This window comes from Seriola aureovittata, chromosome 19 (assembly GCF_021018895.1).
Source record: "Seriola aureovittata isolate HTS-2021-v1 ecotype China chromosome 19, ASM2101889v1, whole genome shotgun sequence".
Lineage (NCBI taxonomy): Eukaryota > Metazoa > Chordata > Actinopteri > Carangiformes > Carangidae > Seriola > Seriola aureovittata.
In genome coordinates, this window is record NC_079382.1 from 10,739,485 (window position 1) to 10,811,573 (window position 72,089).

The following is a 72,089-nucleotide window of genomic DNA, read 5'->3' on the forward strand; positions in this document are numbered from 1 at the left end:
AGTGTGTGAGTGTGTGTGTGTGAGCATGGATGGCTGCCTTCACTGGCAAATTATTGGCTGGTCCCAGATAGACTGATGAGGCCACACCAGGACAAAAAGATATTAATGAACCCAGTTCAGCAGAGATGCTTTACAATGCACGGAAGAGCACTGATTTTCGATGCAAAATAATATTGATAAATCACGTGGGAATAACATAAATTATGTCTTCAGTAAGTTTACAGCAGGGTGGTGTGTTGATGTCCTTCTGCTTGAGTTCAAGGTTGTGTTGTCTGCTGAGGTGCATGCTGAATATCTGCCAGATCCAGGAGGTTATTATGTAGGTGACCTCTGACCTCTAACTTCCTGCCCCACAAAAGATTTACATTATAAAAGGACTGTGAGGAAACGGTGCTGGGTGAGACCCATAAAAGATTTAACTCTGTGGACTTGTCCAGCCAATAGTTTGTTGCTCTTAGACGTTGCTTGTAAATTCAGTAAATCCAGAACAAAAGGGCTGCAGAATATTTATGGTTTGAACTATAACATAGTTATATATAAGTCTTTACAGAGCATCAATGCTTTTCAGAATTAGACAATACTGATGGCATCTTTTTGAGAGACTATATCCCTATCTAAAATAATGATCTACACAGAGTTTATATGTATGTGTTCTGAGATTAAAGACTCTTCAGTTCACTGCCCTTCACTGAACACATATCTGTGCCCCATTATTATCTAAAAACTAAATTCACTGCTGTCACTGTAGTTTTTACCATCACTGTTGCCCACTGCTCTTGATCTCTACAAAGGGAAACAAATCTATAGAAAAATAAAATAAAAAACAAATACTGATTACGGATGCATCATGAAGATAGAGGCACAATCAATAAAACAAAAAAACATATACATGTAGGGAAAAAGTTTGGAATATTTTGGATATCATTAGTTTACTACACAATTGTTATTAGCTCTCATGTAGTTTTCAATCTCTGTATATAAAATTGTATTGTGCTGAAGATGTGCACAGTCTTGCACTACCATCTGCTGGCCAAGCCTTGAACTTGTAAAGTAAAACTAGCTGCTGATTTCACACACACACAAAATTCACGACAAATATGACTTTGTGACTGTGCAAGAGATGTTTTAATAGACTGAGCTGACTGAGATGCAGTCAGGGGAGGAGTGGCAGATCTTTTTGGGAGAGGAGATGAAAACAGGCTTGATAGAAAAAGTAGAAGCAGATGGATTTGACATTACTGCCATTTTAACATTCTGAGAAATAAAGGTAAAATTACAAATCTGTCTTTTACTTCAGCACCAAGGACAGCAGCACTCTCTCTGCTACTAGGGGATGGAAAGGGGGATGGCAAGTTAAGAAGAGTTTGGTTGTTTTGCTAACAAGGGAGGCGGCAAAGGCCCTCAAATTCAAAACTATAGTCCAGTCAGTTGGCTGCAAGGCCTTGTACTCAAAATCTCTTTATTTATTTGTTTTAATTTTTATGTAATACCATATTTTCTGATGGCTAAAACTTGCCCGACTGTGACCCTCATTCCAGTGATTCTCTTGATCTTTCAATAGAGTTTTTGGTGTTAACCAGTCTTTATAAGGGTATAGTATAGTAAGTAAAATATAATAAGTAAAATATAGTAAGGCAAACATTTTTACAAAAATGTCATAATATAGCAAGGCATAAATATGTGAAAAAAGCATTGTATATTAAGGCATTAAAATAGTATAGTAAGACATCACATGTCATAGTATAGTAAGTCATAAAAATATTTTAAAAAACGCCATCGTATAGTAAGGCATAAAAATATTTTAAAAATGTCATAGTATAGTAAGGCATAAAAATATAAAAAACATCATAGTATAGTAAGGCATAAAAATATCAAAAAACGTCATAGTATAGTAAGGCATAAAAATATAAAAAAAACATCATAGTATAGTAAGACATGAAAATATAAAAAAACGTCATAGTATAGTAAGGCATAAAAATATAAAAAAAAAGTCATAGTATAGTAAGGCACAAAAATATCAAGAAAACGTCATAGAATAGTAAGGCATAGAAATGTTAAAAAATGTCATAGTACAGTAAGGCATAAAAATGCCAAAAAACATCATAGAATAGTAAGGCATAAAAATGTCAAAAAAGGTCATAGTAAAGTAAAGCATCAAATGTCATAGTATAGTAAGGCATAAAAATGTTAAAAACGTCATAGTATAGTAAGGCATAAAAATGTTAAAAACATCATAGTATAGTAAAGCATAAAAATGTTAAAAACTTCATAGCATAGTAAGGCTTGAAAATATTAAAAACATCATAGTATAGTAAGGCAAAAAACTTCATAGTATAGTAAGGCATAAAGATATTTTAAAAACATCATAGTATAGTAAGGCATAAAGATATTAAAAAAACGTCATAGTATAGTCAGGCATAAAAATATAAAAAAAAACGTCATAGTATAGTAAGGCATGAAAATATCAAAAAACATCATAGCATAGTAAGGCATAAAAATGTTAAAAACGTCATAGTATAGTAAGGCAAAAAACTTCATAGTATAGTAAGGCATAAAAATATTTTGAAAACGTCATAGTGTAGTACGGCAAAAAAATATAAAAAAACTTCATAGTATAGTAAGGCATAAATATTTTTTAAAAACGTCATAGTATAGTAAGGCATAAAAATATAAAAAAAAAATGTCATAGTATAGTAAGGCATGAAAATATCAAAAAACATCGTAGCATAGTAAGGCATAAAAACGTTAAAAACATCATAGTATAGTAAGGCAAAAAACTTCATAGTATAGTAAGGCATAAAAATATTTTAAAAACGTCATAGTGTAGTTAGGCATAAAAATATGAAAAAAAAGTCATAGTATAGTAAGACATGAAAATATAAAAAAACGTCACAGTATAGTAAGGCATAAAAATATTTTTAAAAAGTCATAGTATAGTAAGGCACAAAAATATTGAAAAACGTCATAGTATAGTAAGGCATGGAAATGTCAAAAAATGTCACACTATAGTAAGGCATGAAAATATAAAAACGTCATAGTATAGTAAGGCATAAAAATATGAAAAAAACATCATAGTATAGTAAGGCATATAAATATTAATAACGACATAGCATAGTAAGGCATAAAAATATTTAAAAAACGTCATAGTATAATAAGGCATGAAAATATAAAAAAACGTCATAGAATAGTAAGGCATAAAAATATAAAAAAAACATCATAGCATAATAAGTCATAAAAATATTTGAAAAACTTCGTAGTATAGTAAGACATAAAAATATTTTAAAAATGTCATAGTATAGTAAGGCATAAAAATATCAAAAAACGTCATAGTATAGTAAGGCAAAAAACTTCATAGTATAGTAAGGCATAAAGATATTTTTAAAACGTCATAGTATAGTCAGGCATAAAAATATAAAAAAAACGTCATAGTATAGTAAGGCATAAAAATATAAAAAAAAACGTCATAGTAGAGTAACGCATGAAAATATCAAAAAACATCATAGCATAGTAAGGCATAAAAATGTTAAAAACATCATAGTATAGTAAGGCAAAAAACTTCATAGTATAGTAAGGCATAAAAATATTTTAAAAACGTCATAGTGTAGTTAGGCATAAAAATATCAAAAAATGTCATAGTATAGTAAGGCACAAAAATATTGAAAAACGTCATAGTATAGTAAGGCATGGAAATGTCAAAAAATGTCACACTATAGTAAGGCATGAAAATATAAAAACGTCATAGTATAGTAAGGCATAAAAATATGAAAAAAACATCATAGTATAGTAAGGCATGAAAATATAAAAAAACGTCATAGAATAGTAAGGCATAAAAATATAAAAAAAACATCATAGCATAATAAGTCATAAAAATATTTGAAAAACTTCGTAGTATAGTAAGACATAAAAATATTTTAAAAATGTCATAGTATAGTAAGGCATAAAAATATAAAAAACATCATAGTATAGTAAGGCATAAAAATATCAAAAAACGTCATAGTATAGTAAGGCGTAAAAATATTTTTAAAAAGTCATAGTATAGTAAGGCACAAAAATATCGAAAAACGTCATAGTATAGTAAGGCATGGAAATGTCAAAAAATGTCACACTATAGTAAAGCATGAAAATATAAAAACGTCATAGTATAGTAAGGCATAAAAATATGAAAAAAACATCATAGTATAGTAAGGCATATAAATATTAATAACGACATAGTATAGTAAGGCATAAAAATATTTTAAAAACGTCATAGTATAATAAGGCATGAAAATATAAAAAAACGTCATAGTATAGTAAGGCATAAAAATATAAAAAAAACATCATAGCATAATAAGGCATAAAAATATTTGAAAAACTTCGTAGTATAGTAAGACATAAAAATATTTTAAAAATGTCATAGTATAGTAAGGCATAAAAATATAAAAAACATCATAGTATAGTAAGGCATAAAAATATCAAAAAACGTCACAGTATAGTAAGGCATAAAAATATTTTTAAAAAGTCATAGTATAGTAAGGCACAAAAATATTGAAAAACGTCATAGTATAGTAAGGCATGGAAATGTCAAAAAATTTCACACTATAGTAAGGCATGAAAATATAAAAACGTCATAGTATAGTAAGGCATAAAAATATGAAAAAAACATCATAGTATAGTAAGGCATATAAATATTAATAACGACATAGTATAGTAAGGCATAAAAATATTGAAAAAACGTGATAGTATAATAAGGCATGAAAATATAAAAAAACGTCATAGAATAGTAAGGCATAAAAATATAAAAAAAACATCATAGCATAATAAGGCAAAAAATTTCATAGCATAATAAGGCATAAAAATATTTGAAAAACTTCGTAGTATAGTAAGACATAAAAATATTTTAAAAATGTCATAGTATAGTAAGGCATAAAAATATAAAAAACATCATAGTATAGTAAGGCATAAAAATATCAAAAAACGTCATAGTATAGTAAGGCATAAAAATATTTTTAAAAAGTCATAGTATAGTAAGGCACAAAAATATCGAAAAACGTCATAGTATAGTAAGGCATGGAAATGTCAAAAAATGTCACACTATAGTAAAGCATGAAAATATAAAAACGTCATAGTATAGTAAGGCATAAAAATATGAAAAAAACATCATAGTATAGTAAGGCATATAAATATTAATAACGACATAGTATAGTAAGGCATAAAAATATTTAAAAAACGTCATAGTATAATAAGGCATGAAAATATAAAAAAACGTCATAGTATAGTAAGGCATAAAAATATAAAAAAAACATCATATTATAGTAAGGCATAAAAATATTTGAAAAACTTCGTAGTATAGTAAGACATCACATGTCATAGTAAAGTAAGGCATAAAAATATTTAAAAAACGTCATAGTATAATAAGGCATGAAAATATAAAAAAACGTCATAGTATAGTAAGGCATAAAAATATTTAAAAAACATCATATTATAGTAAGGCATAAAAATATTTGAAAAACGTCATAGTATAGTAAGGCATAGAAATATAAAAAAAACATCATATTATAGTAAGGCATAAAAATATTTGAAAAACTTCGTAGTATAGTAAGACATCACATGTCATAGTAAAGTAAGGCATAAAAATATTTAAAAAAACGTCATAGTATAGTAAGGCATAAAAATATAAAAAACATCATAGTATAGTAAGGCATAGAAATGACAAAAAATGTCACACTATAGTAAGGCATGAAAATATAAAAAACGTCATAGTATAGTACGGCAAAAGAATATTAAAAAAACGTCATAGTACAGTAAGGCATAAAAATGCCAAAAAACGTCATAGTACAGTAAGGCATAAAAATGCCAAAAAACATCATAGTATAGTAAGGCATAAAAATGTTAAAAACGTCATAGTATAGTAAAGCATAAAAATTTTAAAATCTTCATAGCATAGTAAGGCTTGAAAATGTTAAAAACATCATAGTATAGTAAGGCAAAAAACTTCATAGTATAGTAAGGCATAAAGATATTTTTAAAACGTCATAGTATAGTAAGGCATAAAAATATAAAAAAAACGTCATAGTATAGTAAGGCATAAAAATATAAAAAAAAACGTCATAGTAGAGTAACGCATGAAAATATCAAAAAACATCATAGCATAGTAAGGCATAAAAATGTTAAAAACATCATAGTATAGTAAGGCAAAAAACTTCATAGTATAGTAAGGCATAAAAATATTTTAAAAACGTCATAGTGTAGTTAGGCATAAAAATATCGAAAAATGTCATAGTATAGTAAGGCATAAACATATTTAAAAAACGTCATAGTATAGTAAGGCATGAAAATATCAAAAAACATCATAGCATAGTAAGGCATAAAAATGTTAAAAACATCATAGTATAGTAAGGCAAAGAACTTCATAGTATAGTAAGGCATAAAAATATTTTAAAAACGTCATAGTGTAGTTAGGCATAAAAATATAAAAAAAAACGTCATAGTATAGTAGGGCATAAAAATATAAAAAAAACATCATAGTATAGTAAGACATGAAAATATAAAAAAACGTCATAGTATAGTAAAGCATAAAAATATTTTAAAAGAGTCATAGTATAGTAAGGCATGGAAATGTCAAAAAATGTCACACTATAGTAAGGCATGAAAATATAAAAACGTCATAGTACAGTAAGGCATAAAAATGCCAAAAAACATCATAGTATTGTAAGGCATAAAAATGTCAAAAAAGGTCATAGTAAAGTAAGGCATCAAATGTCATTGTATAGTATGGCATAAAAATGACATAAAACGTCATAGTATAGTAAGGCATAAAAATGTTATAAAATGTCATAGTATAGTAAGGCATAAAAATGTTAAAAACATCATAGTATAGTAAGGCATAAAAATGTCAAAAAACATCATAGTATAGTAAGGCAAAAAACTTCATAGTATAGTAAGGCATAAAGATATTTTAAAAACGTCATAGTATAGTAAGGCATAAAAATATAAAAAACATCATAGTATAGTAAGGCATAAAAATATCAAAAAACGTCATAGTATAGCAAGGCATAAAAATATAAAAAAAAACATCATAGTATAGTAAGACATAAAAATATTTAAAAAACATCATAGTATAGTAAGGCATGAAAATATCAAAAAACATCATAGTATAGTAAGGCATAAAAATGTCAAAAAAGGTCATAGTAAAGTAAGGCATCAAATGTCATTGTATAGTATGGCATAAAAATGACATAAAACGTCATAGTATAGTAAGGCATAAAAATGTTAAAAACGTCATAGTATAGTAAGACATAAAAATGTTAAAAAACTTCATAGTATAGTAAGGCAAAAAACTTCATAGTATAGTAAGGCATAAAAATATTTTTAAAACGTCATAGTATAGTAAGGCATAAAAATATAAAAAACATCATAGTATAGTAAGGCATAAAAATATCAAAAAACGTCATAGTATAGCAAGGCATAAAAATATTAAAAAAAACATCATAGTATAGTAAGACATAAAAATATTTAAAAAACATCATAGTATAGTAAGGCATGAAAATATCAAAAAACATCATAGTATAGTAAGGCATAAAAATGTTAAAAACGTCATAGTATAGTAAGACATAAAAATGTTAAAAAACTTCATAGTATAGTAAGGCAAAAAACTTCATAGTATAGTAAGGCATAAAAATATTTTTAAAACGTCATAGTATAGTAAGGCATAAAAACATTTTAAAAACGTCATAGTGTAGTAAGGCATAAAAATATGAAAAAAAGTCATAGTATAGTAAGCCATAAAAACATTTTAAAAAACGCCATAGTATAATAAGGCATAAAAATATAAAAAAAACGTCATAGTATAGTAAGGCATAAAAATGTCAAAAAAAGTCATTGTAAAGTAATGCATCAAATGTCATGGTATAGTATGGCATAAAAATGACATAAAACGTCATAGTATAGTAAGGCATAAAAATTTTAAAAACGTCATAGTCTAGTAAGGCATAAAAATGTTAAAAAACGTCATAGTATAGTACGGCTTAAAAATGTCAAAAAACATCATAGTATAGTAAGGCATGAAAATATTAAAAAACATCATAGTATAGTAAGGCATAAAAATGTTAAAAAACTTAATAGTATAGTAAGGCAAAAAACTTCATAGTATAGTAAGGCATAAAAATGTTTTAAAAAAACATCATAGTAAAGTAAGGCAAAAAACGTCATAGTACAGTAAGACATAAAAATATTTAAAAAAAACATCATAGTAAAGTAAGGCAAAAAACTTCATAGTACAGTAAGGAATAAAAATATTTTAAAAACGTCATAGTATGGTAAAGCATAAAAATATCAAAAAACATCATAATATAGTAAGGCAAAAAACGTCATAGTATAGTACGGTGTAAAAATGTCAGAAACGTCATAGTATAGTAAGGCATAAAAATATCAAAAAACGTCATAGTATAGTAAGGCATAAAAATATTAAAAAAACGTCATAGTATAGTAAGGCATAAAAATGTTATAAAATGTCATAGTATAGTAAGGCATTAAAATGTTAAAAACATCATAGTATAGTAAGGCATAAAAATGTCAAAAAACATCATAGTATAGTAAGGCAAAAAACTTCATAGTATAGTAAGGCATAAAGATATTTAAAAAACGTCATAGTATAGTAAGGCATAAAAATATCAAATTGTCAAAAACATCATAGTATAGTAAGGCATAAAAGTGTTTAAAAAAACATCATAGTAAAGTAAGGCATAAAAATGTCCAAAAAAAAGTCATAGTAAAGCAAGGCATTAAATGTCATGGTATAGTATAGCACAAAAATGAAATAAAACGTCATAGTATAGTAAGGCATAGAAATGACATAAAACGTCATAGTATAGTAAGGCGTAAAAATGTAAAAAAAAAAAAAAAAAACGTCATAGTAAAGTAAGGCATCAAATGTCATAGTATAGTAAGGCATAAATCTGTCAAAAAAAAGGTCATAGTATAGTAAGGCAGAAAAAGTGATAAAAATGTAATTCTATAGTAAGGCATAAATCTGTCAATAAACGTTACAGTATAGTAAGGCATAAAAAGTCTTTGCATAGGAAGTGATTAAAAAAAATCATAGTATTGTAAGGCATAAATCGTCATAGTATAGTAAGGCATAAAAATGGCAAAAATGTCATTATATAGTAAGGCATGAAAATGGCAAAAAACATCATAGTAAAGTAAGGCATCAAATGTCATAGTATAGTAAGGCATAAAAGTGTCAAAAACGTCATAGTATAGTATGGCTTAGAAATGTAAAAAAAAGTCATAGTATAGTAAGGTAAAAAAAGTGATAAAAATGTAATTCTATAGTAAGAAATAAAAATGACAAAAAATGTCTTCATATAGTAAGGCATGAAAATGGCAAAAAACATCATAGTAAAGTAAGGCATCAAATGTCATAGTATAGTAAGGCATAAAAATGTCCAAAACGTCACAGTATACTAAGGCATAAAAATATAAAAAAACGTCATAGTATAGTACGGCATAAAAATATAAAAAAAACGTCATAGTATAGTAAGGCATAAAAATATTAAAAAAAAAACATCATAGTATAGTAAGACATGAAAATATTAAAAAAACGTCATAGTATAGTAAGGCATAAAAATATTTTTAAAAAGTCATAGTATAGTAAGGCACAAAAATATCAAAAAATGTCATAGTATAGTAAGGCATAGAAATGTCAAAAAATGTCACACTATAGTAAGGCATGAAAATATAAAAACATCATAGTATAGTATGGCAAAAAAATATAAAAAAACATCATAGTACAGTAAGGCATAAAAATGCCAACAAACATCATAGTATAGTAAGGCATAAAAATGATTAAAAAACATCATAGTATAGTAAGGCAAAAAACATCATAGTATAGTAAGGCAAAAAACGTCATAGTATAGTATGGCGTAAAAATGTCAAAAACGTCATAGTATAGTATGGCATAAAAATAAAAAAAAAAGTCATAGTATAGTAAGGCATAAAAATGTTTAAAAAAAATAATAGTAAGGCATAAAAATGTTAAAAAACGTAATAGTATAGTAAGGCAAAAAATGTCAAAAACGTCACAGTATAGTAAGGCATAAAATGTCATAGTACAGTAAGGCATAAAAATGTTTTAAAAAAACATCATAGTAAAGTAAGGCAAAAAACTTCATAGTACAGTAAGGCATGAAAATATTTTAAAAACGTCATAGTATAGTAAGGCATAAAAATATAAAAAAAACGTCATAGTATAGTAAGGCAAAAACGTCATAGTATAATACGGCGTAAAAATGTTAAAAACGTCATAGTATAGTAAGGCATAAAAATATCAAAAAATGTCATAGTATAGTAAGGCATAAAAATATTTTAAAAAAATAATAGTAAGGCATAAAAATGTTAAAAAACGTAATAGTATAGTAAGGCAAAAAATGTCAAAAACGTCACAGTATAGTAAGGCATAAAAATGTCATAGTACAGTAAGGCATAAAAATGTTTAAAAAAACATCATAGTAAAGTAAGGCATAAAAATGTACAAAAAAAAGTCATAGTAAAGCAAGGCATTAAATGTCATGGTATAGTATAGCATAAAAATGACATAAAACGTCATAGTATAGTAAGACATAAAAATATTTTAAAAACGTCATAGTATAGTAAGGCATAGAAATGACATAAAACGTCATAGTATAGTAAGGCGTAAAAATGTAAAAAAAAAAAAAAAAAAACGTCATAGTAAAGTAAGGCATCAAATGTCATAGTATAGTAAGGCATAAATCTGTCAAAAAAAAGGTCATAGTATAGTAAGGCAGAAAAAGTGATAAAAATGTAATTCTATAGTAAGGCATAAATCTGTCAATAAACGTTACAGTATAGTAAGGCATAAATCGTCATAGTATAGTAAGGCATAAAAATGGCAAAAATGTCATTATATAGTAAGGCATGAAAATGGCAAAAAACATCATAGTAAAGTAAGGCATCAAATGTCATAGTATAGTAAGGCATAAAAGTGTCAAAAACGTCATAGTATAGTATGGCTTAGAAATGTAAAAAAAAGTCATAGTATAGTAAGGTAAAAAAAGTGATAAAAATGTAATTCTATAGTAAGAAATAAAAATGACAAAAAATGTCTTCATATAGTAAGGCATGAAAATGGCAAAAAACATCATAGTAAAGTAAGGCATCAAATGTCATAGTATAGTAAGGCATAAAAATGTCCAAAACGTCACAGTATACTAAGGCATAAAAATATAAAAAAACGTCATAGTATAGTACGGCATAAAAATATAAAAAAAACGTCATAGTATAGTAAGGCATAAAAATATAAAAAAAAAAACATCATAGTATAGTAAGACATGAAAATATAAAAAAAACGTCATAGTATAGTAAGGCATAAAAATATTTTTAAAATGTCATAGTATAGTAAGGCATAGAAATGTCAAAAAATGTCACACTATAGTAAGGCATGAAAATATAAAAAAACATCATAGTATAGTATGGCATAGAAATGTCAAAAAAAGTCATAGTATAGTAAGGCAAAAAACGTCATAGTAAAGTAAGGCATAAAAATGCCAACAAACATCATAGTATAGTAAGGCATAAAAATGATTAAAAAACATCATAGTATAGTAAGGCAAAAAACATCATAGTATAGTAAGGCAAAAAACGTCATAGTATAGTATGGCGTAAAAATGTCAAAAACGTCATAGTATAGTATGGCATAAAAATAAAAAAAAAAGTCATAGTATAGTAAGGCATAAAAATGTTTAAAAAAAATAATAGTAAGGCATAAAAATATTTAAAAAACGTCATAGTATAGTAAGGCAAAAAATGTCAAAAACGTCACAGTATAGTAAGGCATAAAATGTCATAGTACAGTAAGGCATAAAAATGTTTTAAAAAAACATCATAGTAAAGTAAGGCAAAAAACTTCATAGTACAGTAAGGCATGAAAATATTTTAAAAACGTCATAGTATAGTAAGGCATAAAAATATAAAAAAACGTCATAGTATAATACGGCGTAAAAATGTCAAAAACGTCATAGTATAGTAAGGCATAAAAATATCAAAAAATGTCATAGTATAGTAAGGCATAAAAATATTTAAAAAACGTCATAGTATAATAAGGCATAAAAATATTTAAAAAACGTCATAGTATAGTAAGGCAAAAAAATGTCAAAAACATCATAGTATAGTACGGCATAAAAAGGTTTAAAAAAAACATCATAGTATAGTAAGGCATAAAAATGTCCAAAAAAAGTCATAGTAAAGCAAGGCATCAAATGTCATGGTATAGTATAGCATAAAAATGACATAAAACGTCATAGTATAATAAGGCATAAAAATGTAAAAAAAAAAAAAAAAAAAACGTCATAGTAAAGTAAGGCATCAAATGTCATAGTATAATAAGGCATAAATCTGTCAAAAAAAAGTCATAGTATAGTAAGGCATAAATATGTCAAAAAAAAAGTCATAGTAGTAAGGCATAAATCTGTCAAAAAAAAGTCATAGTATAGTAAGGCAGAAAAAGTGATAAAAATGTAATTCTATAGTAAGAAATAAAATTGACAAAAAATGTCTTCATATAGTAAGGCATAAAAAGTCTTTGCATAGGAAGTGATTAAAAAAAATCATAGTATAGTAAGGCATAAAAATGTCAAAAACGTCATAGTATAGTATGGCATAGAAATGTCAAAAAAAGTCATAGTATAGTAAGGTAAAAAAAGTGATAAAAATGTAATTCTATAGTAAGAAATAAAATTGACAAAAAATGTCTTCATATAGTAAGGCATGAAAATGGCAGAAAACACCATAGTAAAGTAAGGCATCAAATGTCATAGTATAGTAAGGCATAAAAATGTCCAAAACGTCACAGTATAGAAAGGCATAAAAATGTTAAAAAACGTCATAGTATAGTAAGGCATAAAAATGTCAAAAAACATCATAGTAGAGGTATAAAATGTGATAAAAACATCACAGTAAGGCATAAAAATTTCAAAAAATAAATATGTATTCTAGTTAGTAACTAGTCTAGTGTAGTTAGTTAATAATAAAAAGACATATTATGGTAACATATACAAAGTTATTGTATAGTAAGGCATTAAAAAGCCATTTTATTGTTAGGCATAAAAAAGTCAGTTAAAGTTGCCAATTAACCTAAAGTGCATGTCTTTGGACTGTGGGAGGAAGCCAGAGTACCTGGAGAAAACCCACACAAGCACAGGGAGAACAATCAAACTCCACACACAGAGGCCCCAGGCCAGGGTTCATATCCAGAACCTTCTCACTGTGAGGCGATAGTTCTAACCACTGCTCCACCAATAAATAAATCATTGTTTAGTAAAGCATTAAAACATCATAGTACAGCAAGGTATTAAAACGTCATAACCCTTACAACCCTTTAATTTCTTCTCAGTTTGTACATAAGTTTGAATTCTTTCATTTTTGATTTGTTTGTAGATAGGCTTTAACTTTTTATTTTCTTTGTAGTTGGTTGATAAGTTTCCTTCTTTAAAAAAACACAAAAATTATTTGTTTAGTTAAATTGGTTGTAAAACAACTTAGACAGGAACTTTTCATATGACAGATAGAAGGAAGAAAGTACAGTGGTGTCATGTAATCTTATTAAAGCCCTATGTGTTGCACTGTGCACTGTGTATCTGAGGTAAAAGGTTGGAACCTGTTAGGCCAGAAGGCATTTTGACGTCCCATCTGAACCTATTTTCAATCATTCTGAGTATCTAAACCACCAGTCAGTTGGTGTGTCAGAAAGTCAGTGGTCTGAAGTTGCATAATTCTCTATTGTATCCTTTTCTTTTTGAAGGAGTTAAAATTCTCTCAGAAAGTGCTGACTTGGACCACAAGAGGTCAGGAGTGCACAGTATTAAAGAGATCTGATGATAATCTGACAACTCTGAACTCCTTTGCTCAGTCCAAGTCCAAGCTGAGCTTTAGTATATACCTATTAATATTGTAGGACATGAATGTCATTGTATAACAGAGTCGTATAACAGAGTCACAGGCTGAAATGTCAGTAACAAACCTTGTCAACCCCACTCATTATCACTGTCATTTTAATACAAAGATGTATTCATAGAATTTGACCAATACACAGTAGTTCAGGCACTGTACCATTTCCACTGGTTCACATGTACAAAAATATTAAGAAACAAGGCAACATTTAGAGTTATGCATGTCCTTGAGTCATGATGTTGCAATGTGAACAATAGTAAACATATCTGGATGGAGCATTGTGAAAGGGTTAGAGTATATTCATTTCTAAATAATAAGATGACTTATTTAATCAATGAAGGAGGTTACATCAACATGTTTGTTTTGTTATGTGTTAAAAAATATTGATTATTTGACGATTGATGATGATTGATGATTGATTGATGAAAAATTGACTTTTATATTTCTGTGGCAGCATTTCAAAGCACTTAACAATACCTGACATTTAGCCACAGTCACATTTAGTTTGAGATAGTCCAGGTTTTGTGAAATGCAGTTTGAGTTTTCATCAACTGTGTTACATTATACAGTGGTGTTCCTGTTATTCACCTACCCTAATAATGATAGAAACACCTGTCGGTTTAACACAATACAATTCAACAGTACCACAAACTGCAGCTTCCAAAAATGACCATGAAGTTGACTCAACACCTCCAAACTGAACACCATAGCCAGCATGGAGGAGGATTTATTTCAGGACTATTGTATTAAACTGAAATTAGTTTTAGTTAGGTGTACCAATGTACAGCAAGTTGGCCATGTGTGAAATAGGTGCAATTAAATCATGTCCCTATGAGGGTCCAGGAAATGTTTACCTGCATAACCTGAATCATTCTAGTTCCCCCCTTTATATCTGTCATGATGATTATCCAGTGTCAACAGCAGACTCACTGGTTTGTGTCTTAAGTTGACATTTTTTTATTACAACTTTCATGTTTGTTACACCACTACCTTTTCATGTTCTGCGGTTTTAAACCAGTTACAGTCATTTACTTTAGGACATTTAACTGTAGAGCTATGACAGGCAAAAACCCCTGACACTTTTTTCTCTGTAACCTGAGATTACACATCACCCGCGTCCTGAGGGTCTATTGCAGAACTTACACCTCCCAGACATTTAGTAGTAACAGCAGTGACATGGGTTTCCTGCAAATTTCACCTGATCCTCAGTATGAATTTTTGTGTGAGATGGTGAGAAAGGGAAGGAAAAAGAGAGAGTGTGTGTCTATGCATTGTGCATTTGCTCATGTGTGGGCAGGCAAAATGCATCTAAGTCTATAGATGCTTGTGTGTATTTCAAGAACCTTATTGTTGTGTGTTGTGTTATACCCAATTCAGGCACACTTGAATGTACACCATTTACGTAAAAGTAAAAAAATACAACATAACATACAACATAATATGTGTATTCATATTGATAATAACAATCTGATTATATAATACTGTGAACTTTGAGGACATTTTGCTGGTAATACTTTACTCATACTTAAGTCAAATTTTTAATACAGTACTTTTACTTGTGATGTAGTATTGTAACACTGTGATTCTGCTTTAGCTCTACTGAGAAAAGATTTGAGTACTCCATCCACCACTGCCCCACTTCAAATCAAAACAAATCTGTTGATCAATTCATATTTTATTTTCAAAAACCAACATTATACAAGTTTGGCCTTTAAACTGCCAGAGAGTGTGTCATTGACTGTCCTGCCAGTATTTTCTTGCAGCTAGATTGGTGAGTAACACTTACTTTCATCCCTCTTTAAGTAAAACAGAGCTATTTCAGATAGTTTGTCTGAACAGGCCAACATCATACAAATGACTGGCCTACATTAAGAAAAAGTTGTCTTGAAAGCACAAAGTTACAAAGTTTGATATTGCCGCCTGATTGTGTCTTTGCAACTTAAAGATTTGTGACAATGTTTCCCAATGTGGTAGCCAAGGGACTAAACCAAGATAAGAAATCAGTGACTTTGCTGACATAGTAAAGCCCAGTCTCTAACAAGTAGGCCACTCATAGTTATCTCTGTTACCAAGTCATTGCATAACACACACACACACACACACAAACACACACACACACACACACACACACACACACACACACACACACACACACACACATGCGCCTTTGGTAAACTTAACTTAGGATCAAATGACAGTAGTGAGTGATCTACTAGATCCTATAGCCCAACATCTAAATACATCACTGGAGAAGTAGGCCAGGCACAAACAGAGAGTTACAGCCACATTAGGGTACATTCTGTCATATGTAAAGCAGCAGGGGCAGGTGTGACTGCTCAGTCTTGCAGCATTCGTAGAAACAGGACATGGGAACTGAGCAAAACAGCAGGTGGCCACTCCGTTTGTTTTCATATGCAGCCTGAGTGAACCAGCATTATTGATACAGGTGTATTTTATTGCTGGTTGACTTATAGTGATGATCGCAGCAAAAAAAAAAAAAAAAAAAAAAAGTTTTTTTTAAGTATTAGCTTACAGGAATACATTGTTTCCATTAAAATACATTATTCCATAGGCAATACCTGATAGACACGTCTAGACCAATAGTATTTCACGTTGGGATTTCTAAAGTGGAACTCTTGTTTCCTATTGGTTGTCTGGGCGAACAGAGGCGGGGTTAAACAAGTGCTTTACCAAAAAAGCCCAGTGCGTGCACTGACACGAGCGAAAGAGGAGTTGGGAGCGGAGGAAAAGTCTATGCAGTCAGAAAGTTTGGAGGAAAAATAAGCGAATGGACACAACACGCCAAGCACGACTCTAAGCTAACAGCAAAAACTCGGCTGGGGCGTCAGGTAGGAAAAGTGTCACTGTATACAGCTGTTATTACACCTCAAATTCTTGTCAACAGAAGCTGTGAGGTAGCGAAATGCATGTAAATAATGAACAAGCCCGTTCTTGAACTTCGTGTTTTAAACCTGTTAGCGTTGGCTTTTGCTATAGAAAGTTGTGTTATCTTTGGGGGGTTGCGGGGGTCTGTGGTTTCTGGCCTCCGCAAAATGACCTTGCAACATCTTGGGGGTTTGCGGGGAACGGAAAAAGAAACTGGTGAAAATAAGAGGTGGTCCCATTCTGTAGTCCCACACATGACCTAAAATATTGCAACCTATAAGATGCTATTGCAGGTGTAGGAAAGTGCACCGAGGATGACAGTTGGGCTACAGTCTCCAAATACATTTCAATGTGTAAACACATGCAACAAAATAAGAAAACAGAAGAGGGGATAAAAGCCAAAGCTCACCAGAAACCCAGAAGGATCACTGCTAAACATAAAAAATAAAAAAAACAACAGCCTTAGAGAGTATTTCCAAATTCGCTCAACATCTCTGTATCACAGAACCAGCTGCAAGTATCCACTGTGAAATTCAAAGAGCTGGTATTTATGACATGGCTTTCATTTGGAGGCTTGCTTGTATCCAGGGCCACCAAAAGGCGTCAGCTGGTGTTGGACTGCTGAAAGACAGAAAAAGGGGGATCTGGTCTGGCAATTATTTATTTTAACCTTTTTTTTTTGTCCTGTGCCAGGATTGGTTTATGCCGTCCCTTGGGAAAAAACTAAACTGGGTGCTTTGGTGGTTACTCCGAATAATAATTAGGTCTGATTTTTCTGAATTTGAAGCTGAACAGCAAACTGTTCCCCCATGATATTCCTTTATCCATAGCTAATGGACATGCATGCTGCGCAAGAATTAACTGAAACTTCATAAGTGGGTACATAAAAAAGGGGCGTTTTCCAAATTGAAGTATAATTGATCGCACTGGCGTCTTAATATAAGACAATGATTTCCAACCTCTTCACCTCAAAATAACTGGAAAGTTTCCTTCTAGAAGAATGATGCAGTATTCATCAACTCACAGTTCAGGTCTGGCTTGACAACATTTTAATATCGATGTGCAAATGATTGGGCTTAATGTGTTGGTGTGTATCTGTTTTTCCTAGGCCTACTGTTAGTGGTTGACAATGGACCCCAACAGTGAGACCAAGAAGATGACCTCTTGCCTCCCAGGCAACCCTTCCTCTGAGACCCAGACACTGGCCCCACCCAGAGGCCCAGGTAGAGTAACATTTTTTAATGCTGTATAATAAAATGTTTTTTTATTTTATGTGAATACATGCCTAAGCCATAGGTGTGTCTGTGTTTTTGTTAGAGATTGCATTTTACACAGTTTAAATGTCTAGGGATGTTTCTTGATTTTTTTTTATGCGGGCACAATGGGCACCTCCCTACAGATTACAGTCCCTGGCTTCCTCCACCGAGCCCCCATAAACACTTGAGTCTAATGTAAAACTTGATTATACTGAAAACCAGTATTTGTTAAATGCTAACCTTTGGCCTGTTCCAGGAAGCAGCTTAACATAGTTATTTAGATAACTTTCCGAGTACACCTCCCACAAATCTGGAACTTGGATTAATGTAAAAAGAATTCATCCAGTTAACTCAGTAAACCTGAGGCCTGTACTATGAAGCAAGTCCAACATACCCAGAAAATATTTTTGTTATCTGGCTTCACTGAACCTAACATTGGCCATCCTTTTTAACCTGTACTACAAAGCTGCCTATGATGTTGTTAACCATAAGCAACATCATCAGCACCATGAATAGAGTACTTAATATAATATGAGAAGAAACACTGATACTTGGTAAATTCGGTTGTAGCCGCATCCAAAAGTACCATTCAACAAGGTCAAATATAAAAAAACTATAATTGAAAAGAAACTCTAGAAATAATTTTGTGTTATTAAAGCCATGGTATACTAAGGATATACTGTAAATAAGCACAGGAATTATTAATACATTTCTTACTGAGTCAGTATTTCTGCTCTTTTGTCTGATGATGAACAAACTGCCAAAGCAGAGAGAAGCAGTTAAGTCTGATGAGGTCAATCTAACCGAAATGTTCATTTATAATTATGGGAAATATTTAACAGTATATGGATAATTTTTCTAATAAAAGACATCAGAGGGTTTAGTTTTTATTTCCAGTTATCGTCACAAAGTTATTCTGTGCTGCAGTGATGGAAGAGTGTAATAGATCAAAAATCAACACTGTCATGAATCCTGTTGGGGTTAAAGGATTTTTGTCCAAGTGTATGATAAAGTCTCCCTGCTTTTGTTAGAAGCTCTGTTTTAAAACCAGAATGGAAACATGCAAGGTCTGGAACAGCAAAATGGTTCGACTGATTAATAAAAATATCTGTTGCGCTTTATTATTTGTCACTTATTTTTACACACAACTCTTTTGCTCCCGTCAGGATCCTGTAGAAATAATGACTCAGTTTTTCCAGTAATCTGACTGGTCTGTAGTTGGACTGTTGACAGGTTTTTATCTGATCCTCTGAAGTTAAACTCCTCCGGAGTTCAGCATAAATAACCATGGTGATTTACCTCGGTAAGAGGTGAACCATCGCCGTAACCCTGAAAACCCACAGTTAAACCTCAAACAACCTGATAATCTCAAGACCTCAAATCCTGCTTCATAGCACAGTGATGTTTTTTGCATGTGTAACTTCTTCACATCAGGTGTTTCTCAAACTCCGATTAATGATGAAGCCAAAAGTTGTTTATGAGTGCTTTTATGCTCGCGTGCAGGTCACTCTGACTTTGGTGGCACAATACCAAAAATGTGACACGGACTGATCACAGAAAACCTGTCCAGCACCTGTCCAGAAAAAGTTAATCTAATCAGTTATCTTTGTTTTCAGTATGAGCTCAATAGATGACCAGGATGGTTAGATTTACACTATTTCCTTGCACATGAGCATTTCCTGGGGCAAAACATTTCTGGACGAAAGCCTGTTGATCTGCCAACCTGCATTTTGAAAATACTACAGTGTTAATCAAGTTACTTTTTGTCTTGCTAATAATTGTGATCAGGGTTTAAACTAATTGGTTGCACCCACAAGTCTGTGACTTTTCTGCACATTGTTGCCTTGTCCAGCCAAAACAAAGCACCTATTTGAATAGGACTTGGATAGGGTCACAGCTGCTGAAGTGTGATATTACCAAATATGCAAACATGGTATGAAACACTTAACCTCATTCAAAATGTGTCTGCTTTGATTGGACTTAATTGGTGCTGAAAAACAACATTTCCCAATAGTGGAATCTCCAGCTACGGTAGATAATAATAATGTGTGTCTTTTTGTATTTTAATGTACACCAGCACATGCTTAAAAACAAAAACCTTATGGATTAAACACAGTATAGAGACCCACTGCAAAACATCCAATGCATAGTTAACATTTTAACATTAACATTTTCAATATTTTATTATCATTATTAGATAATGCCACTTGTAGAAAAAGATTACTGCAGCTTGCAGCTGTGGCTCTGTTTCACTTGCTTGTGGCACCATGATAATTAAATACGAAAAAAAGAATAGTGTTTTACTAACATGATTATCAGGATTATGGCAGTTAAACACATTAGCATTTGATACATCCTATTAAAAACTGCCCTAGCAGGTTTAAATAACAACAACTCAGAGTGGTTGAAGGAAATATACATGTGGAAGTTATCAGCATTTACAAGGATGATTAATGGTGACGTTTATGACTGCTTGTGTCAATAGCAAATAAAAAGTTCTGAATATTAAAGTAGCTGTGGATTCATACGTTTGAAAATGATCATATCTGTGTCTGTATGCTGAGCTCATCGCATTTCTGTTTGTTCTTTACCTATCTATCTTGCTTTAATGATAAGGAATTTCTGTTAACTCACAGCGATACATGCAAGACAGTGCACATAGGCAATGCACATCTTACACACACACACACACACATACAATGGCTTACAAGATTGCTTCAGCATTCCTCCTGTGAACCTCTGACCTCTAATTCCACACATTCAGCACTGTTAAGGCAACTTCGTGGTTGGGGGAAACCTGCAGGGAGAAAAGCTGTGATCCAGCCAGAAGTTCTTGGAAAACATTTTTTTTTAAATATTGCAATTATTTATTGATGCTATGGCCTTTTATCTTGTCCCCCCACGTACATCATGCTGTTAGTGGCAGTAACCAAATCCTCCATTCCCCTCTGCCTTTTTTTCATGCACCTTTTCTGCCATTGTGGAATAGATTTTCCCTATGTACTACAGTGTTAGTCTTTGGTAACTTATTGCTGACATAGGTGCTTTTAACGCAAAGCCAACTCGGTGCCCCACGCCCAAACAAAGAATGCAGTCCATTTTCTATCTCATCCAGTGTTATTCTTGTAATCCTTATTGTAATGTAATTAATTCCCTTCACTGGGGCTTTATTAGTCTGTTGACAACGGATAGAACCAGTAACACAATTTACATTTGACATGTATACATGCTGCCCCACTCCTCCTGCTGCATGTCATCTTAACCTGATTATTATTATTAACAGCTGCATACAAGATCATCTGCTGCTTTACAGCATGACTAGCTGTAAACAAGCACACAGTACTTGTTTAATCACCAGAGGGAACAAATAGTCATCTAGTTGACCTCACTCCGGGGAGGTCATAGCAGAAGGTCAGCAGTACAACATAATAAAACCTTCTGAATCTGAAAGAGACACTGAGCGTGACGCTGGCTAACCTTGCATCCTTGCCAAATATATATTTTACATATTCTGCTCTTATTATTGTTCAGTTTTGTTAAATTCTAAGATCAGATGGAATCATCTTATTTGCTGCCAGTTAGTTTGCTGCTTTGTTCATTCTCCTGTTTTTCCTTCTCCATTCCATTTCCATTTTCCTGCCATTGTCCATGTTTTTGTAAATGAGACCGTTTAGGCCTACCGGAATGGCTGGCCAATGTTTACCAAAGGGACAATGCTTCTATCTCTCAGTTTCACTTTCACACTTTTTTGCATATTGAGACTAGCCAATGTAAACAATGCAGGTTGCAAACTATTAAAAAATCTGCTTGGCAAAAACAAACTCATCATTCTATAAAGATAAACAAAACAAAGGGTGTTGTTCTTGGGAAAATGTGGCTAATAAGTCCTTGAGGTTAGACATTGGGATAAGGCCTTTGGTTGGGTAGCTGATACCTTTAAGTGTATTCTCTGACTCTGTGTTTGTGTCCCTCTCTCCAGGCTGCAGCTGGCTGGTGGTGGTAGCAGCTGTAGCAGCCTCTTTGAGTGGCCTGATGCTGGGCTATGAAATGGGCCTGACCTCTGGGGTCCTGCTGCAGCTGCGCGGCATTCTCTCTCTCTCCTGCCGGGAACAGGAACTGCTGGTCAGCTCCCACCTGCTCGGCGCACTCCTCATCTGCCTCGCCGGAGGTCCCATACTGGATCGCTACGGCCGCCGCTGCTCTTTGCTCCTGAGCGCCGCCCTGGTGGTTGCAGGGACCGTCGTGCTCATTGCTGTGACTTCGCTTGTCGCGCTGACACTGGGCCGAGTGATAGTCGGCATGGGAACGGCGCTGTCTGGGACAGCAGCGTGTCTGTACATTGCGGAGATCTCACCGAGGGAGAGGAGGGGTCTGCTGGTGACACTGTATGAGCTGATGTTGGTTGTAGGTGTTATGCTGGGATTCAGCTGCAGTTACGCCTTTGCTACTCTGCCCCATGGCTGGGTGTATACATTTGGACTAGTGGTCCCCCCAGCGCTGCTCCAAATAGGTGCACTTGTGTTCCTCCCACCCAGTCCACGTTTCCTGGTCACTCAGGGTAAGGTGGAGCAGGCCAGGACAGTGCTGGCCAGACTGAGAGGTGGGTTTAAGGAGCATGTAGAGGTGGAGCTCAGGGACATCCAGACTGGACTTAAAGAGGAATCAGAGCACAGCTTCTGGGAGTTGTTCAGTGCCAAGGCCAACCTGCGATCACGGCTGCTAACAGGTGTAGCTTTAGTTTTCCTCCAGCAGGCTACTGGTCAGCCTAACATCCTCTCCTATGCTTCACCACTTCTCCGCAGTGTAGGCTTCAACAGCGATGCTGCAGCAACCTTGGCCTCCACAGGGTTCGGAGTGGTCAAAGTAGTCGGCACGATCCCTGCTGTGTTGCTGGTTGACCGTGTCGGACCTAAGAGCTTTTTGTGTGTGGGTGCTGTCGCAATGGGAATGTCCCTAGCTGTACTCGGAACACTGACACTGCAAAGCCACACTCACCTCACCAGCCTGTGTAAAAGTCGAACTATACTAAACCACACACAAACGCAGTGGGATTTAAACAGAACCTCTACAGACTTGGACGACAGTGACATTTTTTCTACTCACCTCCCCAGCCATTGGATCACTGAGGATGCACAGAGGACTAACAGGGAGGATGCTGGGATTAGGGAGTCAGGGGGAGGAAGGACTGGTGTAGAAGTGTCTTCCACACTGAAGTGGGCGTCATTGATCAGTTTGCTGGTGTATGTGGCAGCATTCTCCATTAGCCTCGGTCCAAGTAAGCACCCACTGTTTCAGGTTTATTCACCCACTCCTTTTGCACACCCATGCACACGTACAAGAATTTATCTTTGCATGTCTCTCATGCCTTAGTATTTTGACAAACCTAAATTACCGATTGTACCAAAAGTAGAGCAGGTCATTTCTGCTGTATACTCAATATAGAAGAGCAGCTATAACCATTATGCACTTACAGGAACTTACAAGTACTTAGAAGTTACTTGAAGTACAGAGTGCAACAGTGGGTATCACACAATAACTAGGCTTACCTTAAGTATAGATTGAACTACTTCAGTTCCCCAGATAAAACAGTGTGAACCCTGACTTCAAAGCTTCAGACCTTCACTATATATCCTTACAAAAAAATATGAAAATTGTGCAAAGCTATTATAGATCATGATATTTCTGTCGATACCTTTTTAACCATCACTTCTTATTTCCTTATATACGTGTCATTGTTTTCTTTCCTTTCCAGTGGTGTATGTTGTTCTCAGCGAGATCTTTCCAATGGGAGTCAGAGGCAGGGCTGTGTCTGTGGTGTCGGCTGTAAACTGGGCCACGAACCTGCTCATCTCCATGACCTTCCTCACATGTACCGGTGTGTGTGTGTGTCTGTGTGTGTGTGTGTTCAATAGTAGATAACACAAGTGTTTCTGTTCTGCAAATAATAATTTAAGGTGAACAATCATTTTAACGACACAGGTTTTTTTCATCTCTTGTCCAGGACAAAGAGAGTTGGATGTATGTAACGTTTGCGACAACAACCAGCAAACTCTGTATTGTTTATAGCCAGGGAACATGTTTCATTGGTTTATACCCTGAAAAAACAAAGGTGTGTCTCACATGTTCCTGCCACTAGTCAATCAGACTATATCAGTTATAATACTGTAGGATAAACAACTAAGACAATTAGTCACGATTCAAATATTGAATATTTGATCTACATATGATTTTAGCCAAGGCATAACTTTGCCAGTCATGATTTTTTTAGTTCATTCTTGTCTATCTTGTACATCTGTCACAATAAATAGGTTCTAGCAAGCTAAACACATATGTTTGCAGACTGAGGTGCAGACATTTCTATCTATTTCTTTGCTGTTGTTTTTCTAGAAAAGATTGGAGTTCCCAATGTGATGTTCATCTACGCTGCCATGAGCTTTGTTCTACTGGTGTTTGTCATCCTCTGTGTTCCTGAGACCAAAGGTCGCACGCTGGAGGAGATTTCGAAAGAACTAGCCAAGAAGTGAGTGTCAGCTGACACATGACTTAAATGTCATCAATTGCTCTTTTAAACTAGTTTAAATCATTCTCTTTATCTTCCGTCTCCTCTCTCTCTGCTTTACCAGGAAGCATTTCAAGGTGAGTCTCTTTGGGCAGGTTCAGCCTCAGGAGAGTCTGATCAGCAGCATCACGTCCACAGAGATGCCAGCGAACAGCTGAGTCCTTTACCGTGCCACAACTGTACACCTCACCGGAAGGGCAGTCAAGAACAATCATCAAGAAAGACATTGTAGTAGTGTTGTTCAGACTTTGAGGTACAACTCGTACAACTCACCCACGTCACATAATGGAAATGTATTTGCTCAGAAGAAGGATAGCTCAGGGTTCATGCTTGCTTGTTTAAAAAAAAACAATAATAGAAGGCAAACAACTGGGATTGAATGCGAGACAATAAAAAATATTTACATGCCATATACACGCCTTTTTACCTTTATTCTAAGAATACGGCCCCAGTGCAGAAAGGGACCTTTTCCACTTTTGCTTGAGGATTGAATTTGATTCCCTAAAAGCCAGAACAGATGAAGCTCTTTGGATTAGTGGTGAAACTGCACTACTACAGTCTTTTAGTCATAGGAATGTTTTTCCATTCTGACCTGACATTATGGTGAATAATAAAACCAGTTTGCTGTACTAGAAAATGTAACACTAATCACTTCAAATGAAAGTATATATTAACACTGTTTGCAAATGAATTCCTATAACGAGACAGTATGTATACACTGCTCCCTGTCTAATGTAATAGCACCTACAGAGCTCAAACCGGTCATGTCAGTTGTTTGTTCCAGGATGTACTCTAACCTACATAATGACAGACACATGTATGAAGGCAGTACAGTTGCCTCAGGAGGACTTCTGTCTCCCCATTTACATTTTATGGGAACAAGCGATCAAGACAATGATAATGAATGAATATATCCAGCTCCAGCGTTTGGTTGCTGAATCCTCAAAAAAAGGAAATTGAGGAAATAAAACTTAACCCATCAGGTCTTGCAGTAATATGGGGTAAATAATTTTTTCGCTTAGCACTGTTGTAGTGTACGAAAAAATGTTTTTCTTTTTTTTTTTTACTTTTGCCAGTGATGCCAAATTATACTAGTTGATTAAGGAGTGGAATATTTTACTGCAAGAAAATTATGTGTGGACCATTTCGCAATTACAAATGCACATTCTTTAATCTGTACTTTGATACTTACCATTATCTTCTCATGATGTGAAATGTAGCAATGTGTTGGCAATTTCTGTCACATTGGAAATCTTAGAAAATCATTATATTGGGTATTGTGTTGAAACTGGTACATAAAACCTGTAATGAGGACAAATGAAAAGGATGATGAGAAATTACAAGTTTCTGGCCTGTTGTATCATTAACCTTTATTATTTTATACAAAATACAAAATTCTGAACAAGTGTCACAAATCTTCAGTTGACACTGGTTCAAAGAGTATTCCATCCCACATAATTCAGACAACATGTCAAAGATTTTGTCAACATCTTTCCTATCAGATGCATTCATTATATACATACATACATACATGTGTTACCTCTATGGAAGTAATACCCAGCACAAGTGTCAGCAGTCATGTTACAACCAGGATTGCGGTTTCCATTTAAACACACTTCCCCTCACTGTAATTTAAGAAGGGTAATCTATGGAGGGTTTCGTTTTCCAGACAATTGGCATGAACATAAGACATCATCTGAACATGTCTTCTTTGAACACTGCTAGTGGTCTTATGTTGCTTTAAAAGCCCACTCACTGGACGTATTGCCAAACATTTATGACATCAACCTTGTTCTGTACATTGTCCAAACCTTAAAAAAAAAACAGTTAAATATTTGTAACGTTACCTTGTGTTAAAACTAATAGGAAATGACAAGAAATTAAGAGACAGAGTGAGTGTGCATTCTGATCCAATGCCACAGTTGTGAAACAAGAACAAATTCGTAGTGAACTGACACACAAACAAAATGTAAGAGAACAAGTCAAATCAGAGATGAATACATATTGTGAGCGGATATGTGTATCTGCATAAGGACAGACTATAGTCTATAGTTTTAGCTGCTGTTTTTCTCTTTAAGCAAAAATGTGGCTAATACAGTGGATGCCTTGTACTTGTATTAACACCTCTACAAACGAGCCGTGGACGGATGTTCTTCCAGAGAAAGTGGCAAATGGCACGATTTGTTGTATATGGGGTTAAAGGTGAGGCTTCTCACTGTTAACATATGGACTCTTCAAACTGGTCACCACTGTTAAGCATTTAATGGTTAAATTGTTGAAAACTGGTCTTTCTGAGTCCGAGCAAAAACACGCAGGGCAAATGAAGAGCGAGAGCAATTCACCCCCGCAGTACAAGTCAGGTTTGGAGGAGCAGTTTTTGCTGAAGAACACCATGTTTGGAAGACATCTGCATGTTTACGCTGTTAAAATCACAAGAGCCACAGAATCCACAACGACACTGACATTTTTGTGAGAGGGAGATCTTAAGACTCCAAGTGGGGTTGCTGAAAATTTTTTTTTAAATCCAAAATTCCAGGTGAAATCTGGTCCTTTGATTATATTACACATATCTGGCTGTTGCCATGCAGTGATAAAATCAAGCAAATGAATCTGCAGATAAGGTGCTTCCTCAATCTTGCCTTCTCTTTCGTTCATTTCTTCTGTTTTGTTTACTGTATTTTTCCTTTCATTTGCAGAGGGGTTTCTTACACTCGAACAGTAGTGGGTAGACCTGCTCCACAGCATTCGCCACATTCTGCACATTTGGTCCTACACATCAGTAGATAGGAGAGAGTGGGGTGGGGTGATTTAATGAGACCAAGTTTTGAGTACAACGCCATACAAAGAGCCCATAAACTATTTCATTCTTGAACAAAATTCCTTGAGGGATTGGGTTATTTACAAACGACTTTTTCTAGTTGTAAAAGACTATAAAAGTTTATTACAACAATGTGACCTCAATCCTTTAAGCTGTGTCCCCATGTGTGTGTGTGTACCTGTAACTGTGATGCTGCCAGTGGAGAACACTTGTATAGTGGCCTTGAGATTTTTGATCCTGTATGTGGCAGCAGGATGGAGCTCTGGTTCATAACTAACACACGTGCACACACAGACAGACACACACACACATACACACACCCACAAACACACACACACACACACACACACACACACACACACACAAATACGGTTAAGTACAACAGAGACTTCCCCACACATCTGAAATCAAGTACATATAGTTTTGAGACTGTTTACATGATGCCATATGCTAGTACTCCACATGTTGTCATATAATTAAGTGAACCAGAGGCTTACAATACCCACATCCTCCGTTTGCTCTACACTAGTGCACTGACGAGTGCTCTCACCACTAGAGGTCATTCTATACTAGCAAATACTGAATCACTAGTAGAATAAAGGAGAGAATTTAAACAGGGTTTTTGGCTTCATAATATATGTAATGCGGTGTGGCTCAAAATTGAATCATAATTAATGACAATTATGGGTAATTATGACATTGATCTTATAATGATTTATCCTTATAGAAGCACAATTTATAACTCAAAACTAATGAACCAAAGTAAGCTACAGGAAACAGCTAAAATCAGTGCAAAAAACGTTTTCTTAACATCATAGGTCGGGACAATAACAATGGGGGTGATAGTGTTGATTTTAATTAATATCATGATAGTGGTTGTGATGAACAGGACTGTATTACCTGGCAATGGGTCGGTTGTTCTTAGTAAAGTCTATGAGGTGGACTGCAAAAGGCATGGAGCACACTGCCAGCACATTCACGACTTTGAAGGCTGAAAACCTCACCTGAACAGACAACACACACATGCAGACACTTACATGAATGTGTTAATACACATGATACATACAATACTTTTAGCCCCCAAAATTATAGGAAAACTTTTTTTCACGTTTCCCAGTGTCGCCTTGTGGTAAAGACATACATTGCAACCAGTGCTGTCGAGAACAGCTAAAATGAAAATTAAGGGCACAAGAATCATTTGCTGCGTATTTTCCACTGTGCATTTGTGAACAAACTGAGTATCAAGCTTATGTACTTGTTAGACACTCTTTTATGTTTGCTTATGGTGCTACTTGTAGGATATGTAGCCTTAGGGCTTTCTGTGTGAACTCTGAGTGGCAGTTAATTAACACCTTCTTTGTCATCATAGTGTATCATGTAGCACATGTTAATCTGAGAGCACAGTCTCGTATCTGTCCTTTGTTACCTGAATGGACATGGTTTAATTTTATTGTTAGTTAGATTTCTGCTTAATTGTTGTTGACTGTTTCACACTCAGGTAGGGGGTATCGCTACACCCATTGGAATTTTATTTGAAGTGAACTGTAATTACTTATATTGTAGTTATTCAGGTTTCTCTAAGAAATGATTGTTTGTTTGATTCGACTTATGCCTTTGATGTTCACTCTATTGCAGACCACACACATGCACACATGCACTCCCTGCTGCCTCAACAACATCAAAATAAACATTAAAAAAGGACATCCCTTCTCTGGAGCCTGAACAGAAACTCAACCAGCAGTATTCAGAGTGCAAGAGAGAGAACTGAAACCACAGTAGTCAATGGCATGGTTAGCCTCCTTTGAACTCAGCCCAGATACTGCAGATACAGCGGTGATTCACTGGATAAAGCTTTAACTTAAGCAACTTCAAACCTCAGATAGCAGCCATTTTACATTGTAGAGCTACTTTACTTCAGTTTCAACCAGCAGTTTGACCAAGTTGCATGCTGCTGTTTTCTTTACAGTGAGGCATGAGACACGACCTGACTAAAGCAAATGTGCTTGGTCTAATGAAGCACAGAGGGGTTTTCATTCATTAATGAACTGGTGATAGGTCTGTGCTTCCCAGGTACAAACTGAAGCTCTTATAAAACTGTTTCAAGAAGAGTTTATGTCCACAATCTCTGCAATGACTACAGTGTGGAAGATGCTATGCTAACTTTTAGGTGTACTAACAAAAGTATGACGATAAGACACATGTAAATCATTCACCTGAAAGTTAATGACAAACCACATGCTTGATCCCAGTGCCTTTGAATTAAATAAATGTTTACAGATTCATTCAATTAATAACATAATGTGTTTTTTTAGGTTTACATTTAGTGAATTGTGATACAGAATTCAAAGAAATGACAGAAGTAGGATTTCCCCCTGAAAACGTTTCTGAAACACTTGAGAACATGAGCTGTAAAGGACAGTTCCAGTTTGATTTTTACTTCCATACAAGACTTTAGCATCAACTAGACAAACCAGAAATGCAATACCTGAACAGATATTATAATAGACCCTATATCTGCATCAAGAAGTAATCATGATGTTTCTGCATGTTTAAAAAAAACAACAAAAAAAACATTTTAGTACTGTTAAGCAACAGCTAAGAGATCATTCTCACCTTGAAGCCTAGTTTCTGCAGACAGCGTGCTAACCTGCGAGCACCCAGCTTCGCTTCATCCTCACTGAACAAAAGAAGAGAGCAGGAGTGAGAGACAGCAGCGGTATAGATACTGTATATGGTTTAGCATGCAAGAAATATAACACACAAACAGTAAGTGGCAACCTTTAGAGTGACTGTAGGTTCAGGGCCCCAATAACCACAGTCATCACTGTGCTAGTATACCACATATTAGCTGTATGACTTGTAGCAAATGTAATTACTATTTTTGATGTCAGCATTGTATCTATAAAATATGAGGCAAATGGTTATGTCACTGGCTTATAGCCAGTTAATGGGGGATCTCACTCAGTCAGCTAAAGTCAACATTACTGCACCAACAATAGAGAAGCGGCCAAGAGCAGCCAACACTTCTCTAGTGGGAGAAAATTAATGGCCTTTGGCAACCAGAACCCCCATTTAATGTGTCTTGTGAATTGTGTCTACCTTGTTGCTCCAGTGCAGATTATTTTCCCTGAGGACCAGATTGAGGCTGTTATCTTGGGTTTACGAAGCTTCATTAGGACTTTCTGAAAACAAAGAGGTTTAATTTCAACATGTCCCAATTTACATTCTTAAGATGAGCATAAACGTTTGATAATAAAGCCAGGTTATAAACATTGAAATATGTGGGCTTTCTCGAGTTTCTACAGGAAATAAATCTCTCTCGCTTCCCCAGACTTTAGCTTCCTTACCCCAACTTCCGGCTTATAGATGACATTGGTTCCCTCTAAGGCAATAGTGCGCAAGTTGAGATGGCACCTTGTCCTGAATGTGGCCACCACATTGGTGATAATGATATCAAGTGCCTCATCATTGCTGGAATCCATGAGGAAGTGTGCGGTGGAACAGGGGGACCACAGGGGCTTTCTCCTCACGCCGTCATCATCAGCACCACCATCACCATTTATGGACGGGCAGGGAGACAAGATTCACTAAAGAGCAAAAAACATTTTAGGATTTAGCAATTCTAAACTTTAGACAAACTACTTTTTATTTTTCAGACAGTATTTTTCACAGCTTTGCAGAAAAACTATGTAACGCTCTGTCCCTTTTTAATAATACATTTTGCAAAAAGCCTCTGCTTTGTCTTTTCATGAGTCAGATTGGTACTTGCACATTCAGTGCAATCAACCAGCACACAGACACTCCCTGTGTGTGGATATGTGCTAGTTCAAGCCTGAGTGCTGCTATACTTACACATGCATAAAAACGTTAAAATGCTAGGATGGGGGCTTGAAACACCAGTTCATTTAGTTCTCCAGCTATGTGGGTTCCCTCTACTTGAAATGTTTGGAGTGGGGCTCAAAACACGAATCACACAGGCATCTGCAAGACATTAGAGAAATCATTTTAAACACTTCAGAGAATAAACTGTATTTCTTTTTCAAAGAATTTCTTAGCTATTTTAACCGTATAATAACGTTAGCTTACCCACTACTGACACTGCGTTAGCCTGATACGTTAGCTATTCTCTACCAAATCGACAAATAATACTCCAAAGGTGAAACTCTACATGTAAGGCATTTTTGACTGAATTACGTCAAAGCGTATGATATACGCCGTCGCAGGTTTATCTGTGATGTAGGTTTATTTGCATTACAGGTGATGCATTGCTCATCTCAGTGCTGTATGTTACTGCAGAGAAACGCAACTGATAGACATTATTGTGAAAATGATGCTAGCTAATCTAGCCAGCACAACAAGCCGGCTGTCGTATGTATCGCAAACTGAATCGTAACTGCATGGACTCAGTTCTAGTTGTTGTGGAAAAAATTCTACAACAACGAACGGCTAAAAACAAAGAATAACGACAACTCACTACCACCCAGCTAATGTTGTGAATTAAGCTATCCGCTAGCTAGCAACAAAGAAAAGTGCACAGGCAGTATGAATGAAAAGTTGTTAGCTACGCTAGCTTAGCAGGTTTGCAGTCAAACGTTACACTGAGGACGAGGTAGTTCCACTGTTACCAGGTGGAACTGCATGTTAAATGTGTGTATCTGAAATGTTTGCTTTAATTCCTGGGCTACCTCTTCAGCAAGTTCACTGCTGTAACCCCCAAGTCACAAAACAGCCAGTTAACGGTAAAATGTGTGGACAAACCCCTTCCTCCGCGGACTAGCAAGCAAACCACATCCGCTTTTATCTTTCAAAATAAAATCAACTGGCCAGCAAATTCACAATAATGATAACTTCCGGTTACAACTTTGAAAACAACTATAAAGATCAACACATCTAAGCCAAAGCTTTAATACTACAAGATGTGCATATACCTGCCGATTGAGATCATTTAAATTGCAAAACAAGCGCAGAACAGCTGCACAAACATAAGCTACAGATGGAATTTAGCAGCTGAAGTATCCCAGGTGCAAGTTGTGATAAAAAAAAAAAAGTTAAAAAGACATAAATCCATGTAAAAACTAAATTCAAACAATGAAAAGTTGTACAGTCAGAAAAGAAAACACAGAGGTATAAACACATATGACAAAAGATCAATTAAGGATTAGAACAGATGAGAGCTTTGAGGAATCAAAGCCATACAAGTGCAGTGATTTTATGCATTTCTTTCTTCCTCTACAGACTTAGATAGTAATCTATTTCTGCTAAGGAATATTTATTTCATCCTTCTGTATGACTTACAAAGACTGCAGTCTTTTTGTCATTGTCCTGAAATTTCATACTCAGATGAACAAGAGTTTTATCATGCTATTGATATCTGTAAATTTACAAAGAAAACAGGCCTGATGTAAACATTGAAAATAGCTTGGATAAGCATTTATAGATGTATTTTAGGCAAATATAATTAATGTAGGACTTTATTCCATCTTTGAAAAATGAAGTGGTTGCTCATTCTTGCTAGCACATTTTTATGTGTGAATTTGCTTTCAATATTAAAGGAGGTAACATTCCCTCTCTCTGGATTACATTCATTTAACAGCATTAAACCCAATGGCAGTCCTTTAATAACAGAGTTAAATATTATTGCACCGTAAATTAAAATTCTCAATAAATTGTTCATTTGAGAAATTACAACTTTTTCCAATCAAAGAGGTCCAGAACACAATTAATATTTGTGCCATGGCTATCTACCTAGAAGCAGCAACTAAGTTGGTCTAAGGTTGGTATCTTGCACCACCATGTGGACAATGGCGGTTGTCTTGTTGGAAAGAAAACCATTTTTTTATATATAATTTGAGGTAAGGTTCACTGTAAATCCCAATTCACTCACTCAAAAGTTTATCTCTTTTTATTCAACACAAACAAAATGTTGTGTCATAACTTTGTCATTTATGTAAGCTACAAGTAACATTATATATTGGAATTTTAAAGTCAGATCAACAACTTTTTTTTCATCATTCAGCTCAATCACACTTAACTCAAATATTTATTGGAAATGTATTAGTTTAGTACAGTACCATGAAAGTTATGAGTCTTACCACTGCAACAATTCCAGAGTTGCCCCTAATCCTGGTAACTGATGTTGAGGCAGTAGTATGTTGCAAACATCAGTACAAGAACATTACCAAAATGAAGTGTTCCGCTGTCAGGGGAGAACTCCTTACAGTACACAACAGAGGAAAATGTCACATTTTAAGTTATAAGATCAGTCTAACATCATGGCTTACAATAAAAAGAAAACAGTCATATCCTTATAACATTCATATCCAACTTTTACCTTAACTTAATTTTCCACTTTTCAAAACTGTACTTAGGACTACTGTTGAAATTATGAAATACTAAAATGTTTGGTGCAGATTGTTTAGTTTAGTGTAGTTTAGTTTAGTTTAGTTTGTTTTTACTGGTCACTGTCACATGGTCAATTATGCATTCAGTGAACACAACGGTGCATGGGGTGCTTGGAGGTTGATCAACTTCAGACACATTTCATCAACCGTCAGCTACATCCTGCCCTGGTTTTTACTGAAATGGTTCAAAAGCAACATAAGAAACCTGGGAGAGTCAGTGTCTAGATGCTCATCTTCTCATGGGACATGAAACAATTCTTTGACATTTACTTGACACAGATTCTCTGCCAACATTCATATACCTTTGAGTTATTTTAAGTGAACCATTATACATCTCAAACAGATATGGCCACTCCTTTCACATAACAGGGGTTTCCATTCCACTCAGCTCACTCCAACTCATGAGCTTGTTTTGAATGTTACTAAAACCCAACCTAAACTATATTATGGTACATGGTATTTTTTGTATTTTTTTTTTTTTTTGTCCTTGCTGGAAAAGAAGTCATAGTTTATTTGGTAACCACCACTAAGATATACTTTAATTGATCACATTATATTCTTTGTACATCTTCTTACACACTCTTCTGAGAAGCTTCAAGGCCTCTTACCCTGATATTATGGCTCAGAAGTGCCCATCTCCCCTTGTCCGCTCTCATTGATCACGGGAAAATGCCTGTCTTCAAGCTAGAATTAGTCACAAAGGCAGTAACCAATAGCAGCCCTTTCTCTGACTGAAAGATACCTGTCATTGTTTTTTCAGGGTATGCTCAATGTCTTCACCCGCACCTCATGGAGTGAAATCTGCATGGATCTTTGCAGGGAGACCTTCATATTGTAGCCAGAAGGCTTACGAAAACAATCATACCCACTGACGCAGGCACAGATGCAGCAATATTCATAAGTCTGAATACTTTTATGAAAAAAACCTTTCGATTTTTGTGATCTGTGGACCCTTACGGACTAAAGGAATGTAAATAATGGAGGAATGGACAGATAATTAGACATCTAGACTTACTAAAAAGTAAGGATCATCACCGCCTTGCTGGTTTTGTTGGTAAACAATGCTGGTAGATATTAATAGCTAAATCATTTTTATGTGCTTATGGTTAGCGCACAATTAACTGAATATTTGAATTGTAGAGACTCTAACTGATCTAAAGAGGTATAACATGCCTATCTTGACAAAAGTTGAAGCATTTAGAACATTTCAGAACATGTTCAGAACCTTCTGATGGGCCGTCCATGGGCCACCAGGCCCAATGAAGTTTATACATCCCCCTTGGGGAAGTTCAAATAGTCCATAGTTTGCACATGAGTGACAAAGTCACAAAGCATTGAACAATAAGTTTGTCTCAGCCAGGTTCATCACTTTTTTCATGTTCCCTGTGAACACTTGGTTGTTGCCGGTGCTACTGCACCAAGTTTTTGTATTTGGTTGTCTTTTGAGTATTTGCAGCACGTTACTGTATTTGCTGTGTATTTGCATTACACGTGTTGTCAAACTGATAAAGATTTTTTCTGAATTTGCTTGTTTTGTCTATTTGCATGTGTTTTCTTAAATTGCACTGTGTTGAGCTCTCAGGGCCACTTTATCTTTCACCTGAATGAGTAATAATGTACATATGCAGTAAGAGCTCCCATTCAGCGATGCTGTATACATAACAGTACAATCAATATACAGGATTATTACAGGATTGTGGCAGTTTTATGCTGAGACAGCTAAACATTTCTGTATTCATCATAACTTAATTTTTGTAATTTTATGTTTTTGTTATGTAAAAAGGAAACACAATTTTTAAAATTATACTGAAAAAAAAGTGAGTATTTAAAAACATTGAGTGCATATTTTTACGACCACTTTTTAGTTCATTCAACCAAAATATAAGCAAGGTGCATGATGTAGTGTTGTTAATTGGCCACAAACTAATAAGGCTATATTGATTTTATAAATTCAAGTAAAATTAACTCAAAAATCAAAGATTGCTGACTTAACATAAAACAATTATGTCAAGCTCACGAGAGATGAGTGTTTGTATCAAGTGATCATTGTTTTTTATGTCATTTTAACAGTCTTTAACATTTGTTTGGACTTGAGCTAATAACTTAACGTTATTATTAAGCTTGTTATGAATTAAGATAAAAGTTATTTTAGTTAATTATATATAGTCCAAGTAAGGGTTAAAATGCTCATTGACTCCTGCCAAGATCTGTGTCCACAAATTTGTCTTTGCAGTCATCTCTCTCTGCCAATATTACACTTAACAGGCTTATGTTAACACCATTTCCAGACAACAATGTGTAACTTTTTTCAGTGTTTATGGTGTATTGACATTTAAGCTATGTGGATTAGTAACATCTCCAAGGAAAATGAGCACATCTGGTCAGTAAATGCTCCACAGGGAATTCTGGACAGACCACAAAAGAAGAGAAGGAGTAAAGTTTGGAGGCAGCCGGGAATGTTTGTGTTATCAATGAGAGAATTCACAGCCGCTCCTGTGGCTCATGAATGAATTTAGTGAATGGATGCTGTCCTGAGGTGTCTATGCGTGGTCGCATCCTTTAGTGATTGTGACCTTAAGGCAGACTGATCATGACTTCATGATGAACTCATTTGATTTGTTCCACTTCATGTAGTTATGCACAACACTGCATGAAACAGATAAGAATGACTTATAATCTTTATGAGATAAAACTCTGAGTCTATGAGTAAGTCTATGTGTACACACATTCATGGGTTTATGTGTTAATATGAGTAACTTATTTCTGGCTTATCTTGCTTATTTCTTACTTCTTGTAAGTTTGTGCATTGTGTGCTGTAAGCCAGCTCTTCTGCTCAAACCACTGCAAACACTCTCGCCTGGCCTGCGCCCAAACAAAACAGAAAAATAACTTCTTTATGATTCAGCCTTGTTGTTATTGTTCTTCCTCCCTGGTTACCAAATTTTCTCTTTCCTCCTCACATTTAATCCTCATGGGCTTCTCCTGGTGAAATATAGCCTTGTAATTCACATCCATTCTGCACAAGAGCCTTGTTCAGATGTCCCAAGATGTTTACTGTAAAGGTTTAGATTTAGAGCAGGTTAGGAAAGTCAAACCACTAGCACTGATGGCGTGCGTGCGTTTTGTTTGTGTGTGTGCCGTGAGATGGCTGACGCAGTGCGCAGGAGTATGTTTACAGTTTGTTGGGCTACACATCACTGGGGCAGTCGATTCCCAGGGGAACAATGCTCTTATTCTCATTAGGTCATAAGATGCAGCATGTAAACACACAGATGTGAGCACTTATGGCATAATAGATGCAGATATGTCTAAGAATAAATAGACGGTCCATCACTGTAACTGCTGTGTGTGTGTGTCAAAGAGAGAGTGACTGAGGGAAAGTGAGAGATAAATATTTTTTATCATGCTTCTGGGAATATTTGTGTTTGTGTGCTTGCTTTTGTGCACATATGTGTATGTCTGTGTAAAGATAGCGTTGATCTGAATTATGGCTTATCTGCTGTTGGCTAACTTGAATGTTTAACATTTATATTTATAGTTATCAAACATGACATGGAAATAATTAATATAGTCAACTTCTTGCTATTGGATGGAAATATATTGTCCAGTGAGGGTGAATTAAGGCCACATATTTATTCGTTCCAAAAAGGTGTTTTCTGTTTTCCTCTGACTGTCTGGACGACCGGGACAGTGTGCTATTTGTTTACAATTGACAAGGCCACATCATTTTCTCCAAAAGCCTCTTTCTTCCCTCATCTTTCCTTATTGTTCTCTAAACACTGACCATTTCTTTTTAAAAAACTGCAATGGTCAATGTCAGCAGATGCATCTCTGCAGAGATGAGCTGCCGGAGTGACCTCTCTGTTGCCTGTAAACTGGGCGTGTTTGTCAGGACCCCAGTGTTGTGTTTATGTTGGGCGTACATCACAAGCCCATTTCAAAAGGACTTAGAGAGCAAAGTTAAAGCTTTTGAGAGTCTTTGTGGTACTGTTGTAAAACTGAGGTCAGCACTGGTTTGAGAGCTTTGTGGGAACTGATTGCAAAAGGTTTGAGTTTCTTCAGCAGGGATGGAATAAAATGAAAAAAACAAAAGGTGAGGTGGGATGCAGCGCCAAGGTTAGAAATTACAAAAATAAAAACATGAGACAGAAGGCACTTAAGATAAAAATGAGATGATGGAGAAAAGAGCATAGTGAGTAGAAGAGGAGAAACTGGCAGGAAAAATCATTAGATTGTGTGCACATGTCTTAGTTAATTCGTGCATGGCTTCATTGCTGCATAGTTTTGCATAATAAAGTATCTGCATGCCCATGCATTGTATGCGCGTACTTATGAGTAAGTGTTTTTGTATGAGACGTAGATGGATAGTGTGTGAGTTTGCCTTGAAGAGGGAATCCAGTGCTCTGGTAGTGCTGCTCTGGGGTCTCCCAGTGTAAACAGAGACGTGGGAACGGCCAAGCGTGTTTATATCAGCTCCATTCTTACTGGGACCAGTCAGCCAGGCATCGGGGGCACAGCCAACCCACTGGATTCATGTGCATACACACTCACCCATATTTATAAACACCTATATAGAGGCACTTGTAAGCTGGTTTGTAGACGCACATTCATAATCCCTACAATTACTAATTCATCAAAAGTAGTGAGTAATAAAATTTCAAGGTCTTTATTTGCAATTCTCTTACCAGAATTTATCTAAAGTCACACAATATCATTTTTATGCTCTTGAAGAGAGTTTCTGTGCCCCCAGTGTTTTTACCATAAAACAGTACAGAACGTGACAGCAGAACTCATTGTCTCTGTCTGGTTGCTCACCCAAATGTTGAGGAGTCTAACATATACAACAAAGACAATCACGGCCAAAAAGATATTAAATTGAACCAAACAAAAAAGGAGTTTCTGCAAAAAAGCAAAATCTTCTCCTCCTCCCGCCACAGCTCCAGACATGAGGCCGAGCTCAGACGGAGAGACAATCACTCTGACGCTCATCATGTCAGATTTACTGGACTAACATTAACACACCTGCACAGATGTTATGAAGTTCCCTGCCTAAGCCATGTTTAGACTAGTTTTGGAAAAGATGACGCTGCCATGAGCATTATCTGGTGCAGCTTGAGTCTGCAGAGAAATCATCGGCTATTTACAGAATAGGAGAATTGAAATGAAGCTGAGGAAGCTTGGTCAGGATGAAATCAAAGTTTAAAGAGATTAAACTTCTTAAAGTGATTAGATCCGATGTTTTCTTATTGTATTTCTGATGTCTCTTAGACTTTTTGTCTCTTATAGGAGCAACATAAGAAATTAGATTACACACCTCTTCATTTGAACTGAAGCGTCATTATGATCATTAACAGATTAAGGAATTTAGGGACCATGACGTACTGTACATCCAAACCTCATCGTACGAAATCAATACTTGGACCAAAAGGCTTGTTTTCATGATTCCTGATACTTAATCAGGGAAAGATGGGATTTGCATCAATCGGCAGTGATATATTGAATATATTTCAGGCCTTTAATTCTAGACAGTTGAAGATTTTTACACAAGAAGTCTGTCCTAAGGAACGTCAGCATTTGTCTAACATGAAGCACCTTCTATCCTTAGACCTTGAAAAACAAGGTAAAAGCCTCTTCTGAGGTGGAAGGAAATAATATACATTATGAGAATATGAAAAACGCTGACAAAATCGTCTAGCACAAAACCCATGTTTTTATTAAAATTTGGATTAGCTCAGCTGTAAAAAAGCTGCCTTAAAAAGCTGTGCTTTTGGAATCACACGAAAAACCCTCGGTTTCAAAACTATAAACTTTTATGGCTCCTTGCTCGCAAAGATGAACAAACAATACATTTCTGCCAGAGACCTGGGGCCCACTGGCCATTTTGTCAGCACCTCAGACAGACAGACAACCCGTGTTTGGATAGAGAAGGAGTTGCTGTAAGCTGTGTGGAGTGGATTCTTCCTCTCTGGCTAAAAAGCAGAGCACTCCGAAAACAAACTGATGTAAGGAGCGTGGAGGAGTCGGTCTAAAGGGCACCTAACAATAGGAGAGGGGAGAACCACACATGAGTTAGCTGGTCAGTGCAGGAGTCAGGAGGAGGGTCATCAGACCTCACTTCAATTATACACCTGGTTGCCCTCAGAGATAAAAGTGTGTGTGATTTCAGTCGGGAGACAAATGCATCATTGTCACTGTGTATGTTAATGTAAGAGGAGAGGGTGTGCCAGATCTACAGTCAAGACTTGGCACTCTTTTCCTGTATCTCTCTCTCTCTCTGTGTGTGTGTGTGTGTGTGTGTGAGAGAGGACTCCCCTAAACTTTGTGCTGCAAGGTCTGAATTCGGGTGGAATGGGGGTTGGAGGTGTTGACATAGAAGGATGTTTTGGGGTGGCGTTTGGGGAGCGAGTTGGGGTGAAGGTGTAGAATGATGATAGGAAGGAGGGATATGTGATAAGGGGGTGTGGGGGGTGTTTTTAGCGGCTAAGAGTTTGAGAGTATCAGTTTGTATGGTGTGCGGCATTGTTGCATGTTTGCAGCCGTGCCGACACTTTCTAATTGATCTGCTTTTGCTCATACTTGCGTCTGTGTGTGATAAAACAAAGCAACAAAAATCTCCCTCTTGTAATAGAGCAAAAGACACACAAGGCATGCCCATGCACGTTTATGCATGCTCACACATACACACACAGACACACATACACACACACACACACACACACACACACACACACACACACACACACACACACACACACACACACACACACACAGATATCTAAATTAATGGTCTCCTTGGGGAGTCATCCAAAGGCCACGGGCGTTTGGGAGAAAAGATTCTTGGAAAAAGGCTTCATCATCTGAACATTTGCTCATTACTAACCCCATCTTAGCCATCCAGAGAGAGAGAGGTACACTAAAGAATACATAGACAAGGTCATATTCTTATCATGCTGAAGAGGCATTGACTTTGCAGTCTCTCCAAATGATGGTAAAAGTGGTAGATAGAGAGAAGCCAACGAGGAAGCAGCCTTTGGTGTGAGGAGAAGACACAGGTAATGAGGTACAGACCATAAATAGTTCAAAGAGAGTCCAAAAACAGAAAGAAAGAGTAGGAAAACAAAAAACAACAAAAGAAAAGATCTTAATTCTCAGTGAGTTAGAGTCCCTCCGTCTCTTTCAGCCTCGTTCTGTGCAGGAAGTCATTAAAGAGTAAAGCCAATAAAGCTGTGTCAGATATATTGTATCTCCGTTCTCCACAGAGATATAAAATATTGGCCTCCCATCCTCATCAGACATGAGGATCAGCATTTTACAGGCCCACGATGTCCTCCTTTGGAGTTCAGAGAGTTTACTGAAGTTATCAACTGTCTTGTTATTGGGTTTCAACATAATTGTTTCCGGTTTTATTGAACGTGACTCATAAAAAAAGGGGCATCCTGAGTAAAGGTTTTAAATGTGGGAACACATCAGTGACTTCAGCCCTGGGTCTTAAAATCTCTTTTTTATCTATTAAAAGAAGTAAATGATTTGGTTTGAGAGTGAACCAGATCTGGGATTCTGAGAAATCCCTGATCTGCTTTTAGTCTGCCATTTTAGTGTCTTTTAGCTTTTTGTTTCGGTTTTCAGGCATGCAAATTTTCTGTTTTCATTGACTTTTTTGGTTCACCCTACCCGCCCAGCAGCATACAAAGTTAGCCACTAGCTGGTGATCATAATTGAGCATTTAGCAGATGAGGAGCCAAATATTTTCCCCAGGAGTCGGTGGAGACCAAAAATAGAGCTTAAAGGAGAGAGAATACTGGAATTTTCTGTGCGGGTTCACTGTGTGTGGGTCCGATGTGTGCGAGTGCATGTCTGTGAGTTCAGACCTCCAAATGGGAAGTGCTCGTGATGATATATGCTGTTACTTTGTTCTCTGTTTGTCTTGTGTTTTTTTTTTCCTCCTCTGATACAGTTTTTAACATATTTGGACAAGTATTATATATCTTACTCAAACAAAGAGGTTAGTTTGGAGGGAAAATAAGCAGCCCCTGTTGCTTTTTTCTTGATAAGGATGTCCGTACTCTTCCAAAATAAATACGCAACATATTAGTAATAGAGCAAGACAAGAATGTGTTATTCATGGAAATGATGGTGTAATCAAAGTCTGTTTTCCACTTGAGTACTCTGTTTTTTCATGATAGATAGATAGATAGATAGATTGATAGATGAAATGACTGGTAGGAAGAGAAGAGAACAATAAAACATGAAGGAGGGATAGAGAAGGGGTGAGGAGAGGAGGTTAATCCAAACAGACCTGTGCCAGGTTATTTTTACGACGGTCCCATCAGCCATTATCTGCCTGCTCTGTTATGGTTAGGGATAAATACAGACCTGGGCAATACCAAGGAGGGGTAGATTTGTGTGTGTGAATGATTTTGCGTATGTTTAGTAATGTGTAGTTTTGTGAATATGTAGTCCCTCTCGTTCTCTCTGGCTCTCCTCCACTGTAGCAGCCAGGGAAGATAACCACAACAGTTTATTCCATTTCATCAGACGCTCTTCTGGCCATTTTAGCCCTAATGGACACAGAGCAGAACCGGCCTTTTTATCTTCTTGCTCAATAAAAATCTCAGGGCCCAGTCTGCCCATGAGACTCTCTGTCTCTGAGCTAAATAAATATCTGCGTATTGACTGAACTGGAGAGTGTGTGTGCGTGTGTGTGTGTGTGTGTGTGGGGGGGGGGGGGGGGGGGGGGTTGTGATAAGTGAAGCAGTGGGGAATTTTCTATGGGAAACAACTGTGTGTGTAAAAGAGAAAGAGTAAGAGTTGACTTGAACACAGATACATGATATCATGATATCTGGCATCAGACTTTCATCTGTAAACTCTCCAAACACCTGTGTTTAAGGCGTGGACTGAAGATAAACGAGGGGTTTAAACTTAGACATACAGGGAAATGAATCTCTCTCTCTCTCTCTCTCTCTCTCTCTCTCTCTGTATGTGTGTGTGGATGCAGGCACATGTTTGAAAGATGTAGCTATGTAGCTTCATTTAAAAGCCTTTGACACTATTTTTATAATTCAGTGCTTATTTAAACATGTATGTCAGTGTGCTGTGTGTGCGAACTCTCTGCACAGAGACACAAGCAGAAGACACACCTGCCGCCTCAGGGAAACCCAATGACCATATGCTGAGGCGAGTGTGTGTGTGTGTGTGTGTGTGAGAGAGAGAGAGAGAGAGAGAGAGAGCTCTCACCCCAGCTGACCATGTGTGTGTGGGTGCGAGAGGAACAGAGGTGACGGTGAGTTTGGAGCACCAGAGAAATGATCTGCAAGGTTTATTATCTTAAATTAGCATCATGGGGGGAAAGAGATAGATAAGGACCACCATTCCGCTGATGGATCTGCTCTGTGTTTTTTTTTTGTTTTTAACCAAAATCAAGAAGAAACACTGTAGTTGAAAAAGCAGGAAAGACCGACTAAGTTATCATCAGTCCTGGAAAAGTCCTGATGCCTCCAGTTGTGCCTTTTATTTTTTACCGTAACCTGGATATATCTCCACATATGATACAGTATACAGTTATTAATCATATAGACCTGAGCATTCATTTGAATAAGAAATGTTTTAAACAGGAGTTTTGGAACATGATCACACCAGATATAAGCGCAAATTAATTTATGCGTCTTGTGAAATAGCTGGTGCTGGAACCTTGTATTGACGTGGTTTGGCTCTCGGCACGGTTTGATAAAAAAAGTGGATGGGGAGACACAGCTGATGCAATAGCTTCCTCCATATTGGATACACCGACTTCACTCTGTTCATTCAAAGGTCAGTGCTGTCAATGCAATGTCTTAACAAGTGGGGCTATTTCTCGGTCGAGTGCAGTGACTTCCAGGATTCTTGCTGTCGCCGTGAAGTTTTACACCTCGGTTCTTGTGCGGTTAAAACAAACAACATATAAAGTGATACTCAGTGCGCTTTAGAGGGTCTGCTAGCCAGATTTTGTTTAGAAAGAGCCAGGCTAACTGTTTCCTCCTACTCCAAGTCTACGCGAAGCTACTCTAACGAGCTGCTGACTCTCAGAAGGAAAGTGGATAAGTGCATTTACCAAAATGTCAAACTATTACTTTACTCCTTATAAAAACTCCTCATGGATCTACTTCACCTGTGCAAATAAAGCCACTGAAAAGTGGTGATTCCACTTAAACTGTATGGCACTGTTCTGTTTTCACCGTGATACTTGTGTGACCTCGTGTGACCTTTTTCGTAATACAAGTACATTTTGTCTTAAGAAGTATTGATCATTGGCATTTTGTGAGAATCACAAGAAGACGACGACAACAACAGAGATGATGATAGGAGCCTCTGATGCCGTAGCAGGTTAACTTCTTCCTTGTTAGCTGATTAATCTGAGTCCCCTATTTAAAGACCCGCACGGGCAGAGGTGACACAGACACGCTCACAGACACACTTCTCACCTCTTAAGATGCAGATTGCTGCTGTCAAATAAATAAGACAAAAAGTAAATATGCATCAAACAGCTGGACAACAGCTGATACACTGCAGGGACAGAGGTCTTTTGCCTAAGTGGCGTGTGTTTGTGTGTCTAAGAAAGAGAGGATGAGCCAGAAAAGGAGAGATACACATGCATTTGTGTAAACTGTGTTTGCGTGTGTGTGTATGTGTTTCAGAAGCAATGGCTATTTTTTGAAACATGACAGGTTGAACCACAAAACATCAAAGGTGCAGAGCAGCGAGAGGGAAATAAAAGTTTGGTGCAAAGTTGTCCACCTGTGTATATATACAGTACCAGTCAAAAGTTTGGACGCACTCTCTCATTCAAGTGAATGGGAAGGTGTGTCCAAACTTTAGACTATTACTGTAGCCAATATGTACTATGTGTGTAATCATCAAGACTACCGACTGATAGCACAGCTTCCAGACTCTATCAAACTCTGAATGTAGAATATAACCCCTCGGATTTTGACATTAATGCCAACAACAATGTTCACGTGAAATAAATCACTGCAGATACAAACAGCGATGCTTTTATTTAGTTGAGACTCAGAGCTCTGTAGACGTTTCAGGAAGACTGATGCAAGAAGCATTAAAACTACTCAGTCAGATACTAGTGTCTGTTGTAAATATATTACTTTCAGCACCATCCATGTATCATTATGTGATGAAGGGTTTTGAATCATATTTTTGTACAAACATTCCCATTACAGTTAGTAATTGATTCTCTCAGCAGTTTTTTTTAATTACAAATCACTGGTGTTGTTTTCTTTCTCATTTACATTCAGAATTACTTTTATTCACCATTAACTGACTTTACTTGTCAAAATCAAACATAAATTAACTAATTTACAAGTAGCAGTAGATGAGAGAACATACGTCATTCCAGCTGAAAGTAAATGAAAGGCACGAAATTTCTGCAAGATGAAGCATATCTGGCGTCACTGCGTTCTGCTGTGGATGGTGCAAGATACTCTGTCTCTTTTATAATGGTTATCGATGGATATCTCCTTGACTGATAGCAGGGAATGCCCTTGCACTTTGATTTTGTTGGACACATTTTTCCCAGTTTTCTTCTATGCAGTTGCAAATATGAAGTCTTTTTCCATCTGTTTATTTGTTATAATACCAAAAACAGTGTTGATACACAGAACCATTACAGTACCCTTAATATTACTTTTTCTGAATGGGTGTACAGCGTTTCAGATGAAACTGTTCCTATGCTAAGAATTTAAAATGTCAGTTTATTTGGCAGCAATACTGCACAGATATTTTTGTGCTGAGTTTTCTCACTTCCTGCAGTAGTGTCATCAAAGAAATATGCATGAACATGGACTCACACTCCATGTTTAGGATGAAAACCCAATAATTAAATGCTACAGCTAACATTTAGCGAAGAGGTCAGAAGACATCTGTTTGTGATTAAGGCGTAAAGGTGAGGTGCTGTTGTGTCTGTCCTCTGCTACTAAGTGGACGTGTCTGTTAGCTGGGTCTCTCTCTCTCTCTCACACACACACACACACACATGCACATTCTAATGAGGTAATTCACACAAGCACTTGTCTACTTCCTGCCTTGGGACTTAGGGTTCAGGGGATGTCAGGGGTCTCTTGAGATTTAATGTTAGACATGTTAGTTTCTGTGTGTGTGTGTGTGTGTGTGTGTGTGTGTGTGTGTGTGTGTGAGGGGCACTTTTTTATCACAACTCGCATCTCACCTCTTTGTCATCTCCTGTTAGCCTCCGGTAGCATTATGCCTGTGTCTCGTGGGAGAAGAACTGATACACACACTGGTGCAAACACAGATTAGGTTGAAATGAGATGAGAGGAGGTGCTGCTAAGGTCAGCCATCTTAAAACACACACACACACACACACACACACACACACACACACACCATTGGTTCAGTGGTAGGCCAAATCAAAAGTCCTAAACAGCCAAGCATGTCCGGTCCGTTTCATAATTTCACATTTCTTCTCTCACTCTCTCTGTCTTTCTGTCAGTTTTCTTTCTCTGCAATCCGATTTATCTTTCATAAATAAAACCAATGGCTTTTCTTGTTTATGTTACAAGTGTAGGAGATTTGTTGTTGTATATTCTATGCCTGCCTTTCTCTGTGTACGCAGTATGTTAGTGTGTGAGGGTGTGTGTAAGAGATTGCACACGTACATCTAAGGCGCAATGTTTGTGCAAGTTCCCTCTCTGTCCATCAGACCCACTCCTAGAGTGGAGGGGGGGGGAGTATCAGCGAAGTAGCCCAGGAGGAGCCTGGAACCTCGGTCTGGTGGGGGCGTTGGCTCCCTGTGGGACCTAGAGGGGAGATTGTAGGGCTGGAGGGAAGCAGCCAGGGAGGAAAGGGGATATGCGTAATGTCTTCGCCCAGGAAGGCCGAGGTTTTCCAGCATTATGGGGCAGTCAACACGTCCCCAGCTATCAGCAGTTCTGGATGGTTTATCCAGAGATATCGGCAGGTTATGTGGGTGTATCTTACTCGGGCCTGGAGTTTGTTCATGCAGACAAGAGCATGAACAAACCCCCTCCACCCCCACCTTTTTCTGCAGAGACACATGCAAAAACATGCATTAATGTAAAAACACACACTCTACTCACAGTGGAGTTTGGGTGTGTTTCACTTGTCTGATTGTGTGGTGTCTTTAGGGACTGCTCCTATCTCTCTCGTGGGGGTCAGACAATACTCTGTCTGTCTCCCTCTGCACTGTAAGCTACAGTAATTACCACCAAATGCCATAGAAAGTTATAGATAATCAGTATGTGTGTTTGACTGTATCAGTGGCTTGTTTGTGAGTGTAACCATGAGCTAACCAGACCACTGAGACAGAGGAGATATGATGTAGTGAGATCATTTCATCTGAGAGGAGGGAGAGGGAATGAACTTGAGTTCATTTTTCAAAATAAAATAAAGATTCAAGCATTTGCAAGGATCAAAAGTGTTGATAATAAATATAATGAAGACTTAATAAACTTTTTTTTTTTTACCTTGGTAACAACTCAGGAATATATGCACCATATATAACATATTACAAAAAAAGTTCCACATATATAAACAGACACACACACACACCTGTCGTTCCCCCCTGAGTAATGAGGAGGAAGAAGATCAAAGCATAAAACCTGATCCAGCCAATAAGCACTGTTTATCATCCCTCTCCATCATCGCTCTCCATGTTAACAACAGCCTGACTAATCAGGTGTGAATAATATCAGGGACAGTCCAGCGTTACACGGCTGATTAGGTGTGTGTAATGTTAATCCTGACATAATATCTCCATCGGTTTATAGAGATCAGTCAGAGATTAGACTGGTACCGTGATATAAAATGATTTCGTCTTCAATAAACTTTACTCAAACACTTAAACCCCAGTGATCCCGACATCCCTCATTTCAATCCTAAATCTTAAATGTTATATCTAAAAGTAGTGTTGAATCTCTGTAAGGTGTGTTAAGAACCAAAATTTCGAACATTACAAACTTTTCACATCAAACCTGGAGTATGAGGCAGCTAATTTATTTGTTTAAGATCTGTTTGGGGACCCAGAGAAGCCGGCCATCTTTAACGTAATGTCATTTTCATATGTTTAAAACATCCACAACAACAACAACACATTACTTCTCAACGTGGTTAAATACAATGGATTTTTATATGCCCTGTATTTGAGATGGGTTATGACTCTCAAATCTCACATAATGTTATTGGAGTTTTACCCCAGAGAGGTTGAACTGACCCTAAACATAAGTAACATCACCGTGCAGGACAACTGTTCTGTATACTGTACATAACCCATTCAAGTCAATGGGAAAGTGGTCTCAGACTTTTGGACCCCACTGTCTGCATGTGTTCATGCATAGCCCATATAGCATATTTAACAAGAGAAACAATTACAATTTGTCAATATTTCCCCTTTATCAAATGTACAAGCCCAGAGAAGAGTTACCACCTCAATACTCTATACTTTGGTTTACTCTATACTCTATACGTCAGGGTGTAAAACATTTAAAGGAAAAAAACATTGGTTGAATTGGTTTGCAAAAAACACACACATACAGCAGCACAGGGTCTGTGGAACCCCCAACAATGAGGAGGTGTAGCCAGTGTCAACTGAACACAGTGAAGACATTTAAACCTGATAGTTAACCTTTCTTATTCCACTAAATTAAATGTCTCACACAAAGCCAGGAGAGTCTCTTCTGTTGTTATTGCTAAAAGCCTAATTTTAATAGTCATAAAAAAACAACCTTGTATTTGCACATGATAACAGCATTGTTATTGGTTTAAGATGAATAGAAATCATGGCTACTATTTGTGTGTGTTATTTTCAAAATGTCCCCAGGGCCCTTTTCATTAATTCTTAGGTTTTAATCCTTTTTTTTTGTGCTTTTCTTGTCATGTATACACAAGGTGCCCACGAAAATGAAGTGAAATTGGACCAAATTGCATAAATAAGGGTGAAAGTTAATTAATTAATAAACCGAATTCATGTACTTAATACTATTAATGACGGGTTTTGCCCCTTTTGTGTGACACTTAACCTGGCCTGTAGACTCAAAGGTGAATAACACTTTGAAATACAGGCATTGATGTTAAAACAGTATTAGGTCTGTGGCTGTATCTTGGCTAAATAGCTTGTTTTTTTTGCTGAACTGTTTTGACTCTATTTGTTTTGGCTAGACTGAACTGACCAGACGTCCAATAACAGCAGTAGGGACAGTGGAGGTGGGGGGGCAAATCTGGGTGCGGGGGTGGGAGGTGGCAGGAACTGCTGCTGTGAAGGATTTAGTAGGGTGCTGAAGCTCTGGCCTGTTGGAAGATCAAACCACGCACACACACACACACACACACACACACACACACACACACACACACACACATACACTCACACATCCAAATGGTACCACTGTGTGAGATAGAAAACTGAGCTGTGTCCCTCTCTGTTTATAAACTGTAGCCTCAATCACAATGACAGAGACCAGACCCCTGGCTCTGAAACCCAGCACTGTCCTACACTGCCCTACTGCCCAAGTGAAGCCACACCCCCAGCACACACACACACACACACACACACACACACACACACACACACAAATATACACACACACACTACTTTTATCTGTGCATCCCATCACCAGGCCACATGTTAGACCAGAGGTTGCAGCAGAGGTTAAGAAAGTGCCAGATACTGTAGTCAAACACACACACGCGCACACACACACACACACACACACACACACACACACACACACACTCACACACACACACTCAAACTGCAGCTGCATCTTGTCCCACTTACTTCCGACAGGACACTTTGGGCTCTCAGCCAATTCAACTTCAAGCCAACACAAGTGTGTGTGTGTGTGTGTGTGTGTGTGTGTGTGTGTATTCTGGGTAGAACCATCAAGACAGCAATGCATGATGGATATTTCAGCGACAAACTCAGTCCAAGATGCTGTATATCTTGTCTAATATGTAAATTCGTCGTTACATCTGCGGTCTGTACTTGGGTCTGTTTCTCACTCTTCTCCGTTCCCAGGGTTGATTAGTTATTGACCTCCATCTGTCTGCTTCTGATATGACTTATTGCCAGCTGCACGGCAACTGACCTATAAGGAAGGGAACAGCACCCTAAGGCCTCAAGTTATACTAACTTGTGGACGCGTATACGAACAGCTGCGGACACCACGCACTCTTACTTGTTTTCATTTATACTCCGCTTGTGGTCCACTTGGAGGATGCGTCCCATACATGCGCAGTAGATCGTTGTCTACGGGCACGCGCTCTACGAACCAAATCAAAATGGCGACATCCAATGCAAGAAGAAGAGCTGCTTTGTCTGCTTCTGTACTTCTTCTTTTTAAAGATCAATTGTAGAGGTGAGGGTAGTGGTGGACCATGTTTGTTTTCAAGCTTCAAGCGCAGTTGGCACCCAGTGGAGCGCAGAACAAATTGGTGGGTTTTGCTGACGCCCACACCATGCGTACACCCACCAGTGATGAAATTTGCGCCATGTGGACCCTAGCGGACCCTTGCGCGAAGTACAACATCGGCTTAAGACTTTGTCCACGCTCGTCTGGCTAAATCCGAAAGCAAGACGAGCTCGGTGTGCGCGTCATTTTAGAGATTCCAGCATTGGCCAAGATATCACGCGGTTTCATACGTTCCACATCATCCATATCCATCCGTCACACACATTGTGAAACCCAATACGTTTAACACAGATGCACACACTTATGCAGATAAGTGCGTATGTGTGCACACATTCCAGAGACCAATACACTCCAACTCCCTCACATTGTAAGGACAAGACTTCCAGGTCATTAACCTACACTTTGACAGAATATCAGTCTTATTTTGGAGAATCACTGTTTGCCTCCCTCCGGATGTTCCTGTCACAGAATATCAAAGGATTGTAGTCTTTTTGAAATATAATATGATATTTCCACTCCCATAAACATGTTCATAATTCTCTCTTATTGCCGGGTTTGTCTGCCACATCCTTTTGCAACAGACTTTCTCCACTCCCTGCTGTATCTTTGCACTCTCTGCAACCTCTCTTTTAGTTGTTTTGCTTTGATTTTTCTTTTTTTAGAGGTACTTGAACTGAGGTGAAAAGCAATTTGTGCATACGTATGTGTGTTGGGGGAGTATGGCTGTGATAAGGGACAGGGAACTGGCGCGCTTAGACAAAGATGGATGATGTTTTTCTCACCCTAAGCTTCACTTCACAAGATTACTGTTTCTCATTCTGTTTTTGCATAGCAACCAAGCAACTTCTTTTTTCTTTTTTTTGTTTGTTTTTAATTTCATTCTTTGAGTTACAAAAAATGCATGTGGAATGTTTATCCAGTAAATAAAACTATTTTGCTTCATATTACGATCCTATTCTCTCACATTAGTCACTTGTTCCTCAGTGTAATGTATTGTGTCCATGTTTCTCTGCCTTTTTCAGTAAACACTCACAAGGCTGGAAAAAGTGGGTGAGGAAAGAGGATGAGACAAACTATTTTAATGAAAGTGAAGATTGACTTTGTTAACTTTGTCCCAAGAAGATTAAATAAAGCTCAATAATGCTCCACTAATCCCAGCTTCGTAAAGTCATGTGCAGACTCTTTACATTTTATACTCATTTTATACTTGAGTAAAGGAGGAAATAAAACTATGATGATACTGCGGCTACTGTGCGCAGTTCTCTGGCTCACACCAGACACCATCGGCATGGATGTATTAAAGGAGCTATATGTAAGTTTTTGCTATTGCTACATAGGCAACATTAGCATTTTGTTTCCTTACAAGTCTAGAAGAAACATCAAACTCCTCGTCAAGAGCGGTCTCCAGCTGTGGAAAGCAACACCAATGTGTTTTGCTTCTATTTCTATCGCTGGCTTTCTTCTACTGAAGTTAGCATGCTAACCATCTAGCACCGGCCCGGTCGGGCCCGTCGCGTCATTTTCCATCCAGTCTGCCCTCAAGAAGTATCACTGCTTAGAGGGCGTTTTATAACCTCTTGTATTGTAAATGCAACAATGGCTCTTGGTAAGCAACCATCACCGCCACCCGCCCCACGTTCAGCGGCAGAGAAAACTTACATACAGCCCCTTTAACTTTAACTTGATATCACAAGCTTACAGGACGCATATGCCAAACTATGCATCCTAATAATGTTTAGAGCCAGTGTGCGTCATGTGATGCGCTATTCCTGGGGGCTTTGTCATCGGCAGCTCTCACACACTCAGTCTCGTGTTCATCATACATTATAGAAAGGAGGGGTTCTAGCTAGCATTAGCTGTCCCTCTTTTATATGAGCTCAGTTGTGATGATAGAAAATGACCGGACTGCCAGAACTCACAGCTACGGCTAGTCTGTATGTTACCGTGTGTTAGCGTATCATGTTTGTCATTCCCATATGATCTTCAAAAGCCACATTCACTGTTTCTTAAAACATACACTTCACTACACAAAAAAACTATTAACAAAGGTGTTTGCGTGCATGTGTGTGAGAAATGATAATGACCCAAGGAATCAGATGTCCCCCTCGGTGGCCCTGTGAGCAACATCTGGAACCCGTCCCTTCGTGGTGACATCACACAACCAGCCTAGCCTTTGACCCCAAACCGGCTAATTAGCAGCATGTCCCTCCATAGCTGCCAGAGTCCCCTCTTTTTTCTCCCTCCATCCTTCTCACCCCCCTCTCCACCTGTTGCCTCGTGTCACTGTGTGTGTGACCGATGCTCTGAGAGAAAAAACGGTCACAGAAAATGTTTCCTTAACACTTACATTGCTTCATCCTTCACATGAAGGACCGGCACAAAATATGTCTGAAGCCTAAACGGGCTTGGCACAATTAGGAACATTTAAATGTACATTTTATGATGATAATTAAAGTCTTTGTGAGTACAAATGAAAGTTATGATGTTATTACATCAGGTTCTTTGTTTTAGCGACACACAGGAGAGAGAGGGGGGGGGCGTTCAAGTCTTTTTCATGAGCTATTTTAGGTCATCTCCCTCTCCCTCACTCTCTCTATTACTCTCTGGTGGATCCATGTATCTCAGAGGTGATCATCAATCTAGCAGACTCTATTATTACTTTTCCACTAAGTGCTTTGATTTCCAGCCCACCCAGGAGATTAAGCCCCTCCTTCCTCTCTTTCCTCTCCCTGCATCCCCTCACCTATATCCCTGTCTTTCTCTCTTTCTGTCTGCTCTGTGTAGCGCTTTATTCCGCCCTTGCAGTTCAGCATGTGAACTTCTTTTTCCAAAATGTCTTGTTCTTTCAGATTTGTAAGATCTGTTCCTCCTTTCTTGTCAGGACTTTAAACTTTTTCCAGTTGACTAAATGCAGCCCGACCAACATTGCGGTGTTTCGTTGTGTGATTCTAGTGGATAACACGTAGCGGTGGTGCCTGCTTAAATGCGCTGTGACACCGGAAGCAAAGAGGTTAAAGGTCAGGTCTCAAGAGACACCCTTCTTATCCTTGCACACGCTTCAGCTGTGCAGGCAAAGGCATTGTGTTCACACATATACACTCTGTCTCACACACACACACACACACACACAATCTTGCATCCCAGCAAGAAAGATCTGCAGCTTCAAGTCACTCAGAATCTCACTATATGTTTCAGCCAAGACCAAGATGCACATGAATATATGAACAGTGTTCTCCTGGTGCTCCCCGACCTCTTCCACTTAAAACAGCTCCAGAGACTTTGTTGTTTGGACTTGGCCCTGAGTGGACCAGTGCATGGAGCATCGGTGTGGAATGATGTGGAAGGCCAAACAGGGGATTGTGGGTGCCGGGTATCCGTTACATCAGAGGGGACCGAGGCGCCAGTTTGCCATTTGAGACATGACACCCCCCTGTCCTTGCACTTTATCCTGTTAACTGGCAAGATGTGCTGAAAGTTGCATGGACCCTGTGAGCGGAAAAGGCAAAACACTGAACACTCATATATCTGATTATAAGATACATTATTATGTTAAAATCTAATAATTTATTGAATAGTAAAAATAATGAATTTTCTATAATATTTCATAATTATAGCTTTGAATTTCAGAAATGTAATATAAAACAAAATATTGGAATTTTTGCTTTTTTAACCTAATTTCCAGGTTATGATAATAAACATCTCTATGCCGATTACACCTACTTTTTTAACATTGATTTTATTTTGAACCCTTTGGGTTAAAAGTCATTTGTCTTGATTTTTAAAGGATAATCTGTAAACCAAAAAGTATGCTAAAATTATTGGGCATATTATCATTTCCAAATTCATTGATTTCTTTGTTTTTGTTTTTCTTTAATGTCAGTAATATTTATTATTCACCAAATGAGTGGATTTCGAAACCAACAATGTCAAGTTTTCATGTAGAGGTTAAATTCTTGACATATACCTTGGGCCCCAAACTTATGTTCTTTCTTTTTTCTTTTTATTTATTTATTCTTTTAACAGGTAGGTCATACACAAACCTTCTAAAGCTAAAGTTCAGGGCAAACTGAAATTCTTAAAAAACAGTAGATATCACAGTAATTAACTCATGTTATCTCTTCAAACATAATTCATAAAGTGAGTCTGAATAGAGTTAAATTGTGTTTAAAATAAACAGTATATTCTGTATTTTGCTGGAGAGCCAACCAGGGTCCCTTGGGGTCCAGGAAACCTTTTGGAAACCAGCAAGTGAGATCAGTACCAGTGTCTCCTCCCAGCATGAGGTAACGCCCTCTCTGGTCATGGAGATAAAAAGTCTGTTCCTTTCTGCTCTGTCCACGCACGGTTAGCAGTTCATGAACACCCCGTCCACTCCTGTCCAGCCTGAGCTTCCTGCTCCCATGTTTTGAGCCCGCTACAGTCGGACACAGCTCACCATGTCCACCGGGTCTCTCAGCGATGTCGACGACGAGCTCCTGGACGGCATCCTGAAGTTTGGCTCCTCCGGCAAAGACTCCAACGAGAGCACAGAGGAGAGCTCCAACTGCGAGGGCCCCTGCGCAAACGACGAGCGGAGAGACGCGCCGGGCAAGAAAAGGAAGACATCGTCCCGGAAAACTTCAGCCAAGGGTGTGGCACAGCAGGAGGGCAAGCAGGTGCAGAGGAACGCGGCCAACGCGCGGGAGAGAGCCAGGATGCGCGTCCTGTCCAAAGCCTTCTCCCGGCTGAAGACTTCATTACCCTGGGTACCACCGGACACCAAGCTCTCCAAACTGGACACACTGCGCCTGGCGTCCAGCTACATCGCGCACCTCCGGCAGATACTGGCCAACGACAAATATGAAAACGGATATATCCACCCTGTTAACCTGGTGAGATTTGGGGATCCAGTGGAGGGAAGACTTATGTGAAATGTTTTTGAACGAGGCAGACTTGTTATTTTGAATATTGTTGGCCAATATTCTGAGAATGAAGGAGCTGTTGAATGATTTTGTTAGAGCATAATGACGCTTGTTTGCCTCGTGATGTTTACTCAGTTTACTTTTTATATAATAACTAGAACTTTTAAAGTCATCAGGATTTTCACACAAGGCCTCATAGGCTACAGCACCAAGGTGACAAAGGTGGGTGATAGTCATGTGAAGCAGGTGCATAGATGAGGGGGAAAAGGAATTCATGTCATTTTCTATTAATGCTGATGCTTTCTGCAAACTGACCTGTCAAAAACTCCTGCATGATCGATGATTCTACAATCAATAGAAATTTAGGCCTCTAATTTATCTCAGAGAACCATTTCAGAATAATGCAGCTGATGCAGAGCATTAGGCCATCATGAAAATAACATTAATTCTGCAATATCTAAAATAGTTTTATTGTTTTATAATGAGGTGAGAGATACGCCATTCAGACCTATTTAATATATATATATTAATAATATTATATATAAATATAACAAGTTTATAGTAATATTACGGATCAGAATATTGGAGCTGCAGCGGCAAAACCTTTTTTTAATGCACTGCATGAAGAGCTGGTGATAGTGCTTCCTTTTTATAAAAAAATAAAAAAAAAAGCCTGGAAGTGAAGTGATTCAATGATGCATTATTGACCTGATTTTTTTTTGTTTTTTTTTTTTTGGTTGAATTAATTGTTAATTTTTTGTTGTTGTTTTAAGAAACTGTTTGGCCTAACTGGTTGTGTTTCCCTCCGCAGACGTGGCCTTTCATGGTCGCAGGTAAGCCGGAGAACGACTTGAAGGAGATGCTGAACACAACAAGGTTATGTGGAACAACGGCGTCCTGATGCACCCACGTTTCGAAGGGAACAATTTTATCAAGAAAATAATTTGAAAAAAAAAAAAGAAAAAGAAAAAAAGATAATAACTGAAATCCACGTCTCATCTCCGCAGACTTTGAGTGGGAATAACGGAGGGAGTGTGTCATCTTTCTCCATCGTTCCTGTAAAGAGCTGATTTTAAAAAAAAATTTATTTAAATGCATTCTGTCACTCATTGTTGTCTTTGCTGGTTCAAAGATAAACTGCGTGCATTCAATTGCTTTTTTATACTCTGCAGATGCATTTTTTTTTTTACTCGTGCAGGCCTGTTTTGGCAGCTGCATTATGATGGACGGCTGTGCACATGATCCGTGTCCACTGTCTCCAATGGTTGTACAGATTACATGTATATAAAATATATTTGTATCACTTTTACACCCTGTGTACTGAATGTATTTTTTCCCCTCTTATTGTTAATCTTATTTTTAATTTTATTTCCGTGTGTGGGCCACTGCTTTGACCTCTAGTAACCTCTCATCACTCCACTCCTTCAGAATAGCAGAACCCGAGCACCAACAAAGCGTCAGCGCAGATAAGTCTCTCTCTGTTGTTTCTAAAAGATAACAGTAGACTTGGTTGCCATTACATAAACAAACTTGCCTTGAAAGATTATTTGGGCAGTTAGTGTTTCTTGTCATTTAGCCTACACAAGTCAAAACAGCTGGAGATATCATTTGTGTATACTGGAGGGCTATAATTTCAATTAAATATCTTAATATTTTTAGGCCGTACAGTCTGTAAAGCTTAATTTCATTACAGCAGTAAGACAACATCATGATTTCATTTCTAAAACGTCACGGAAAAGATGCACTTCATGTTAATTAGACGCTTAGTGCACTGATTGGACAGACTATTTTAAGATTCAGCCAATCAGCAGTGATCTGTCTGAGTCGCCGTCAGAGGACATTTAAGACATTTTTGAAAGTGGTTGAAAAAGTGCGCGCGGAGCTTTAATCCCGCCCAGTGCAGTTGTTTTAATTCGCTCGGGTTATGACCGCAGTGTTTACATCATGCCGACAGTTATTTATGCAGCCTGACACACGGTCTCTCTCTCTCTCTCTCTCTCTCTCTCTCTCTCTCTCTCTCTCTCTCTCTCTCTCTCATTGTGGTTTATTACAATGAAAGTAAAGCGCTGAAGAAAAGTGGATATAGTGGATCAACATGTTTTTTTTTTTTTTTTTTTTTTTACAACAGTTTACAACTCAACTTACATTCAGAGGTCATGCTCTGACAAAACAAAAGTTTGCTTAAACAAAAGTCATGTTTACATAGCTGCTCAATTTACTAGTTTTGAGATAGACTGCTTGTGCTTTCTACTTCACTGTATTTATGTGATTATATTTTTAACCTAAAAGTCGTCAACTTCAATATATTTCCCCTAGAAAACACTGGAATATGCCTAAAATAACACGAGCTCTGCATTGAAATAACAATGCTCCTTACTGTATTGCATCAATAGTGATGTTCCAATAATATGTAATCTGCTTCATGTATTGTATTTTTACATTGAGATATTTTTTACTAAGTAAAAATCTGAATACATCTGACACCAGGTTAAAATGAATGGATTTTTCTATATTCAGTGACAGTTATTATAATGTTTGATATTTCAATTATATTTAAACTGATAGGTCCTCTTACTAGCTTTTTTTTTTTTTTTTTTAGCTTTTGGCAGCATCTCATGGTCTTCACCTCCAGATTTCCCCAACAGGACTTTTCTCAATTGTCATTCAGACACAGTATTTACATTATTTGGGTTTATGTGCTAAATCCAAACAAATTGTGCTGTTGCTTTATTAGTCATTAAAGCTACTTTTCAGTGACTAGCTGGAGGGAAGAGGCTGGCTGACTTTACACACTTGTTCACATCAAGGACAGTACCAAGTATCCTACAACAGGAACAATATGATTGAGTGCTGTAGTAATAAAAGAGTCCCACCGACATCTCTTCAAGAACCCGCACCTAATACATCAGCGGCGGCATGGCAGGGGCCTCGCCGCCACCCCAAAGGGACCACCGTGGAGAAAATAAACTTGGCCGCCTCTTTCCTGGGGCCAGCTGCACAGAGCGAGAGAGGACGAGAGATAGAGGAGGGAGGGAGGGGTCTGTGTGAGAGCGGGGCCGGGATTCCCATACTTGCTAATTGTTTTGTTGGACAACTGCCCAAACTGTGATGTGAAAAAGGTCCACAGACTGAGGGGAGGACAGAAATCACACTGTGTTCCAGCTGATCCCATCGTGTTTCCCATCTGCCCTCATTGTTCTTTCAAATCACTTACTTCATATTGGAATGACTGTTTGTCAGGGCCGATGTGGCCGGTGCAGTATGTTCACTACAATCAACAGTTTATACTTTACATTCCAACATCTCTCTCCTATCTGTCTACACGTAAATATCGGACAGATATTTTAACTTATGGAGAGACATACAGCTGAGTTATTTTTTTTATTATTTTTGAACAACTTTGAAAGTCATTTATACTGAAGGTATGATTAAGGTTACATCCCTATATACATCCACATCATTATTCCCCAAATTTCTCGTCAGACCCCTCCCTAATACATCCCTCTGTGCACATGGCATCCTCAGACTGCCATCTTCTGGACAAAACACAATGTGTTTTGAGGAAATCTTGGGACCTGACAATAATCTCTAGGCATCCCTACAATACTCATAGTAGTGTTATTATATCATTTCATTTTATACAGCAATACTTTGCATACAATATTCCCTCTTCTGATCATGTGTTGTGGAAAATACACTGATAAAAATACACCTGTCACTGTTTAAATATACCAAAATAATCACAATACACAAGAGATAAAGAAATTGTATTTATATGAATGGTCACAAATTCCAAGTTCAAAATTGGATTGATTTCGACATCACACACCGAAAAGCAAGAAGCCGCTAAATGTGCTGTGATTGTTTCCATTATCATAGATTTGCCCCCCTTCTGGGAGAACCAAATGTAGCTCATCACCGACATTCAGTTCTAGAATAACAGCATTAGACATGTACTCAAAATGCCCATAACCATTATCCCAGGTCTGCAAATTATACATTATGGATCTCCCGTTATGGAATAGCTTCACTGCCATTATGATGTGCTCATTCCTATGACTACATACTGTAAATCTAAAGAAGTACAGTCCTTTCACAGGTGCAGTGAAGAAACCAGTTGTTGGACTGTAGGCTTTGCCAATATTGGTGAAGACCTTGCTGAACCTTAGGACTTTTGGAGTATTGTGAGGTCCTACTTTTCCTGAGTTTGTCAAAGCAGCATAAAATGCCACCTTCGCACTGTCTTTGATTAGAATATCCACTTGGTGCTCTGTAGTGTTTGTTCTGTCCATTAAAGATGAAAGTTCAACATCTTGGACTGTGTTCTGAGCCCGCACGTCATCCATCCTGCGCTTTAGGAGCTGCAGCTCATTCTCGCTGACTGCCACTCTGGCTTGTGTGGACAGAAGCTCAGCTGCCTGGTTTTCAAGCTGGACCTTCAGCTCCTCTACACGCCTTTCACTGGCGTCGAGCCTCGCTCTAAGATCCATCAGGTCTGCAGACTGCTCCATGTTTTCTTTCCTCAGGTCTTCTCCCAGTTTTTCACTGGCTCCCAATCTCCCCTCCATGGCAGTTTGATCTGTCTGCAGCTCCTCCAAGTTGGTTTTAGTGAGGAGGAGGTCAAACTTCTGCTCATCTACCTGTATCTCTGTGTCCCTCAGCCGGGCCTTCACGGTCCTCAGCTCCACATTCTGCTTCACCACCATGTCCCTTAGCACCCTCAACTCTGTCCAAATGTCAGGGGTGGCGCTGTTCTGGTCAGTGAACTGGTCAGCTGCGGCATCATGGTCCAGAGTTAGCTTTTTGTTAGGCAGGAGATCATGGAGTTTGGTCTCCCCTACCTCACTTGCTCGCACCTGGAGAGCCCATGACACCAGCAGGCAGAGCAGCAACGATGAACCTACTTTCATTGTGCCTTTTACTTATGCCTCTTTAGATCAAAACAGAGATGTATGGGTCTTGTTTGACTTCTTTTTATAAGCAAAATAAGCAGCCGACCTCCTGAGAGCTGCGGCATGTGTTTTTGATAAAACAGATTTGCAAAGCTTACTCTTTAAAAAAAAAACTGAAAAGTAGCCCAAAGATAAACGGAGACCAATAGCAGGCTGTTATACAAGGTCATATACTGCTTCACCGAGATATTTTCGCGGGGGCATTTGGGGCCCTTTCTGTCCCTCTGTCCTGGTGGTGTAGCTGTTACCTGCAGAGAAAGGCCCCATGCATGTTCTTCCACGTGTTATGGAGAATTTAGAACTGACTTTTTAACTTTTATGGAAAGAAATGAATTCCTTATTGTTAATTGAAGACAATATTTTATTCCAAAGACGAGTAAATAAAATGCAGTGGCATCTTTTCTGCTCCCAGTTTTGTGTTCATATCACCAATTTAAAATACTCTCATTGGTTATAAGGGTAATCTTACCTGTAATCCTCTCTATATATGGATGCATTTGGCCTCTTTGCTGAGGTGGGATTCTTAGTGGTTATGAAAATTTATGGAAAATGTATGATTAAAAATGTCCATTTCTTCTATTTGAATATTTTTGTTTTTTCATATTAGCTGAAAAACAATCTATTCTACTTGGCTGAATCACCATTTGTTATTTCTCCCACGGCCCCTCATCTCTCTTTATCAGTATTGTACCAGCTTTTTCTGTTTAATTAATGATGCTGCCAAACTGTCCATCAAAAACACATGCTGCAGCTCTCATGACAAAGTCAGCTGAACTCTTTGTAGTAATGAGGCCGCCTCTGTTTTATGTGTGTTGAGAAGAATAACTAAGTCTTCTAAGTCTTGATTATAAAGGCTTGACATGGAAAAATTGGTTGCGTATTTAGACCTGATGGCGGCCTCACAATAGGGGTACATCATCTTCATGGCAGGAGACCTGTTGGAGGGGCGAGATATGATGGATGAATGGACGCCATTGGAACAAACTGCCTTGCGTGTGCGTGGCGGCTACCTTTACTGAACTGCTGTGTGTGTCCACCCCCCCCAACCCCCCCACCCCCCCCCAACCCCTCCTCGGATAATGGCCAATCAATAATTGAATGTTTGACTTCAACTTCGACATTACTTCTCTTGGGTGACAGGAGACATTATTCGGGGGGGGGGGGGGGGGGGGGGGGCGCAACTGGGCACCGGTAATGGAAAAGGAAAAAAAATATATATAATTTACAGTCTCCACCAAAAGCTGTGGAAGATTCCTCATATACCTTTGTCTTTTTTTATTGTCTTTATAACATGGATTCTGTGGGTCACAGAGCTCTTTGTGATCTTCTAGCTCCACAATGAGTGTTACCAAAACACAGAGAGAGAGAGAGAGAGAGAGAGAGAGAGAGAGAGAGAGAGAGCATTGGAACAAGACTTTCCTTCACCTGTTAAATTATTGCCATAATTATACTCTACATTGGGTTTCTGCTATGACGATAGTACTTGTGGTCTCCACTGTCTCCACAAAACTGCTAAAATTGTAAAAATATAATATTTCATGTTCATGTCTTGCCATTCATACTCAGCCAAGACATTGAAACTATAGTGAAAGGTATCGGTTTGATATAATGTTGCGGGTGGTGTCACTGTCACTAGCAGTGAGGCTTGTATTTTCACCAGCTATTTAAATACTCAGTGGGCATGTAGCTTTACTCAATCCAAGATGGCACACAGATGTCCATCACTCACTATTCAGTAGGCTGATGTTCACAAAAGGAAAATATACTCGCTAACGGTATCTATTTAAACCAGTAGATGGCAGCAGAGGTGTACAGCAACTAAATGGAGCACAGCAAGTGGACCAGCTGGAGCTGACGTAGGGGTGTGGGTTTTTGAAGTGTCTGAACCACTAAATTTGTGTAAATGTTTCGGTGAAGGAGGGCTGACTGCTGTGACCAATTTGCCTCTAGTGCTTTTTTAAAAGATAAATAAATAAAAACAATAGACACAGTAAGTGCTGGACATCAGTGTGCAGCTTTGAATTATGTAAAGCTCCACGCTCATCATGCATTTAAAAAAACTGGCAGATACACTAACATGACTGAGGTTGGGCAACAGCTGGTGGCGGTGTCAGTTCGTATCAGATGGCTTCGCTGCCTGGGCAGCCTGGCACAGCAGCCACCGGCACACAGGAGATGCCAAAGATAGCTGGGGCCTGCCCAGATCACCTACCCATGTTTATTGGCATGCTCACACTCATGAATGTGTGTGTGTGTGTGTGTGTGTGTGTGTGTGTGTGTGTGTGTGTGTGTGTGTGTGTGTGTCATTGTTGGCACCAGTTAGTGATTATTAAAAGGAGCACAGCAGGTGTCTGCCATGAGACTCCTGGCCTTTACGTCAATGCCGGGGACATCGATGGAGCCAACTCTCTGTCTTCATCTCCCGCATGCTTGTCTCACTTACCCCTAGGATGGCAAGATTTGGTCTTTGAGTTAACTGGTGAGTCTAAAGCCAGTGGCAGTTTCCCCCTTTCTAGCCTTAACGTTAAGCTAAGCCGTATGTATTTCGCCTCCAGCTATACAGTACAACATATCTGACAGGTATCAATCTTCCAATCTTCCATCATAAAAACTCCTGCCAAGAAAGTAAAATGTCAAACTATTGTTTCAGTCTTGTAATCTTTTTTAAACATAACGTGTAAAAGTCACATCAAAGCGCAGAAAACATGTCTTTGCTCACACACCCTCACACTCACAAACACATAGCTGTCAGGCAGACAAGCAGAACAAATGAATATCCATCCTGCTCGGGTGCCTTTTAACCATCCTCCTCCTCCTCCTCCTCCTCAGCCATTGCACATAAGTGAAAAACGATAAATTTCACAGTGAAACCCAAATACAAGCTCAAAGAGGTGTTGGTGTCTCTTGCCCTGAAGTCCTTGCTTGCACACACAGATTTATGTCACCTACAGTACTTTACATTCAGCAGACTGTGAAGGAATTTGACCTGAACATGGTGATTGTCAGCCTGTGCTTCGGTGGTTGCGTTACAGCAGTTAAAATCATTAATATACACTGACCTGGAGATTGCACTTGCACATGAAGATGACTGAAACAGCAAATGGTTGTTTTTAAATAAAGTATTTGTGTCTAGAAGACTGAAGATAGATGGTTGATTTCACTACAACATGGTTGGACATTAGGGTTGCATAAAGAAGCACAGTCATTTTCTGCAAAGCCTTGAACTGCAAAGCTTATAAAATATAGTATTGTAATTGGATGGTTTAGGGCTTAGGGAGTGTTGATAGTCAAATGCAATGTGGGATCAAAGAGCAAGCAAAGGGTAAAGGAGGTCACACACACATCCATGCTGTAAGAGCAGTGTTAGCAGAAGGAAGGGGTGCCTGACTAAATGATGTTTTCCCAGGTGGGCACAATTACCTGTGTGTAGAGTAGGTGTGTGTTTCTGAGCGTGTGCGTGCACACAAACCTATTTGCATGTGCATGTGCATGTGAATGTGTGTGTGTCTGTGTGTGTGTGTCTGTGAGTGTGTGTCTGTGAGTGTGTGGGTGCATAAGAATGATCCACATGTTGTTTTTAGAGGATTCAGGTCTATTACAATTAGGAAGACATGAATCAAAGTCTAACTCCCACAGTTGTCCACAGACCTCTCACAGGTAGAGAACCGTCTGCAGAACAGCTGAGAGTCAGACAGTGTCCTGATGCTTTTCTTATTATTACCACTTAGAATAATACCGTGCAGACCACTATGATACCTAAGCAGCGTCCTGGGTTTATTTAACAAGTGGCTATTCATTCCTGTGTAGAGCAAAGCACTCACAAAGCCAGAGGGAGCAGGATGATGATGGGTCACTGCATAGGGGAGCAGAACACAAGCTCTCACTGTTGAGTCTTGGAGGTTATGAGAAGCCGTGGCTAATCCTTGGTGAGTGTGTGTGTCTTTGCGTGTGTGTGTGTGTGTGTGTGTGTGTGTGTGTGTGTGTGTGTGTGTGTGTGTGTGAGTTTAGACAAGGAGTCAGTGCCAGTATGTTTGTGTGGAGGCATATGGCATGTGCAGGATTTCACAGAGTATGGGAGTGATACAAACACCTGCTTTAGTGCTTATCGAATGGAGGTGGTGTGTGTGTGTGTGTGTGTGTGTGTGTGTGTGTGTGTGTGTGTGTATGGGCGCGTGCAGGGCTTATGCGCCCGTATGAACAAGCGAACATGTGTCTCATTATGAGCTGAAATCATTCACAGGTGACTTTGTTTATTTGATCTCAATTAAGCCTCCGCCTCTTCCCACATGGAAATCTGACCAAGACTTAAAAAAAAGAAAAATCCCCTTCTTCTATTAATTCCAAACAACGATCCAAGGATTGTGGTGAAAACCCAGAAGAAGAAGAAGAAGAGGAAAGGAAAAAAAAAAAAACAGATTTGTTAAAACTGTGCCTGCCCTGTCTGTAACAACGTGCCATTTTTATCCACACTCCACCAAAATGGGAACACCCCGGAATACCAGGCACACATGGGCTCAATTATTATCCAGTGGAATTCCACAAAAACTAAAGTCGGCAATAAGGAAAATATTCCTCTAATCTGGGGTCTTCCTCAAGCTGGGTGTGAAGGAAAATTTAGGGGGGTCCCCGTTTTAATTGGGTCCAGATTTGACCACCCTATTGAAACAGCGCTCAGACAGTTTTTTTTAGAGGGGTTATTTTGATGAAAAAAGGGACTATTTTGGTTGTACGTGAATAAATGTCTGATTTTTCAGAGGGGGTTTCTGCAAACCAGATCAGACTGCCCCAGTGTTATAAGAAGCAGATGGACAGGACCAAGGAAAGAAAACAGTGAGTCCCAAAAGAGAGAAGGAGAGAGGTTCAGAGTGAAATACAGAAAGAGTCAGCCTGACAAAAAAGAAATGTGGATATGAGAAAAAAAAAAAAAGAAAAAAAGACTGAATGTTCTTAAGTTCAACCTTATTGATCAAAACGTGTGAATGCACGAAATGTATGTGTACACATCAAAATTCAAGTCTGATCACCCACTTTCTTAATGAGTTTAACACGCCAGGATATGAGTTTGACACCATGAAAAACCACCAGTCTCCATACACTCATAAACTCAGACACACATATACACACACACACACACACACACACACACGCACATGCCTGTAGTTTGACAGATTTATCTAGTGAGTAGAGTGATGCAATTCACAACAGCACAGTCATCTGTACTGACAGCTCTGAGAGGTGAAAACCTACAAGACTGACAGATATGGCGAGTATAGGAAAGACACTGAAATCACTCAAATCTTTATTTTTCCTGTTTTGAAATGGGAGACAACACAGACGACACAGCTGTACACCTGAGAAATTAACATGCATGTTGGCTGGAGAGCATAGGGATCAACTCAAACCTTATTTTCCCATTAATATAAGGGGATAAAAACACAAAATACAAAACAATGACACCAGTTTTAAGCATTAGAAAGCTTTAAAAAAAAAAAAAAGAAAAAAAAGAAGAAAACAATTTTTTATAGTAATGGGAAAATATTAAGTGGTAAGTGCAGACACAGAAGTTCCCACATGCTGCTTCTCTTCATGTGCAAATGAAGTGCTCTAGTACCTGGGCGTAGTACCGACCCTTTTGGTTCTGTTACTGTACGACAGTTCAGGCAGTAAAAAGCAGCGCCAAGCGGGCATCAACTCAAACACTGAGGAAGCGGTCAGGAATTGCCTTTGTTTTCGTCACCATACATCTATCAGTGTTTTAGTTGGCTTTCCCATCTCTGCAGTCTATTTTTTTTTTTTGCTCAAGCTGAAGTTGCCCACAGTCCCAAAACTTATAACACAGTTTCAATAAAACCCAACTGAAAGGTCAAACACTAAACTCAGTTTTTTTTGTTGGAAAAACATGCAGATCTGTATTTCTCTCAACATTTCCTGTCAGCGACATTTGGATATTTATAGCTGTCCAAAAGCCTTGCCTTGCCTCCTCTTATAGTGGGGGCAGAGCGGATTGTAACCGAATATCAGCCATGGTCTTGTATTTTGAAACATTCAATTCTAGAATGCAACCTGCAGTGACCAAAACACACCAAAAATGTTTTTGTTGACCTGCTGTTTCGGTGAAATAGCTGTGATGAGAGATTCACTCTGAATCCACGTGAATATTTCCACTTTGTTGAGGTTGAACAGGCAACTCTGCACCAAGCAAACCACGTTGACAGTGCTGTCCGTGGATTGAACACAGAGGCAAAAATGAGAGATGGTATTGTGGCATATTCGTTGTGTTGCACTACCCGCTTTTATTTGGTCTCCTCTGTCGGAGCTCCACTAAAGAGCAGTAATGAGACAGGAGTCAATGGTCCAAACATGTCTTTTGAATAAATTGTGATATTATTAGCAACTACGCTAACGAACATGCTAGAAAGCTATATAGCTAGAGAGCTTTATTCCCTTTCAATAACTCTGTATTGCATGAAATGATGCAATACCGAACGGACGAGTGCATGAATTTTGCTGCGTCACAATCTGCTGTGTGTGTGTGTGTGTGTGTGTGTGTGTGGGTGGGTGGGGGGGAGGCGGCATCTCTTAGGTGAGACAGCAGGAGCAAAATAGATTTATTAGTAATGCTATAAACTGTTTAACATCTATTTCCAAATGTAGAAGAGCTTTGGTGCTAGTTTCATGAGGGGAAAAAACCTGTGAGGGTCCCTTGCTAAATACAGCAGCACAGTGTGCCGTTTTCTCTAGTATTCCTGCCTTAATTTCACACTGATCCAACTTTGGTTTGATAAGTTTTGACTATATTTGTGTGTGTGTGTGTGAGGGTCTGTGTCAAAAGAGAACGAGACACTTTCACTAGACCCCAAAAGTTGAACGGTTCTTCAGCAAGTCAAGAGTGAGCTCTCTGGGGGGAAAACACAACACCCACATATTCACCCTTTCACTTCACCCTCACTCTTCCTCTCCATCCCGTCCTTTCTCTCTAGATGCCATTTGTCCACCTTGGTACTCTGATGCCCTTCCGGAGAGACGAGTATCAGCTTTCTTCCCCCGCGGCCCCCAGTTCCCTCCACCATGCATTTTTAATGGACACACTCGTGCAGCGGACAAATGATTTTTATTTTTGACAGGGGAGGGCTGGCTCCAGTTACATACGGATGGAGAGAGAGCGAGCACGCACCCGGGTTTGCACGGTGAAGAATGCACATGCACGCACACACACACACACACACACACACACACACACACACACACACACACACACCATGGACACAACTAAGAAAGTCAAGAATGACCCAGCTATGCTGTAAGACCAGATCTGTCCAAAAAGTCTAACGTTGTTAGATAATTTATTTGTTTCTCATATGCTTTTCAAAACACACACACACACACACACACACACACACACACACACACATATCTTCCACTTACCCTAAAGTGGTTGATTAATTCACCACTTGGATTATGATTGGCTGAAGTCCAGGATGATGAAAGAGGCAAGCAGCCCACCAAGGTCTTCATTAAACCAGGATTAGAGCCAGTCTAAACCCATTAACTCTGGCTTAAAACCACTTTAATTCCAATCAAATCAGAATTAAAATTCACACTGTGAGACTATGTACATCCTACACATTGTGACAGCAGCCTGCTGTGTGCTAAATGGTCTAACTCTCTCTGTGTGTGTGTGTGTGTGTGTGTGTGTGTGTGTGTGTGTGTGTGTGTGTGTGTGTGTGTGTGTGTGTGCGTGTGTGTGTGGTAACTTTTTTTTATCTCCCTTCTGCTGGCTTTCCTCCTGGATGGTGTAATCCGTTCACTGAGTGAGGAGAGATACTCTTAATAGAAACTACAGTATTACCAATAAAGGGATATTCCCTTTAATTCCAGTGGCAGGGAGGAAGGGAAGGGAAGGAGTGATGAGTTCAAATTTAAGATTAGATCATAATGAAAGGAGTAGTTTAGCATTTTGAAAAGTACTGTGCAGCTACATGTAAAGATCAATACCAGTCTCATATCTTTCTGTTAAATATGAAGCTGGAGCCAGCAGGTGTTAGCTTAGCTTAGCTTAGCATAAATACTAGAAACAGCTAGCCTGGCTCTGTGTAAAGGTAACAAAAACAAGAGCCAGGCTAGCAGTTTCCCCATTTCCAGTCTTTAAGCTAAGCTAAAGCTAAGCTAACCAGCTGCTGGCTGTAGCTTAATATTTACTGTCCAGGCATAAGGGTGGTGTCAATCTTCTCATATAACTCTTGGCAAGAAAGGTCAGTAAGTGTACTTCCCGACTTGTTGAGCTGTATCGAGTTTATAATGAGAATCAAGTACACATGGTGTTATTTGAGTCAGATTTTACTGAAAGGGAAGTGTTCATTGTGAGATAAGTGAAAGTTCACAAAAAGCTGTCACATTTCAGTGTAGAAAATATATTTTCTGTATGTATTATTATTAACACTTAAACATTGGTTTTGGGCCATTGTGTGGGAATTGATTGTGTTTAATCCTATCAACAAGCTTTCAAAATTCACAATTATGATTTTTGGTATATTATTTTCTCTTCAACAAAAAAAGCTCATTTAACAAATCTCACTCTATGTTTCCTATATATATATGCTTAAAAGTAGAGCTAAACATAAGTAAACTAAATGTAATTTGTTACTTTCCACCTCTAGAGAGAGGAAATGATGAAGAGAGAGAAAAAGTTAGGCAGGTCAGCTGAAAGAGCATTCCCAGGTGTGACCACAGCATTCCCTCCATGCACTTCAACAAACCACTGTGTGTATGTGTACGTGTGAGTGTGTGTGTGCGTGTAGGTCTGAGGTTTGTAGTTCATAGCCAAACTGGAGCTGAACTTCAGTCCTGCAGCCAATAACAACAACCTCTAACTCTAGCGTGCACACGCGCGCACGCACACACACACACACACTCAGATAAACACATTTGCACTCTGAGAGGTGACAAGTGAGGATAAAATTATTTTCATTTGAACGCACTTGAAAACACTCTTGAAAAAGTCACTTAATCCACGGTGACAAAATTACTGAGTCTTTGAAATAACTTTGTCAGGGTGCATTGCTGGAAAGTGAATGTGCTTTTTTGTCAGTTGCCTGAGTGAGTGTGTAGCAACAAATGTGTGTGAGGCCTTGAAGCTTTCCTGTTGGTATGTAAGGACATTAGCTCAGTTTCACTTTTTTTCCCCCTTTCTCTTAATCCTCTCTCCCTCATTATAAGCTTCATTTTGGAGACAGCAATGAAAGAGACTTAATATCTGCTGAAAGTGTGTGTGTGTGTGTGTGTGTGTGTGTGTGTGTGTGTGTGTGTGTATCATACAAGTGAGTGTACTTTCATCCCTAAATATTGAGTATGCTCTTGTGTATTTGTATGCACCTTTGTGTTTAATTATGTGGATAAGTGTGTGTGTGTGTGTGTGTGTGTGTGTGTGTGTGTGTGTGTGTGTGTGTGTGTGCTTGTAATGTGAGCCTCTTTGTGACACAGCAGTTGGCAGATAGAGGGGACTGAGTTACTCAAACTCCCTTGGGGCATCCACATTGTGGAGGGCTGTCTGGGGCACAGCAGTGGTATGTATAGGTAAGTGTAGGTGAGTGTGTGTGTGTGTGTGTGTGTGTGTGTGTGTGTGTGTGTGTGTGTGTGTGTGTGTGTGTGTGTCTGTGTGTGTGCGTGTGTCTGGAAACATGATGGTTCAGGGATGACAGGAAAGGTAGATGACAGCCTGAGGCGGAATAAGAGGTGAAAGAAAACTGAGGGAATGAAAGAGTGAGGAGATGATGGGGGGGGGGGCATGAGACGGCACGAGAGGAGGAATAAGAAATAAAAAAAATAAGAAAAAAGATGCGTCAACAAAAAAATTTACAGATTAGAAAAAGGGTTCTGAAATGAAAACAGGGAAAAGATGAACCAGAAACAAAGAAGTTGAGAAAAATGAAAACACGAATTCTAGACTTGAGAAACACAGTGTCCTACAACTTCTGTACATGAGTACGCTTAATAGATGTCAAAGAGAATTGAAGGTAGTAGAACTCTTTATCATGTAGAACAGCAGTTGCCACTGTGTTGAAAAGACATTGTATATTATCACAGGGAGAGTAGTAACAGTACTGGATCCTGATTTGCCAGCGCACCACCATCTCTAAAATGCTATTAAATATTCTGTTTCAGCAGGGGAAAGGCAAAGTTAGCAAGTAGATGGAGAACATAGAGAAGCATTTAGCAGCTGAAGAGGCACATAGGAGTTGGTGGAGACCAAAAACAGAGCTAAAAGGGGACTGAATATTGGACTTACATTCATCAGTTTCCCAGTAAACATGACTCTAAATGATGTGCATTATAAGCTAACTTGTTCCCCACAACAACTTCATATGGTGATAATATATCAATACAGTATTTTCAGCCTTTTCTGCTTCTGCAGAAAAATCAATTAATGTTGCTTTAAGTAATGTTTTTTTCATAAAGAAAACATCTTGAATATATTTGTATACATATTTTGATATGTTTCTAAATAAGAAGTAGATTAATGAAAAATGCTGCTTTGAAGAAACACTGAGTAGCAGTAGCAGCTGCTGGATATAGCCAAACAGATGGCACAGGTACAGCACTGACACACACACACATGCACTCACACACAAACAGGATCCACTTGCCTGATGTGGTGCATTACGTATGCACACCCTACCTGTCGGTGTAAGATATGAATGGACAAGGATGAGATTTAATGGCTGTTTTTTACGTACCCATTATCATACTTTCTCTCCATCCTCTGCTTCAGTCTTGTTCTCTCTCTGCCTCCCCTCTCATAGCCAGCTCCATTCAGCCTGAGCTTGTTGTTTGAATGAGAGGAGCGGACCACCCTGGGGAGAAACGGGGGAGATCACATTACCCCCAAAAATGTAGAGGGCCTACAAAAGGGCCATGAGACATCAGGGTGAGGGAGAGAGGGCGGCAGGGAGAGAGGGAGAAATAGGAGAGCACATGAAAGAGTGCATTAGTGAGGGGGAGGGAGAGATTGATTGGGATGGAGAGATGGGGGAATGGATAAAGAGAGGTGGAGGTGAGAGAAAGGAAGGTGGAACGGGATGAAACACTTTTTCTTTTTAATTATAAAGATCTACACTCTTGTATTCAGTATTGTATCAACAGTAATTACACTTGCCTCCTGAATATCATGATATCATGACATGTTCTGTTTCAGTTTGACCTCCATCACTTCTTCTGTCTGTATTCCTAACCTTTGCAGTTTCATACAACCTGGCTCTTATTTTTGAGGTCTGGCCATCATTCTTATCAATAACAGTTAAATTGTATTCACTAAATCATTTGCTGAAATCTATGCCAAAGTCAGACAAGACAAGGAACACAAGAAGTCAGACGATCATAAAGGTTTTAATCGAAACCTCAGGGTAGCCATGTTGAAATTATTACCCAAATTGTCCATTGTAAACATCATTACAGATGTGGTCAACCCTGTCTCCTAAAAATTATGTTTTTATATATCCTCATGCTACGGTATGTGCACTAAAAAAATCACTGGATTAAGGTTGTTTTGACATAGTATTACTGTTATTGAGTTAATGGATTAAAACAACCCCTGTGTTGCGTGGTATCACTGGATACAGTTAACCCATTATTGTGTCAGTGCCATGGTGATTCATACTGGGATCATTTTTAACCCAGTGGTTTTTACTGTGTATTTATATACTACTAAATCACATGTAGTAAAAACATAATGAATACAGGAACTATTTTTCATGAATGTATTTGTCATAACATCCACTCGCACAGGAACCCGAGAAATGTTTATGGTCATGATTGGGCACTCACTTGATGCATGGTATTATTGAATAAGTCATCACTGACTTGAAGCTTGAGACACAACATGTTTACTTTTACAATATTTAATCAGTGTTTATCTATCCTCAACCAAGATCAGTCAGTGG

The 72,089-nt window shown here is 37.9% G+C and overlaps 3 protein-coding genes across 4 annotated transcripts; 2 read left to right on the forward strand and 1 right to left on the reverse strand.

Moving 5' to 3' along the window:
• The first annotated feature begins 16,656 nt into the window (after nucleotides 1-16,656).
• On the forward strand, nucleotides 16,657-25,055 carry slc2a12 (solute carrier family 2 member 12). Its single transcript, XM_056363204.1, has 6 exons — nucleotides 16,657-16,793; nucleotides 17,939-18,053; nucleotides 22,066-23,361; nucleotides 23,839-23,961; nucleotides 24,474-24,606; nucleotides 24,710-25,055. Exons 2-6 carry the CDS (start codon nucleotides 17,960-17,962, stop codon nucleotides 24,801-24,803), a joined length of 1,740 nt encoding a protein of 579 aa, XP_056219179.1. The 5' UTR covers nucleotides 16,657-16,793; nucleotides 17,939-17,959; the 3' UTR covers nucleotides 24,804-25,055.
• A 934-nt stretch (nucleotides 25,056-25,989) lies between these two features.
• Nucleotides 25,990-32,269, reverse strand: tbpl1 (TBP-like 1). 2 transcript variants are annotated; one of them, XM_056363207.1, is made up of 8 exons: nucleotides 32,149-32,269; nucleotides 31,316-31,444; nucleotides 30,811-31,050; nucleotides 30,563-30,645; nucleotides 30,077-30,140; nucleotides 28,364-28,467; nucleotides 27,642-27,736; nucleotides 25,990-27,414 (listed from the first exon to the last, which is right to left on the reverse strand). In XM_056363207.1, the coding sequence occupies exons 3-8, from the start codon at nucleotides 30,943-30,945 to the stop codon at nucleotides 27,332-27,334; spliced, it is 564 nt and encodes a 187-aa protein (XP_056219182.1). In that variant the 5' UTR covers nucleotides 30,946-31,050; nucleotides 31,316-31,444; nucleotides 32,149-32,269; the 3' UTR covers nucleotides 25,990-27,331. The 2 variants fall into 2 exon arrangements, with proteins under 2 accessions (XP_056219182.1, XP_056219181.1); XM_056363206.1 differs by lacking the exon at nucleotides 32,149-32,269 and adding an exon at nucleotides 31,550-32,087.
• A 22,313-nt stretch (nucleotides 32,270-54,582) lies between these two features.
• On the forward strand, nucleotides 54,583-56,510 carry tcf21 (transcription factor 21). Its single transcript, XM_056405635.1, has 2 exons — nucleotides 54,583-55,171; nucleotides 56,013-56,510. Exons 1-2 carry the CDS (start codon nucleotides 54,737-54,739, stop codon nucleotides 56,100-56,102), a joined length of 525 nt encoding a protein of 174 aa, XP_056261610.1. The 5' UTR covers nucleotides 54,583-54,736; the 3' UTR covers nucleotides 56,103-56,510.
• Nucleotides 56,511-72,089: the final 15,579 nt, after the last annotated feature.

Bases quoted from the DNA above. Each gene is read 5' to 3' on its own strand.
- tcf21 (XM_056405635.1), top strand. From the start codon at position 54,737: ATGTCCACCGGGTCTCTCAGCGATGTCGACGACGAGCTCCTGGACGGC. The intron at 55,172-56,012 runs GTGAGATTTGGG...TTCCCTCCGCAG, and splicing joins ATATCCACCCTGTTAACCTG to ACGTGGCCTTTCATGGTCGC.
- tbpl1 (XM_056363207.1), bottom strand. From the start codon at position 30,945: ATGGATTCCAGCAATGATGAGGCACTTGATATCATTATCACCAATGTG. The intron at 30,646-30,810 runs GTAAGGAAGCTA...CTTTGTTTTCAG, and splicing joins TCTATAAGCCGGAAGTTGGG to AAAGTCCTAATGAAGCTTCG. The intron at 30,141-30,562 runs GTAGACACAATT...TCTTTTGTTCAG, and splicing joins ATCTGCACTGGAGCAACAAG to TGAGGATGAAGCGAAGCTGG.
- slc2a12 (XM_056363204.1), top strand. From the start codon at position 17,960: ATGGACCCCAACAGTGAGACCAAGAAGATGACCTCTTGCCTCCCAGGC. The intron at 18,054-22,065 runs GTAGAGTAACAT...CCCTCTCTCCAG, and splicing joins GGCCCCACCCAGAGGCCCAG to GCTGCAGCTGGCTGGTGGTG. The intron at 24,607-24,709 runs GTGAGTGTCAGC...CTGCTTTACCAG, and splicing joins TCGAAAGAACTAGCCAAGAA to GAAGCATTTCAAGGTGAGTC.